Source organism: Marmota marmota, unplaced genomic scaffold (assembly GCF_001458135.2).
Source record: "Marmota marmota marmota unplaced genomic scaffold, marMar, whole genome shotgun sequence".
Classification (NCBI taxonomy): domain Eukaryota; kingdom Metazoa; phylum Chordata; class Mammalia; order Rodentia; family Sciuridae; genus Marmota; species Marmota marmota.
This window is the reverse complement of record NW_026000272.1, coordinates 4140494-4204950: the sequence shown is the minus strand read 5'-3', so window position 1 is coordinate 4204950 and position 64457 is coordinate 4140494. Positions and strand designations below refer to the sequence as shown.

At 35.3% G+C, this 64457-nt stretch overlaps 1 protein-coding gene and 1 non-coding gene across 2 annotated transcripts; one reads left to right on the top strand and one right to left on the bottom strand.

Annotated features, from left to right (window-relative positions):
* Positions 1 to 24845: 24845 nt before the first annotated feature.
* On the bottom strand, positions 24846 to 24918 carry Trnaa-ggc. Its single transcript has one exon. It is a non-coding gene; the product is annotated as a tRNA-Ala (tRNA).
* A 35780-nt stretch (positions 24919 to 60698) lies between these two features.
* LOC107152561 (vesicle-associated membrane protein 3-like) lies at positions 60699 to 61072 on the top strand. The gene has a single exon (XM_048797018.1). The coding sequence runs from the start codon at positions 60719 to 60721 to the stop codon at positions 61055 to 61057; it is 339 nt and encodes a 112-aa protein (XP_048652975.1). The 5' UTR covers positions 60699 to 60718; the 3' UTR covers positions 61058 to 61072.
* The last annotated feature ends 3385 nt before the right edge of the window (positions 61073 to 64457 follow it).

Genomic DNA, 64457 nt, shown 5'->3' with positions numbered 1-64457 from the left:
GGTTTGATCCTCAGCACCACATAAAAAATAAATAAATAAAATAAATAAATTGTGTCCATCTACAACTAAAAGAAAAAAATTAAAATAAAGAAAAGAGTTGGATCCTGGTAGAAATATTAATAAACTCCAGACTCAGTCATTTAAAAAATGTACATTGTCCATGAACTTTAGCACTGATTCTTATAGAGAATTAGGAAAGGAGGAATGGAAATGAGATTGAAAGGAAAATAGAATAGAGAGCAAGAGGGAGGGGAAAATGGGGAAGACAGAGAAGTCAGGAAGAGAGAAAAGAAAGGACGAGGGAGGGAGAGAGGGAGAGAGAGAATAGAGCAAGAGAGAAGGGTGGGGATAAGAGAGAAGGGAAGGCAAAAGGAAATGAGGGAGAGATCTTTGCTCACTCAAAAACTCCATCTTTGTAAAGTCAGTTCTCTCATTCAGGATCAGATTCAGGCCATCAAAGTTTATGATAAAGTAGAAACCAAGAGGTTCATTTTCTCTCCCATGAGACTGGCATGCTGGGTCTCATTAAGAAGGAGTAGCTTTGAAGGTTTCATTTCCAGTATGGAATAATAGCACAGGGATCAGTTTAGTTGCTGGGCTGTCATCTCCATGGTGGAGAAAGGACTGGAGAACTAATGACCTGATCCCACCCTGAGGTATAGCTTGGGAGCAGCACAATTGTCTGTAGATCCCAGTGCCTATCTCCCTTGGCCAGAACTGGCTGGAGTCACCCTGACAAGGTCTTTCTCTGTGTTGCTCTTGCCTTTTACTCAGCTGCATTCAGCTCCCATCCTTCTGTTATGGCAACACTACATGTGGGATAAATCCTAGTGGGTCACTCTAGTTAAAAGTCAGGTATGACTTCAGTCTCATAAGAAACCCTGGACACAATTGGGGCTCCTCTTGCTACCTGCCCAGGTCCCAGGAAATGTAATGCTCAGCAGTCAGTGGGGCTTACTGCTGTCACACACCTTCAGGATTCATCTATTCTCACTTGATTGCATTTGTTTTCCTCATTACAGGGTGAGAAAATGCAGTCCCTACCTCATTTGAGAATTGAATTCCACTTACTTGGACTGCCTTTAAACCATCATAGATGACCAGAGGAGGAAAGATCTAGAGTTTTACTGTCAATTAGTAGCAGACCTCTGGCCTGATTTCATGGTGCCTTGTCCATTATTCTACCCTGGTTTATGCAATTGCTCTGGCCATACCGTTTCTCAAGGGGTGAAGGGTCCACAGAGCTAAAAGAATGTAACTCCTTGGAACCCAGCCCCAAACCTTATAGATGCCAGATTGGGCACACAAGACCCCAATAATTCCTTCCCCAAATGGCCTCAGCCTACTTCCAAGGCCTGCTCAGGCTTTTTCTTGAGGTCTGTCCTCCACAATGAGGCATGTTCACCCTATATCTGAGAGGTCACAAAGTCATAACCATTTTGAAAGGACTGAATGAATACATGGCTTGGGGTCTGGGCATGCTTCTGTACAAGATCCCTCCTGAGGTGGGGCTGAGCAGTCTGATAATTTTCAATTGGACCCTGGCCTTCAAGATCATTATGAAGTTGTGTTTGTCAAGCCATAAGACTAGAATATACTTCATTTACTAGTCTGTTATTGTAGTTTGATTTTTAAACACTTAGATAAAATGATATGCAAGCATCTATTTCTTTTCTCTAATTCCCTTTCAGTTTTGAAATATATCTTCATCTCTAGGAAGCCTATAAAGGGCTCTGTTAGGGGCTGAGTTCTTAAGGTACTTTAATGGAATCCATAACAAACTAATAAAAGGAAAGTCAAAATGAAAGTCTTTAGTATACTGACACTCATATGCCCAACACAAAGAAAATGTCTCATCAAAAAAATAGCATAATTTCCTTCATTTCACAGTATATGAGATTTCCAGTGACACCATTTGCTCTGCACTCAACACCCTCCCTATGGTCTTTACCATTGGCCATTGTTCTCCTTGATTTGGACAAACCATCATTCCAATCACTTCCCTGCAAAAGCTCCAGTTGTGGCAGCTAGTTAGATGTATTGCTGGTCACCTTCTAGATTCTGTCCTATCTTCAGATCAGAAAGCCCTTAATTACCTGAATCTTTTTGTAATTTAGGTCAAGGGGAACTCCTCAGTCAGCTTTTTTTCATCCTTCTCTCTCTTTGGTACAGTTAAATTTCAAAACATGTCACTCAATACCAGAGAAGCTGCTGACTTGACTGGATATATGTGTGTGTGTGTGTGTGTGTGTGTGAATTTTTAGGAACATAACTCATGATTTGTTTTGCCATTTTGTTGGTTTATTTCTGAGGTAGACTGTGTCAGAGTTTAAAATTTTAAGTGCCATTTTTTCTGCATTATTTGAAAGTGTAATTAATATTATAAACATCACCACTTTTCCCTTAATTAGTTTCCCTGCCTACTATGATCTACTTTTCTATATACATGCACACACACACACACAAACACACACTCAACAAAACAAGTCAGAAATAGAGTCTGAGGAGAGACAAGGGAAAGGTGCCATGCACATAGGCTATGATGTCGAGAATTTTTTGGTGTCCAACCTGCACAACCATATGATGTGGCCCTGGATGGGATGAAGTAATAGGAAGAAGCAAAAGCTCAGTTGAAATTCAAGATGTTTTGACTGCTGAGAACCTAACTGGGATTATACAAACAACACTACTATTACTATTACTAATTCTATTTTATCATAATTTTAAATTTCAACCAGTAGTGAAAAGATAATGTTAGTTTTAAACCATCTTTACTATGAAACTATCTGTCATTCAAATACCATGATGCATGTGTATCATATTCAGTAGGTTTATACCATATTAGACAATTATCTAGGCAATTTAACCAATGAAGAAAATGAAACATGATAATTAAATGAAAGAAGAAATACATTAGGAATACCATGAATTATCAACAAATAATGTAGACTAGCTTTGGAGTCAAACAGACTAAGATTAAAATCTTAGATCTTCTATTTCCTATGTGTGTGCCCTTGAGAAATTCACTTACCTGAGCATCAGTTTATGCATCTGTAAAATGGCAATAACAATACTTGATTTGCAGTTTGTATGGCATTAGTTTGTAGACTGGGTACAGTTATACACAATAAATAGTACTTATCCTACACAAGCATGTGCTATGGCAAGGGCCACAAAGCCTCCAAACTCTAGAGAGGAAATATGTTATTTCATTGTAGAGTTTGGACTACACTATGGAAAGCACTGTGTTATTGAAGCTGCATCACAGTGATTTCCTATTTTTGATATCAGTCACAATCATAAGAGGCCTAATTTTCCATCAACTCCCTCCTCTGTATATTATTCAGGGGCCAAGAACATGTCTTTTGAAAAGAATTCCATTTTAGTCTAGGTCTAGATAGAGAGTGCCAGGTTTGGACAAGGAAGGTCTCCAAAGTATAGCCCTTTACATCACTTTCCCTTGGCCACGTGTGTGCTTTATTTCTCTGCCACATCAACCTCATACTGTTCTCCTCACTAGACACCTGGCAGCTAGCAAATAAAAGGCTTTTCTGGAAAGCCAGTCAGTTTGCAATGGTAAAACTATCTGGTAGAATTGACAAAGCAGACTCCTGAAACAATAAATCTCTTAGGTACCTCAAGAGAACAGCCACAGTTTTATGTTCCCCTGGAAAAAAAAATATAGCTTCCTGACAGTAACTCTTTCTTTGTAAAAAAAAAAACAAAAAACTAATCCCTAATCAATCTGGGCCTTCTGCATATTGATGGAAAAATGGGATCCCAATTTGTCAGGAGAAAGCAAATGAAATTTGGTTGTTCATGCCAACCCCACCCACTCTCTCCCTACATTCTTAGGAAAAACTACTTATATCATTTGTCATAATATAAATTCCCTTGAAAGTGACATGATTTCCAAAGTCTAAAATTTGTTCTCCAATGTGGAAAATTTTAACTCAGTCTAAAATTTGAGATGACAACATTGGAAACAAAATTATTTTACAAATAGGAAATGGCATTATTTGATCATTCAGTAGCAAAATCTTAGAACCTCTAAGGACCCTTCCAATGAGCTTTATAAATTATCTGATGTAACTCATAGAATGCCTGGATTTCAAATAGATTATCCCAAAGAAGGAATCAGCTAGACTCTGCATGAACAGCCCTTCAGTGATGGGGAAATCAGAACCTTCTGGGGGCAATGCAGTCTATCAGAAACTGGTGGTATATCAGTGAGCAAACCATACTTTCTAGTGATATTTTAATTTGTGAACCCCACATCTGCATCTAGTTTCCACCTTGATCCTCTACTTTTCTTATCCAAATTCAAGAGATGTTCATGTATACTGCCTCCACACCATCATTTTCCATTCACCCCCAAACCACTGCTCTGTACATACACATGCCATTCTACTTAAATGCTCTCCTCTTTCTCTGGTCACCAATGATTTCATAATTTCCAAACCTGACAGATTTGATTGTTCAACTGAATTTAATGCTACTCATGGCTTCCTACTTTTTCAAAATTTTAACTTCCTTGTTTTGCTGACATTTATCTCCCCTTGATCAATTTTTTCACCTCCTTTTCCTCTGTATACTATTTAAACATTGATACATCTCAGGACTTCATTCCCAGCCAAATGATATTCTCACTTTACACATGTTTTCAGGGTTATCACATCTTTTCTTTTAGGTTAAACTGCTCAGTCAGAACTCTTCTATCTTCAAACACATATGCCCAACTGTCTGCTGGACCTGTCCCCATATACATCTCATAGGCATTTCAATTATAAATATTCAAATTTTTCCTCCATAAAAGTTTTTATCTTGATTAATTGTGTGATGCTGTAAGAAATAACCTGAGCTGGGCGCAGTGGCACACGCCTGTAATCTCAGAAGCTCGGGAGGCTGAGATGGAGGATCATAAGTTCAAAGCCAGCCTCAGCAAAGATGAGCAACTCAGTGAGACCTTGTCTCTAAATAAAACACAAAATAGGGCTGGGGATGTGGCTCANTGGGGATGTGGCTCAGGGGTTGAGTGCTCCTGAGTTCAATCCCCAGTACCCACCCACCCCCCAAAAAAAGAATCAAAAGAAACTTCCTGAGACTGGGTACTTTATAAATAAATGAGGCTTATTTAGCCCAAAGTTTTAGAAGACCAAAATCCTGACATGGGCATCTGCTTAGATCTGTTTATTGCATATCCTCATCATTTCTTTCATACTGCTAATGCCCTCTTGATAGTGTCAATGTCCTCTAAGCAAAGACCTCCAGGAAAACATACACCTATAGTTGAGCAAATAGGGTTTATTACTCATTGTGGTGAGGAAGAACCACCCTATGGGGAAGCTTGGGTTATCTCAGTGAGAGGATATTAAGAAAAACTATTATAGATTTTGAGCTTGATTGGTCTAAAGAGGCAGAGTTGTCAAAAAATGTACGCTGATAGAAAATGGGGTCAATTTTATGATTGGTACCTCAGTAAATCTCATCTCTCTGGAAGATACATTAGAGCAGGGATGTGGCATTAGGATAGTTGGTAAAGAAGCAGTAGTCACTTGATTTAATAGAGGAGAATGTTTGGTATTTTGTGGGAGGCATATTGACTTTGTTTATGTCTGTGCTTAGAAAAAAATATGAAGTGTTGTTGTTTGTTTCATATTACCATGGTCTCAAAGTAACTATGCCTGATATTGTTGTTCTGTGAGATTGTTAATATCCATTGGGCAAATGACATGACTGAGCTATGAATGTTAGGCCAGCTTTCAGATATCAGGTTTCTCTTTAATTGTTTTTCATTTTCATTGTTATCCCTGTTTTAATGTTTATCCTTTTCCAATTCATCTTCCACTCTTCAGCCAAGAAAAATCCCATTTATATAACAAATTTGATTGTATCACATCTAAACTTTTTAATTAATTCTTTTACTAACTCCCCTTCTGGATGAGACACCTACTTCCTATATAGAGAGCATGTTGGTACTGCCATTGTGAAGGTATATATATTTTGCCTCATTGAAGTTATTTATGTGTAACTTGATACAGTTTGTAAGAGGAACCACATTGTAAGTTCCTAATATGATGAAAGATGTCTCTCAGTTTTGTCTCAGCCACACCACTTTGGGTGAAATCTTGAGAACACAGGTTATATTTACACTGCTTGGAAATCACAATTGATTTTAAAGACCAATGTATTCAAAACAAGGACCAGTAGATGGTGTTAAATCATCATCAAAAGCATTTTACTCATTAAGTACACATCTCAAATTATGCTAAGAATTCATCAAATTGACCTAAGCAGATTCTACCCTATCCTGCAAGAATCTACAGCATAAGAAAATCGATCTAGACCAAAATGTATGTATTAAAAATAGGCATTAAACAAACAAAATATTAAAATTAAGTACTTATGTTATCTTCACAATAAAGAAATAATGAGTAAAGGGTAGTAACAAGGAAAGTAAGAGATATAATCCTTTCATATTGGATGACAAATGACTATCAACCTATCTTGTGTGTGTGTGAATGTGTGGAGTATTACTGGGGACTGAAACCAGGGTTGCTCTACCACTGAGCTATAACCCCAGCCTTTTTAATTATTATTTTGAGGCAGGATCTCACTAATTTGTGGGGGCTAGAAAACTTGCAATTGTTTGTTTCAACTTCCCAAGTCACTGGAATTAAAGGAGTGTACCACCACACCCAGAAACCTATCTTTTTCTTGTAAGGGGTGATAAAATCTCTATTAGCACAGAGCAAACAGGCCAATGGTCATGTGTCTGGGCAGGAATCAGGGAAATATGGGCAAGTAAACACAGTCAGGAAGGTAGGCAAGAGGCAAGCAAGGGGGATGCATTTACGGGATCTCTTGTGAGGGTGTTAGAATCCTACTAGCTACTGCCTGTCTGGACCTACATATGTGACCTGGAGCTCAATGTTCACCATAAGGAAACCTAGTCTACCTGTGTCAGTTAAAAATAGCTCCTTCTAAAACTGAATCATCTTTAATGCAAATACAGAAGTGGTATCAGGAGTTTGCAAATCTGCTCCCCCATAGACTGAGGAATAAAGGTCAGTTCATGACAGTCTCTGCAGAGCCACAGTGGTAATCCTCAAACTACAGCACCATGGTAAGGAGTTGTTCCTATCTCCTTCAAGTCAGGATGCATAGTTATAAAAGATCTCAGCTCAGAGAAATTCTAGACTGTAAAATCCCAAAAGGTAATCAGATAATAGATTAAATTTAATTCATTAAATACAGATACTCTGTAATGTACATGGCACATTTTCTAAAGAAAGCACAATGATGGGAAAATGAAAGTTTTGGCCCTCAAGGATCTTACAATCTACTGGAAGGAATAAGACAGGCACACAAACAGTTACCATGCAAAGTTCAATGTGATGAGTGTCAACTAAGAAGTGTGGGGAAAATCCTATAGGAATTCAAAAGGAAGAAAATGCATCCAATCAGGGGAGTCAAAGGAAGATTTCACCAATGAAAGTTTGCTTTAAACTAGGCTATATAACAGTTCCAGTAGCTGACATCGATATGAGTCTCAGAAAGAAAAAAAAAGTATATTTAGGTTTGAAAGTTAAATCCATAGAATAAAAAAATAAAAGAATGATTTCAGGAATAGACAAACTCTAGATAAGGCAAAGGGGTGGAAGGGAAAGGGATGGGGCAGGGGATTAGCAAGGATGGTGGAATATGATAGATATCATTATCCAAAGTACATGTATGAAGACACGAATTGGTGTCAACATAGTTTATATACAAACAGAAATATGAAAAATTTGTGCTGTATATGTGTAATAAGAATTGTAATGCATTCCATTGTCATTTTAAGAAATCAATAAAAAGAAAATAATATACTTAAAGTATGTTTCTAAACTAAAAACCCTAAGCATTTGAAGACCATAGAATCAAATTAAAAGCATTATTTTGATGTTTCTATGACAATGAGTTCTGCTATTATTACAGTAATTTGTTGATTTGGCTTTTGATTTTTAGTAATATACAGTATAATTTATTAGAACCTTGTTAAGTTTTAATATTGGAAGGACAAATATTCCCTCATTATTCTAATTTTAAAATATTTGTGGAATATTTTCCTTGTTTATTCTCCCAAAAACCCAAGGACAAACATTATAATTATTATTATTATTATAATTTGGAAATTGTGCTTATCATTGGATTAAACTTACAAATAATTCAGATTTAAAAAATATTAGCACTGATGATTAAACATCAAGGAACATCCATATATAAGAGATGAGCAGGGAGAATCAGGAGCCATTGAATGAGGCTGAGGAATGTTAAGAAAAATAAGAGAATCGATGTAATGAATGATAAAGGAGAAAATTTCAAGAAATTCAAGATAGCCAATGGCATGGTGTCAGAGACTACATAAAGGTTCAAAAGAATAGAGACTGCAGAAAGGCCATTGGATTTGGCAGTCAGAAGGTTCACGATCTCCTTAATGAAAACTTCATTTATGTGAATTGGCAATAGCATGGATACAGCAAATAGAGACCTCTCTTTGAAGAAGACAGACTAGAGTGCAGAGAGAAGTTTGTGGGCAGGAGTTTTCTTTCATGCTTAAAATTGCAAAATTAGCAAAAAAAGAAAAAGATTTGCTTTAAAAAGATCCCAAGGGGGCAGGAAGAAATGAAATCCAAATGATATTTGGATAAGATCATTTTCAAGTAATGGAAGAACAAAAATAAGCAAGAAGAGACATAAGTCTAGAAAGGCAAAAGCAGAGAATCAGGGAAGCTAATCTCTATCTATCTATCATCTCTTGTCCCTATAATATATGGAGGGATCAGCATGATGATAGGGTCCATAGTCCCAGTTTAGTCAATCATTACCTCCCTGACTTGAGTATATTATTTACTCTCTGAATCTGTTTCCTCATTTATAAAATTGAGAAAGCAACTCTTTCATTGTAGCAATCTTTCTATAAAACAATACATTGAAGAAAAGTAGAGAGGGTCAAACACATAGTAGGTTGAAAATAAATCATTGCTATTGTTATTATTTACAGCATAAGAAAAAATTTAATTATTATTATTATTATTTTCTAGTACATAGAATGGAGAGAATAATATCTATTACACAGATATCCCAGGAAAATAAAGGATGATTTGTTTGAAGCCCAAGTTAGCTGTCTCCTTTAATGAGGAACACCTTTTTCTACTAAAAACTGAGAGAGAAAGTCTCTCAGCTCTGCTCCTGAATCTCCTAGTTGATCTTCTTTGCTATTCTCAGTTTGACTATGAGACACATTTTTATTGGATTCCGTTGCTTCTGGGAACAACTGGACATAATTACCCACTGTACTGCATGATACTCCCTGCACATAAGCATCAAGGGAGCCAATATAGGGCAGTTCATACTTCTTTTTGCCACTCTGTCCCTTTCCCCTTCATATCTCTATCACCCAAGCTGGTAGCAGCTAAGACTTTACTGAGGGGTTGAGAATAATTAACTAATGAGGATTGCAACATAGGAAGAGAACAATTAAAAATTGTACTTTTCTTATGAGTGTTTCCATAGCCCAAGATAAAAGCACTCCCAAAAGTTGAACTCTTCACAGAGTTTCTCTTTTAGATAATCTTAGCTCCCAATCTACCCACTTGTTCAACAGGCTAATGTTTTTGGATCTTCAGTCCAACAGTCTAGATGATCGTTTGCCTCTAAACCTGATCCCACCACCACCACCACCAAGATCTTCCTGTTTATGGAAAAAGAAGGATGATTTCCCATTCTGACCAGCCAGACAGTAATAGTAATCCAAATACACACTACTCACCTTCTACTCCTAGAATTCCACATACTGCACTAAGGTTATACTGAATTATTTGAAGAAATTCCATCTTTATATTCAAGTTTATATATGTCTCCCAGTCACCCCCATATTATATTTTGACCATATTGAATAGTTTGAAGTGCTTCAATATACCATGTTTTTTATATTCTTTAAAAGTGTTACTCTATACAGAATTTGCATTGGGAAGATTTCAAGGCAGAATGGAAGGAAAAACTGTAGGGAAACAGACACTGGCATACATTGCTGGTGGGATGGGGATGCATAATAGTACTACCTTTATAAAGGACTATCCCTACCCAATGTCAGTATTCAGTACTCTATTAAAATTCACATGTACAAAATTATATATGCATGCACAGCACTATACATATATGTATATATAAAATTTATTCATCTCTACACATATTTTATATACATATTTTATATACACATGTGTATGTGTATATGCATATGCACCAATGTGGATCTAAGAAGAAAATTTCCCTAAATTAAATATATTCTGACTGATCCTCTGCCCCCAACAGGAAAAGACAGTGTGAGAAACAGGGTGGAGAGGGGAACAATTACAGACTTATCCTCCTAGTGATGGCTCCATAAATATTTTGCATGAGCTTTGATATTACCACTTTCCTGTATATTCATAGGTATCACCAAGATATTTATCTCTAAGATGAGAGGAAGTAAAATAAAGATTTATGATCTTCCTGGCCAAATATATTCCTCCAATTATATATGTAAAGGACCTACTTTAGCATCAAATACAGAGTAGACATTTAATAAATAGTAGCTATTATTATTGCATTATGTTTATTGCATAAATTGAGAAATATGAGATTCAAGCTTTCTAATAGTCCCATATTTTCTGAACCTAATTCTCTTAAAAATTATAAGCCTCATAGACTTCCCCTATAAAATTATTTTCTTTATAAAACTTATTTTATTCATAGGTTGTTTGGGGCTTGTGGATAAAACATACCCTTATCACAGACTATGAAATATTCCCCTCTGTGCCTATTTATCCTTACAATGAAAAAAAATAAAATGAGTTGTTAAATATTACACACACTCAGCTAAGTTGAGAGCAGATGTGATTGGATCATGACAAAAGAAACTGAAACTCTGACCTCCTGGGTTAAACCTTTACAGAATTGAAGTTGATTCATTGGTTTTCTCTATATCATCTAAGTTAAAAATGAATGATGTGATACATCAATTTCTTCCAAATTTATTAAACAGGGTCACTCATAGAATGAAAAATATCAGAAATACTAGAAAAATAATAGCAGGCTAAATGACAGATTCGGAACTTTAAAGATAAGAACTACTTGATTTCTAATTTCCCATTTGTAGCATGCAGCCCTTATTCATACTACTTATATCATTATTGTGCTCTGAGGTTAGTTTGGGCTTTCATAAAAAATGTATTTCAATTAATTTCACATTCAGGAACAGTAAAAAAGGGACTGCCTTATTGAGTGATTGCTTTATGTTAAGTACTTCTATATACATTTGCTCATTTAATCCTCACAACATCCATGTGACATAGATAATATCAACTTTAGTATTGTAGAAATAAACTCAGAGAGTTTCAATATCTGTTTGTAGTCACACTGGTTGTAACAGATGAGCTTTACAAGTTCAAGTTATGGAAGTATTGGAAAATTATCTAAAATTTCAATGCTTCATTAATTCACACGGGTCTGTTCCCAATGAATTCAAGTGAGTGATTCTGGACTTTATTTCAAAAGCAATTGAATTTGCATATAATCACTTAAGTGTCTAAATAAAAGCACTATGGTACTTTTTTTGTAAAATATGTATCTAATTTATACACACCTTTATCTTTAACTCTAAGAAAGATGTATTCAGTTCTCTCTTATCTATATAAGTAGACTGCTAACATTGTAAAGTGTACAATAGATATTTTTCTTTAATTTTTACATTTGCTTACCTGTTTTTGGAATGGGGATTTAGTCCTAGGGGCACTGAGTCGCCAAGCCACATCCCCAGCCTTTATAATTGTTTATTTTGATACAATATCTTGCTAATTTGCTCAGGACCTTGCTAAATTACTAAGGCTGGCTTTGAACTCGTGATCCTCCTGCCTCAGCCTCTCAAGCCATTGGCACTACAGACATGTGCCACCATTCCTGACATTTTTATTTCTGCAATGGAAATTTATTTCCATTTGAGCTCAATTTCCCGAGGTTAGCAAGAATATAATCCCAGTCAATGTGAGATCCACCTCTTTCTCCAGGGTTTCATCTACATTCTAGGAACTTTTTAAACACCCAGGCAAAAAGAAGGGTGTGAAGGAGGGTACAGTGGCACACACCTGTAATTCCAGTGGCTTGGGAGGCTGAGAGACTGAGACAGGAGGATCCCAAGTTCAAAGCCAGCCTCAGCAAAAGCTGGGCACTAAGCAACTTAGTGAGACCCTGTCTTTAAATAAAATACAAAATAGGGCTAAGGATGTGTCTCAGAGGCTGAGTTCCCCTGAGTTCAATCCCCCTTTTTTGAAATTTGCCCATATCCTATTTCCCAGAACCTCTTACATAGCAAAAGAGATTTTTCAATGTGGTTAAGTCAAGTATCGTAAGTTCGGAAGGACCCAAATACAATATAGTCACAAAGGTCCTTAAAAGCTAGAACAGAGAGGCAGAAGTGTTTGAGGACATGCGGGCATGAAAGCAAGAAGTCAAAGTGATGGGGAACCTCTTGAAGCTGGAAAAGGCGAGGAAATTATTTTCCCCGGGGCCTCCAGAATGAACAGAGATCTTTTGACACCTGATTTTAGTCCCATAAGACTTGCTCCTGATTTCCAACCTTCAGAACTTTCTTAAGATAATAAATTTGTGTCATTTTAAGCTGCTAGATGTGTGGTAATTTTTTACAGTTACTATAGGAAACTAATACCCAATTTTTATAGCCATTTTATTAAATTATTTATATTGCTACTCTGATAAAAGAAAGTAACTTGCTTAACTTTTCCTTTGGAAAATGTATTGTCTTTTTCTTTGTGGTCAAAATCATATCCAATCTTTGTACATGTTTTGTACTTGTTGAAAAGAATGTGAAGTCCTCCTTTGGTGGAAAAATTATCCTCATTAATCTTCCTTATTTTTGTAATTTGTTCTATTGTTTCTATTATTTTCAAGAAAGATATGCTAAAGTTTACTATGTCTCTAATAGTATTTTTCAATGAATTCCATAAATATGCTAGTAAGATCAAAAGGGGTTATTAAATTATATTTCCTTGGAGGATGATAGATTATATCAATGTAAGATAGATTTCTGTTTCTCATTTAATTGTTCTACATAATACATTTAGCTTCTGGCCTTATATCTGATATTAATATAGCCATACACACTTTAAAGCACACTTACATACACATTTTCTTTCTGGTGTTCATTTCTCTATCCCTGTTTTTTCAAATTCTCTGTGCCATTTTGTTTCTTTGAGTTTTTCTAGGCATATCTCTTCAAGATATATAACTAGTCTTTGTCAGAAGAGTTGTTTTTAACCCAATTTAAATATCCTTTTTATGGGGGAATTTAACCCATATGCAATTTATATGATTACTGATATTCTGTTTCATATTTTACATTTACATTTTGTTCATCATTTCCCTTCCTTTCCCTTTCCTTCTTTCCAGCACTTTGTTGAGTTGATCAGGTTGCCTTGTTCCTTTTTCCCCCTGAAGGACTGTTACACGTCTTATTTCTATTCCTTTAGTGTTTATCCTTAAAACGTAATAAACATTAAAACTGCACTTTTCCTTGTTCATAGAAGTTAATAACTGTTAAAACAATTTCCCTGAAATATAAAAGATCCTTATTACTCTATCTGCCTTCCCTTCTAACCCTATAGTGATCTAGAATATTGATTCTATATTTTTAAATTATGTATCAACTTGTATTTAAATTTAAATATAAGCATTTCTGGTCCCTTTCTACACTTCTACTTTTTATATCCCAATTGTCTGCATTGGAGTCAATTCTAATTTTGCTGTAATACCTCCACAAGGATTTTTTTCTTTGAGTTCTGTACAGAATAACTTCCATACTCTTTGCATGTATGAGAACATCATTATTTGGCTTCACTAGAGTCCCAGCATGATTAGATATGGAATTATAAATTAAAAAGCATTTCCCCTGGGGCTGGGGCTGTAGCTCAGTGGTAGAGTGCTTGCCTAGCACATGTGAGGCACTACGTTCAATCCTCAGCACCACATAAAAATAAATAAATAAATAAATAAATAAATAGGCTGGGGTTGTAGCTCAGTGATAGAGTGTTTGCCTAGCATGGGTGAGGCCCTGGGTTCGATCCACAACACCACATATAAATAAATAAAATAAAGATATTCTGTCCAACTACAACTAAAAAATAAATATTTTAAAATAAATAAATAGAGGTACAAAAAATACATTAAAAAACATTTCCCCCAGAACTTTTGCAAATATTGCTCAACTGTCTTCTTATATATTTGTTATGTCTTTTTGAATAATTTTTTCTTTTTCCCCTGTCTGCATAGAAGCTTTGGAATTTTTTTATCTGTGGAGTTATGAAATCCATAAGGATGTATCCATATGTGGACCTCTTATTATTGTTCCTACTCAACATTTGATGACTCTCTTTACTCTGAAAATTCCTATTTTTTAGCTTGATGACCATTTTTCTGTTTTATTATTTCTCTGCTTTTTTTCCTTTTCATTATGTTTTCTTTTATTAGATGGAGACTTGACTTTGTTCACCATATCTCTTAACATTTCTCTTAAGCGTTCATCTCTTTGGCTTGTTGGCATTTTTGTTAATTTCTACACTTCATTTCTTTAACCCTTGACTTTATTGTCCAGAGTACCAATTTGATCTTCAGTTGTGTACATTCTGTCATTTACCCCTTTTCTTGCAATTTCTTTATTTTGGTAAAAATATAATTTCAAAGAATCTGTCTTGTTCTCCAACCTTTAATTCTTCAGTGAAGCCTATTTTGTTTTCATACTCTTATTTTAAAATATGTCATAGATTGATGTAGTCTACAGTTATGCTACTAGGTTAGAGAACACTAGGAGAAGCTAAATAATGGAAGCCAAGACACAGTTAGATAGGGGTATAGTTCAATTTTGAAAAGTTCTCTTTCCTTATTGTCCCCTTTTTGTCCCCATAGCTATATGAATGGCAGTCATTAGCTCAGGAAGGGGAGGGTTGTTGTGGAAAGGAATTGGGGGACAAAAGCTGCAAGCCCTATTATACCTCTTCTATCTTCTAACATTTACTTACTCTGAATTTGGAATTTGCGGGGTATTCTTTTACTTTATCAGTTTTCTCCTTCATCATTGGAATTGTGGCGTCTTCTCTTCTTATCTATCTGATCCTGTCTGCTTTCAAACTTCAAGGAATTCCTCATAATTTCTGGTCCTCTGGTGATATACTCTTGTTTATCAGCAGTGATATTCATCCAAATATATTTATGGAGCTCTTAAACTGTGCCAGTCACTATTCTAGGTACCAAAGATATAGCTGTAAACACAGACAAAATTCCCAGCTGTCATAAAATTGCCTTCTAGTAGAGGGTGACAGACAAAAACATATCATTAAAATGCCCAGCTTATCAAATGGTGATATGTGCTAGGGGAAAAAAATTGAGCAGGAAGTGGGGAAAAGTTCCTCCTTGGGTCTTTCTATGTGGAAAGGTATAGCAGTACTACACAGGCTATTCATAGAAACCTAAATTAAAGAAAATAAAGTAATAGAGTGATACATATAGCCAAAGAAAGAAATCCAAACAGAAAACAACAGCAAGAATAGACACCCTAAAGGAAAAATTGTTCAGTGCTCTACAGGAATAGAAAGAAAGCTAGTATATATTTATTTATATATCATTAATTTAATTATTTCATATAATTTGGGACAGAAAGGGCTATAAATAAGTGTGATCAATTGGCCTATTTGATCCAATCTTTCATTGTGATCATTTTCCCTGGTTGTATTGTTTCATTCTCCATACAATTTATGTAACAATTATTGATCATCTTATGAAATCTTATATTGCTATGACATGTTGTTATATAACTTGTGGTGTGCTGGAGACAGCTCATGCCAGTTTATGTGTATTGCTTATTAACATTCAGTAATTTTGTAAGCGTGTTTTTAAGCCACTGGTGGGCCCACCTCCTAATATAATTACATTACTGGGTAGGGTTTCAAAATATGAATTTGGGGAGAATGCAAACATTCACTCCATAGCATTCTGCCCCTGGCTCCCAAAATTCATGTCCTAAAATATAAAATATGTTCTTCCCATACCAATGGCCCTAAAACTCTAAACTCATGTCAGCATCAACTTTAAAGTCAAAAGTCCATTTAAATTAGATTCAGGTGAGATTCCAAATAAGATTCACCTTGAGGCAAAGTTCCTCTTCAGCTCTGAACCATGAAATCAAAGTTATGTGCTTCCAATATATATGATAGGACAGGCATAGAATACATATTCCCATTCCAAAAGGGAGAAATGGAAAAGAAGAGATGGGTGACGGATCCCAAGGAAGTCCAAAAACTAGCAAAGCAAGCTTCATAACTTAAGGCTTGAAAGTAATCCTCTTTGGCTTGAAGTCTTGCTCTCTAGGTCCACTGGGGTGAAATGGAGTCTGCCTTCTGGAATTACTGGGGTGATAGCCTTGCCCCACAATTCTGCTGGACAGGGTTGGGCTCCTATGGCCTTGGGTGGCACTACTCCTGCAGGTTTCCATAGAGGTCTCCTGGCCTGTTGAAACCCAGGTGATGCCCCTGATTTTGAAACAAAGGAAATAACACAAAACACTAGAGCACAAACACAATTCTGCCAAGTTCTTTGTCATTTTATAGCAAGGGAGGCTTCTCTCCTGTTTCCAATAACATGCTTGTTATTTCGATTTGAGATTTCATCATAATGGCATTCTGTTTACCAGTATTCTGTTCATAATTACTTAGGTATTCTCTAAGAAGATTCAGTTTTATTTTACAAATATTCTTTTTTCTTTCTGAACCCTCATCAAAATTGCCCTTAAAAATCCACACATGACCATTTAGACTTTTTCTAACATATACCTCAAAATTTTTCCAGCTTCTACTCATTACTCAGTTCCAAAGATGCTTCCACATTTTAAGGTATTTGTTATAGCAGCATCCCACTTCTTAGTACTATGTTCTCTTAGCTCAGGCTGCCATAATGAACCCTCATTTTTTTCTGTAAAATATATCTGTTTCTTTATTCACTTCACTTGATTTCTCAACATTATTATAGTAGAACTGAAATTTTTAAAACTTAAAAACACCACACACATGCAAAATGCTGTGTGTATTATACATAATGCAATTCATAACATTACATGGCTATCAACATTATATAAATAGTAGTATATAGATAGTATAATATCTATATGGTATAGTACTGTGTATATAGGAAGAACTCAATAAATACTTGCTGAATGAATGAAAGAAGAAATAGAGTAATGAATACATAAAACAAATTATTAGATTATACCAATTCTCAAAATGTTCATAAATTACTAGTTTCCAAAATTATTTATAAGAATTAACACAACTAAAATATTGACACATTTTTTTCTGTCATAAATGAATATTTAAGGAGAGTTAAAATGTCATTTCAGGGGCATATTATCAAATTGAGCAACATCCTTCCTATTCATCCATTTTCAGTGGCAGACAGCAGTCTACAGAAGTCATCATCCAAAAAATCTGGTCCATGGGCAGACTAGAATTTGCCCTCTCAGATATCAAAATGTATTGTAAAATCTTAGAAATTACACAGTGATGCATTAACACAATGACTGACAAGTAGACAAATGGAATTCTATAAAGAGCACAGAAATAGACTAATGCATATGTGGAAACTTGACATATAACAGACCTGGCATGGCATGATGCTAAGATAATGTGTTATCCTTAAGGCAAAAAAAAATGAAATTGGATCTCTACCTCATACCATAGAAAAATCAATTCCAGATGCATCAAAAACTTATGTGTAAAAGGCCTAACTTTAAAACTTTTAGAAATAATAGAAAATATCTATGTGTATAAAATGTTATAGTAAGAAAAGATTTATTAAATGAAACAGAAAATGCTCAAATCATAAAAGAAAAGATTGGCATATTTGTTAGTTTTAAAATTAGGACTGTCAGGCTAATAAGAAAAAATGAAATCATGAAGATATTGATAAAACAATCCACAAACTAGAAGATATTTCCAATACATATGACTGACAAAGGATTAAGATAGAGAAATGAAGGAAATTTTAAAAATGGGCAAATGACACAGGCATTTCAGCATTAAGGGAGAAAGAATGGCCAATAGAAAATACTCAACCACACTGGTGACCCGATAATAAAAATTAAAATCACAATAATATACATGTTTTCTTCTATCACATGGCCAAAATTAGGTGTTTTTTTTTTCAGTTTTTTTTTTAGTTGTAGGTGGACACAATACCTTTGCTTTATTTATTTATTTTTACGTGGTGCTGAGGATTGAACCCAGCACCTTGCACATGCTAAGGAAGTGCTCTACAGCTGAGCCACAACCCCAGCCCAGGTTGTTTTTTGTTTTTTTGAGGTTTTGTTGTTGTTGTTGTTTTTATGTCAAGAGATACGACAAAGTAGAATACATGGAATTCTCATGGGATTCTCATATACCAGAGTTAGGAATAGAATTGCTATAATAACTTTGAAAAAAACAACAACTTGGCATTACCTAGTTACATATGTACATACTCTTTAAATCAACAATTCTGCACTCAGATATACTTGTATGTAATATAAATTATTTAATAGCCAGTAAGTAATGGACAATGTCATAGTGTGTTTTCTGGTGCCATAACAAAATACCCCAAACTGGGTACTTTATAAACAAAAAAAAAATTAAACTCATAGTTCTGGAGGTTCAAGAAAATGGCACTGGCTCTGATGAGGACCTCATAGCAGATGACAGGAGTTTGTGGAAGAGTGATGGACAGAACCTGCAAAAGAAGTATGCACAGGAGATTCCAAGCTAGCATAGAATCCCTCATTTTTACAGGAACTAATCCAGACCCAGAAGGCCTACGTTAATCCTTTCTGAGGCTTCCCTTAGAAAAAGAAAAGTTCCACAACCTAAACACTGTCACACTGGGGACCAACCTTCTACCATATAAGCCACTGGGGGACATACTCAAACCATATACAAACCATAGTGGGCACCAACCAATTAGAATGGATTTTGACCATAGCCAATATTAAGGTACACCTATTGATTATCAATGTTAGCATACATGATAGAAATTCTTGTACGTGGGTACCAAAAGACATGTGCAAGGTGTTTCCATGAGCAATTTTTTACTGCCCATCAACAGTATATGGATGACACTAGTATGATATTTTCAAGCTATGAGATACCTGTAGTTATAAAAACAAATAAACAATGGCTAAGTGCATCAATATAAATGAATCTCAAAAACATGAAATTAAGTAAAATAAGCCAATCTCATAAGAGCAGAAGAACAGGTATAAATTGAATGACTCCATTCATGTAAACATAAAACCCAGGGAAAACTTTTCTATTTCCACCACTGCTCCTAGAAAACACAGAGGACAAAAAAGAAAATTGCAGAGGTTCATAATAACTGTCTTCTCTATAACTACAATTACAAATATGAGCTATTATATGGAGGAGACTAGATCAAATGGAAGAAAGAATACCAGAGGAGATAACACTGAGTGTGTGATTTGTAAAAGTATATTAAATGTTGGGACAGTAATTACTTTCACATAAAAATGTGCATATTTTACATAAAACTAAATATTGCATACTTAACACAATACTGTAGATTCAAAATGCACCTGTGACAAATCTTGGAGACCACATACTATTATTCACTTATACAAATATCTTTGTGAACAAGTTATAGTGACTTAACGCTCATTATGTACACACAGCTCTTTCATGCTCTTATAGCAAGTACTTGCTCACAGATGAGGAGGGTGGGAGAATGCTGAAAAAGGTAAGAACCATTAGAAAGATGACAGACCAAACTGGGAAGGGTGTTTATCTGAAGCAGACTAAGCAGGGAAACCAAGGAATAAGGTCAAAGTCTCAATAGGGAAAATGGTATAGAACATCAATCCCAGTGTTCAGTTCTAACAGAAATGAGCACGTAAACTATATAGCTAGTAACCAGGGAATTTGTTCCAAGAACATTAGCAGATATTTGAAAGAAGTCAAACAAAATTATTCCAATATAAGTCTAGGAAAAATAAATGTGGCTAGAGCCAGGCAGGTCTGGACCCTTCATATACACAACACAGTCTCTTTCTATCTTACTTATTACATTGATATACATATTTCTTTCACTACTTATACAGAAAAAAATAACAAGTATAGGAAGCTTAAACTAAACTTATTTATCAAGGAAATATTATAAATATATGTAAGATTAAGAGCTAGTAACAACAAATAATCATAGTAATTACCAGCATTTCTGAGTAATATGTACACTGTGATAAGCACTTGCTATGAGTTAAGTAATATTTAGCAAATCCAAGTATGAGGTACTGTAATTTACTCTTTTTTGATGAGTAGAACTTCATGAGATCATAAAGCTAGTGTAAGACAGAACCTGGAATTTACCCTGGCCTATATGACTTAATATCCCATATTCTCAACCATTGTATAGTATTTCCTAATTCTTGCCAAAATTATACTTCCTATAAACTCATTTTACCACTAATAGTTCCCACACCATGTGCTAATTTGAAATTAGATTAAAATGGATTACGTTTTTTAATTTTAATCAAAGCAGATGTGAGAATATTAATATTGACAGTGAGCTTTTTTGCTAATTACCCTTCAGCCTAATAATATAAGCAAAGCTAAATTTTGAGTTCAAATTGTCTTTGCAGGTCCTCTTGTGGTGTGGCTCAACTATTGCAGTTTGGATCAATTAAATATGTTACAATTTTGGAGATTTTCCAGCAGTGAATTGTAAAAGATACAAAGAACTCAACATTTAAAGGTCTGAGAACTTCAGTTTGAGAAATATGTGATGAAGAAGAGTATTTTTGTTGATTCACTTAAGTGATTATGTTAATGATTGAAAGTATTTCATAATAGACCTGTCTTCTGGATAAGATTTTACACTAGATTTGGAAGATAGGCCATATTTCTAGACCATCCAATATGATAGCCCTGAGCCACATGTAGCTTTGAGCACTTGGAATGTGGATAGTGCAACTAAGAAACTGAACTTTTCATTTTATTCTACTATATTTTATTTTAATTAATTTACATTTAAAATTTTAAATTTATTATTACATTTTTACTATTTTGATTGAACTTTTCACTGTAGCCACTGAAGAGTAAGTGTCTGACTTGATATGTGCTACAAGTATAAATTATACAACAGATCTCGAATACTTAGTATGAAAAAGTATTTCATTTTTTTTCGTTAAGAATTTTATGTTGTTCCCTCTAAAACCTGGAACAATACAGGGATGCCCTCTTTCAACACTCCTACACAACATTGATCTTGAAATTATAGCCAGAGCAATTAGTCAAAAAAAGAAAAAAGAAAAGAAATTTAAGGGATACAAATAGAAAAAGAAGAGTTCAAACTATCCCTATTTGCTGATGTCATGATCCTATATTTAGAAGACCCAAAAAACTCCCCCAGAAAACTTCTAGAACTCATAAATGAATTCAGCAAAGTAGCAGGATACAAAATTAATCCCCATAAATCAATTGTGTTTCTATACACCAATGATGAATCCATTGAAAGAGAAAACTGTCTCAGTAATAGTACCCTGAAGTTTTTTCATACTAGACAAAGGTGCCATAAACATACATTAGAGAAAAGATAGGATAGCCCCTTCAACAAATGGTGCTTGGGAAACTAGAAATCCATACACAGTAGAATGAAATTCAACCCCTATCTCTGACCTTGCACAAAACTCAACTTGAAGCTGATCAAAGACCTACGTATTATACCAGAAATCCTGTACCTACTAGAAGAAAGTGTAGGCCCAATATTCTAACATGTCAGCTTATAAAAAAACTTTCTTAACATGACTCCTAAAGCACAAGAAGTAAAATCAAGAATCAATAAATGGTATGGCATAAAAATAAAAGTCTTCTTCACAGCAAAGGAAACAATCAAGAGTGTGAAGAGAAAGCCTGCAGAATGGGAGAAAATATTTTCCACCCACATCTCAGAGCATAAATCTCCAGGATAAATAAAGAACTCAAAAAACTTAAAACCAAAAAAAGAACCCAATCAATAAATGAGAAAAGGCACTGTCCAGGCACTTCACAGAAGAAGAAATACAAATGGTCAACATCTCTAGCAATTAGAGAAATGCAAATTAAAACTACAGTGAGGGGCTGGGGTTGTGGCTCGGTGGTAGAGCGCTTGCCTAGCGCGTGGGAGGCCCAAGGTTCAATCCTCAGCACCACATAAAAATAAATAAATAAAACAAAGGTATTGTGTCCAACTACTTTTCTAAAAATAAATAAATAAAAAGTACATTGAGATTTCATCTCACTCCAACCAGAATGTCAACAATCAAGAATACAAGTAACAATAAACCTTGGTGAGAATGTGGGGAAAAGGGTGCATGTGCTGATACATTGCTGGTGGGACTGCAAATTAGCGCGACCACTCTGAAAAACATTCTGGAGATTCCTCAAAACACTAGGGGTAGAACCACGATTTGACCCAGCTCCCCCTTACTCAGTATATACCCAAAGGACTTAAAATCAGCATATCACAATGACCAGCCACATCAATGTTTATAGCAGCTCAATTCCCAATAGCAAAGCTATGGAATCAACGTAGATGCCCATCAACAGATGAATTGATAAAGAAATTGTGGTATATATGCACAATGCAGTATTAGTTAGCCACAAAGAAAAAAATGACTTTATGACATTTGCCAGTAATTTGATGGCTCTGGAGACTATCATACTAAGTGACATAAGCTAATCCCCCCAAAAAACAAAGATCCAATGTTTTCTCTGATATGTGGAAGCTAACCCACAATAAGCAGGGAAGGGAAAGAATAAAAGTTCAGAAGTTTAGACAAAGGGAATGAAGGGAAGGGAGGGAGAATAGAAATAGGGAAAACAGTGGAAAGAATCTGACATAACTTTCCTATGTAGATATATAAATACACCACCACATAATGGTGAATCCCACCATTATTGTATATCCACAAGAATGGGGCTCTAATTAGAATAAGACGTATCTATGCATGTATAATTTGGACTCCACGGTCACATATCTAAAAAGAACCAAAAATAATATTATGTTGAATACCTGAGGTAATATATTTCAACTCTTCTTTTCTTTTAAATATTTATTTTTTAGTTATAAGTTGGACACAATACCTTTAATTAATTTACTTATTTTTATGTGGTGCTGAGGATTGAACCCAGGGCCTTGTGCATGGTAGGCGAGTGCTCTACCACTAAGCCACAACCCCAGCCCCATATTTCAACTCTTTTCAAATGAAGTACACTATTAAAATTAATTTCACCTGTTTATTTTTATGTTTTTAAGGTGACTAGTAGATAATTTTAAATTGCACATGTGGTTCCTGTGTTTTCACTGGACAGTGTTACTATAGAACATTTAAATTTTAATGAGTTCAAACAGACCATGTTTGCAGAGATAACCTATACATGGTGTATTACACCTATAGCAATGGTCATAGTCAGGCCTAGTCCTCATTTTAGCCCAAATAACATTTCTTGCAGTCAAGTATCTCAACGGGTGTGTAGTAATAGGACACAGTATGGAATATCATAGGTTGTCACTTTATTCCTGTGCCTAGGGTGGCAGAGGCTGGGCTGGTAGCAGAAAAACATCTAGGCAGAGGCTTATGGCTGCCACATCTCCAAGAATTACCTTCAATGTCTGTCACCATATGCACTGGGGCATTTCTGTCCCTTTGTTTCTGACATGATCCCTTAGTGATATCCACACCAGCTGCTGTTGATTACTGTAATAATGTATAGATGTTCTGTATTACTTTGAATAACTTGGTATTTAAATACTGAACTAAAGGGGCTGGGGTTGTGGCTCAGTGGTAGAGCACTTGCCTAGCAAATGTGAGGCACTGGGTTCAATTCTCAGCACCACATATAAATAAATGAATAAAGTAAACGTCCATCAACATCTAAAAAAATGCTGAACTGCATAACAAAATATACTTACTACAAAAACGTCAGTATTGAATATGTCAATGAAACAAAAGAACTGTTGGAATCTTTATTTTGCTTCATATTATACATTTAGAACTGGAAAAAGTGATTTAACATTTTCAACAAAGTTTCTCCATTAATGATGACTCTCAAAAATTTAAAGAGATGATTCATTGAAAACGTTGATCAGGAATTTCATGGAATCTTTCATGCATAAAGCCTTTCATTTTTCCTTCCTTTAACAAACATTTATAGTATTCCTATTCTTTGCTCAGAGTTAATCTAATGCATGGAATCTATCAGTAAACAAAATAAACAAAAACCCTGCCCTCAAAATGCCAGAAGTTGAAGTATGCACAAGGACTATTGGCCACCTCTATCGTAAATACACTTCTGAAAAGAAAGTTCACATTGTTATACCACATGGGACTGTCTATTCATCTTAAAAGCAAGGGGACAGAATAAGCTCTATATATCATTGAGTGGTGTTAGTTTTTTCATGTTTTAATGTTTTATAAAATTATCATGTGTCATTGTTCCAAATCTCTATCCAGGGATCTGTTTCTTTTTCCACACCCCTCCCCTATCTTTCAATGGATAAATAATGAATTCTCATTCACAGGGAATGAGACTAAATCTCATTAGACAGGGTAGATAACCTGGAATACGGAAAACTGAAGATTTCTTGCAATTATATATATTTTAAGGGAAAAAGATATACTGTATCTATTTGTTTGTGCTTTTTTTTAAGTGGTTGATGGACCTTTATTTTATTTATTTATTTATATGTGGTGCTGAGGATTGAACCCAGTGCCTCATGCATGCCAGGCAAGCGCTCTACCACTGAGCCACAACCACAGCCCCTACTGTGTCTATTTGTATAAAAATCCTTTTATAAAATTTCAAAACCTTTGAGTCTGCCTGTAGTCTTCAAGTCATAATGGTGAGTTTTCTGTCTTTCTGGGTCACTCTTTTCTAAAAGATTTGCTGCTTTCACCTCCCCTATGTGCACTGGGAGTCAGAGTACCTGTGGAATCTAACTACATCTTTTAGATTACTCTCTACAATTCTTTCTATGAGGCCAGAGGGGTTTATACAAATGTCTCCACTGCTTGCCCTGACCTTTCAAAGACCGTGCAATTAGTTATGTTACCCATACATGAAGAGCCCTCACCCACAGCTTGATTAAAGCAGTAATTCCAAATTTTGGCATAGCAGCACACACACAGGAAGTGATCTTTGCACAAAACCCTGGGGTAAAGTGGAGAGCATTGGGGGCATTAAAAGAAAGTGGTTAAAATACACTATGTTTATATCATATAATTATGAAAAAATATATCAAGAAAAATAAACTGCCAAGCATTATGGTAGGAATGAAAAATTAAATTTGAAGAAAATAATGAGAACTTGCAGCTTCCTCTCATGAATGCAACTTTACATCTGTTTTTAGAAATCTTTGTCAAGAGTTGTCAATCCTCTCTCCAGTTTCTCTCCTTTTGATTCTAATTCCTTTTGCTTATTTCCTTAGCTTTTTTTTTAACTATCCCTACCCCACCCACATTTTTCTTTTTTTTTTTTTGACTTCTTTTATTTTTTTATTGGTAGTTCAAAACATTACAAAGCTCTTGACATATCATATTTCATACATTTGATTCAAGTGGGTTATGAACTCCCATTTTTACCCCTTATACAGCTTGCAGAATCACATCAGTTACACATCCATTGATTTACATATTGCCAACTAGTGTCTGTTGTGTTCTGCTGCCTTTCCTATCCTCTACTATCCCCCCTCCCCTCCCCTCCCCTCCCCTCTTCTCTCTCTGCCCCCTCTACTGACATTCATTTGTCCCCCTTGTATTATTTTTCCCTTTCCCCTCACTTCCTCTTGTATGTACTTTTGTATAACTCTGAGGGTCTCCTTCCATTTCCATGCAATTTCCCTTCTCTCTCCCTTTCCCTCCCACCTCTCATCCCTGTTTAATGTTAATCTTCTTCTCATGCTCTTCGACCCTACTCTGTTCTTAGTTACTCTCCTTATATCAAAGAAGACATTTGGCATTTGTTTTTTAGGGATTGGCTAGCTTCACTTAGCATAATCTGCTCTAATGCCATCCATTTCCCTGTAAATTCTATGATTTTGTCATTTTTTAATGCAGAGTAATACTCCATTGTGTATAAATGCCACATTTTTTTTATCCATTCGTCTATTGAAGGGCATCTAGGTTGGTTCCACAGTCTTGCTATTGTGAATTGTGCTGCTATGAACATCGATGTAGCAGTGTCCCTGTAGCATGCTCTTTTTAGGTCTTTAGGGAATAGACCGAGAAGGGGAATAGCTGGGTCAAATGGTGGCTCCATTCCCAGCTTTCCAAGAAATCTCCATACTGCTTTCCAAATTGGCTGCACCAATTTGCAGTCCCACCAGCAATGTACAAGTGTACCCTTTTCCCCACATCCTCGCCAGCACTTGTTGTTGTTTGACTTCATAATGGCTGCCAATCTTACTGGAGTGAGATGGTATCTTAGGGTGGTTTTGATTTGCATTTCTCTGACTGCTAGAGATGGTGAGCATTTTTTCATGTACTTGTTGATTGATTGTATGTCCTCCTCTGAGAAGTGTCTGTTCAGGTCCTTGGCCCATTTGTTGATTGGGTTGTTTGTTCTCTTATTGTCTAATTTTTTGAGTTCTTTGTATACTCTGGATATTAGGGCTCTATCTGAAGTGTGAGGAGTAAAGATTTGTTCCCAGGATGTAGGCTCCCTATTTACCTCTCTTATTGTTTCTTTTGCTGAGAAAAAACTTTTTAGTTTGAGTAAGTCCCATTTGTTGATTCTAGTTATTAACTTTTGTGCTATGGGTGTCCTATTGAGGAATTTGGAGCCCGACCCCACAGTATGTAGATCGTAGCCAACTTTTTCTTCTATCAGACGGCGTGTCTCTGATTTGATATCAAGCTCCTTGATCCATTTTGAATTAACTTTTGTGCATGGCGAGAGAAAGGGATTCAGTTTCATTTTGTTGCATATGGATTTCCAGTTTTCCCAGCACCATTTGTTGAAGATGCTATCCTTCCTCCATTGCATGCTTTTAGCCCCTTTATCAAATATAAGATAGTTGTAGTTTTGTGGATTGGTTTCTGTGTCCTCTATTCTGTACCATTGGTCCACCCGCCTGTTTTGGTACCAGTACCATGCTGTTTTTGTTACTATTGCTCTGTAGTATAGTTTGAAGTCTGGTATCGCTATACCGCCTGATTCACACTTCCTGCTTAGCATTGTTTTTGCTATTCTGGGTCTTTTATTTTTCCATATGAATTTCATGATTGCTTTCTCTATTTCTACAAGAAATGCCGTTGGGATTTTGATTGGCATTGCATTAAACCTATAGAGAACTTTTGGTAATATCGCCATTTTGATGATGTTAGTTCTGCCTATCCATGAACAGGGTATATTTTTCCATCTTCTAAGATCTTCTTCTATTTCTCTCTTTAGGGTTCTGTAGTTTTCATTGTATAAATCTTTCACCTCTTTTGTTAGGTTGATTCCCAAGTATTTTAATTTTTTTTGATAACTCCTGTATAGGCAAAGGTAGATGAAGATAAAGTTGCATATTCATCAGTGTTTTTTTTTTATAAAGAAACTCTGGAAGGTTATAAAGGAAAATAATATGCATAGACACCTATGGGGAGTAGGTGAAGTTACTTGGAAAAATGTGGGTGGATGTCCACTTTATCTTCATCTACCTTTGCCTATACAGGAGTTATCAGGCATTGTCCTGTACATTGCTTTATACACTTAGCAAAATATCCTAGTGATCTGAGATCTTTTAAGATCACTACTGTTCTATCTAGTAAATGTTCCACGTTCATTTACAGAGCTTGCAAGGGCAGGACTCTTGGACTAGTTTTCTACTAACTTTGCACATGAAGTGGGTATAATGGATGTATAGTAATGAGCATTAAAATTTGGTGGGAACAGCATTTTACAGGGATTGTACTATTATGCATCCCATTAGCAATGTATGACAGTGTCTGTTTCCCTACAGCTTTTCCTCCTGTTTTTCCTTGAAATTTTCCTAATCAGGATCTCTTGTGAAACAACACAATTTAATAAGGCATAGAAACCATAAGGAATATAATATATTGAAGCCCTTTAAATCATTCAATATCTTGGTAGTATAATGGGAGGGACAGGGATACAGAGGCAAACCGGTGTAGAGATGGGGCTAAAGGCAAGATATTAGGCAAGAGAGGTATACTTACATAAATATGTATATGTAGTACAACTTGAAATAGTTCAGTATGACTTAAGCACATTACATAGATGTGAAGGAGTGCAAAAAAAAGATGTAAATACAGATGCAAATATGAACTAAAACCTGAATAAACACAATGTATTTTTTTGTAACAGGTATTAGACCCAAGGTTACTTACCCACTGAGCCACATCCCCAGTCCTTTTTTTGTATTTTATTTAGAGGCAAAGTCTCACTGAATTGCTTGAGGCCTTCTAAATTGCTAAGGCTAGCCTTGAATTCATGATCTTCCTGTCTCAGCCTCCTGAGACACTGGGATTACAATGCATTTTATTTTCATAGCCAAGACTTTTATTTTAAATAGTTCATTATGAAAACACACAATGCATTTTTAAATGGAAGAATGAAACAAAACTGAAAGCAACATGGTTATATACTGGAAGAAAGAGGGAACAACTTGGAGACAAGAATAGAAGCTATACTTCTCTGAATATGTCTTCTTTTGTAGATTTGATTTTGCAGCTAGAGTAATGTTTCATATAATTATAAGGCAAAATTAAATGTAAAAAGCAATTCATAAAGTTCTAAAGCAAAACAATGCAAGTGAGTATAACTATTTACTGAGTCAGTGGCATAACTTCATAAAGAAATGTACTAATCTATTCTCATATACATTTGTAATTTTCCATGAAAGGGGAAATATAAAATTATGTCTTTTTGGTATAGTATGGCATATTATTTATAATCATCATTATTAAACTGATACTAATGTGATGTTTACTAAGTACCAAGTACTATTCTATGCACTTTATGAATTTTATCTCATTTAACCCTCTTAACAGCCATACGATGAGAAGGATAGTATTAGTATAGGTTTTTGCTCTGGTTCTGTTACTGTTTTACTATGTGATCTTGACCACATCATTTCCCATTCTGTACTTTACTTTGATCATCTGTAAAATGGAGGCTTTCAGCTGAGGATTTTTAATGTTCCTTTCAACCTTAACATATTAGTGAGCTGTGGTAATGATAAACAAGCATTAGCCATGGACCTAACATGGTGAGGAGGTGGGTAAAACTGATCTCCTGTCCTTTTCTTCCCCTCCCCCAGCTTCAAGGTCTATTACCTAATTTCTGTTGTTACCCCTATGGAAGGTAGCAAATGTCAAATAACTACAGTGCCTGGATCCTAGTAGATGTTCAACAAATATTTGTTAAATGAATTAATGAATGAAAAGAAACTACCTAGCCTTCATTTATTAGGAATGCTTCTATAGCACTTTTGTTCCCAGAGAAGTAATCCAATTTTGGCCAAAGGCATGTGGAGCATGTGTGTGTGTGTGTGTGTGTGTGTCTACACGTGTCTGTACATGGTGTGTTTAAAGCTATGTTGCATTCCTGCCTGAATTTTTTTACTCAAGAAAAAAAAACAAAACACTGTAGCCATTTAAGCTTTCAATAAAAATTTTTCTGTAGCAAAAACTCCAGGTTAGATGCCAAAGGAACAGCTTTTTGGGATCAGTCAAATGTGACTTGAGGCTGTAAAAAAGTTGACTGTCTAAATACTTAAGAGAAAGTTACATGTCAGGCTCTGCTGTTGATAGATTCAATTAAGTGCTTGTGCCTTCAGGCTGTACACAGGTTTGTTAAAACATTCTCATGTACGTTTTTCTTTGCTTCTGAATCAATCAACAAATGATTAAAACACGAATCTCCATCCTTTAAATGTCCAACTATAAAATTATTGAGGTAAAATAAAAATACATGGGCACCATGCCTGAAGAAAAATGAAACTCAGAAAATAGATCTAAAAAGTAGAGATTATTCACGTTGCAAAAAAAAAAAAAGTTCACTGCACGCAGAGTTCCCTTAAATAGCTTGCTCCCTCAGTGCCCTTAAGATGTGACTGGATTTTCCAAAACTGTATCTACACAAAGCTTTTCAAGAAAACACATTTTGTAAAGTGAGGCTCCTCTGTATTTAGTACTTACCAATTTTAAGCTGCACCCTTTTCATTTTAATTTTAAGTTATATGCGCTAAAAACTCACTTTGAAGAAGTATAAAGCAAAATCTCCCCATTGGAAATTTTCCAGTAAACACCACAGAAATTCCACACAACAGGGTGAGGGGAATCTAAAGTTAGTTGTATTGAATACTTGGTCAACTCATCATAGGACCAGTGCATTTTACTCACAATTACAAATTAGCTTCTGGTGATATTTCCATGAGTACACTTTGGTATAACTCCTTCTAGGTCAGGGCTCTCAGAAACTCTTGTAAAATCCTCTTTGTTTTTCATTTATTGATTTGTTTGCCATGCTTAATCTTACTATCTCTTAGGAATGTTCCCTTTGAAGTACATTTCTGTTGTTACCCCTATGGAAGTTTCCCTTGTATTTCATAGGCAGAAAAGGAGACCAGAATGTAACCTGCATGCAGCAGTTGGGAAGAGAAAGGAAATTTAAAGCAGGAATATTTGAAAATGAGAAGCAGAAAAAGAGGTGCTCCTGAGGGAATAGTCTCTTTCATGGCATGCTGCCCAGAACCTGCTATTCCTTCCTGGCTAACGCCACAGGGAAGATGAAAAGCGGAGTCCCACAAACAGAGGTGAATTGTGGTGGGAAACAGAGCTTTGTGGAAGTCAGCAATTTACATGGCTGGGATGTCTGGTATGAGAGCAAAACAGGTCAGGAGGCTACAGAGCTTGGTCAATGGCACCTTGGGTACGACAGTATGGAACTCAGGGATCTCACTGAGAGCAGAAAGTGGTATTTCTAAGCTACGGGGGTAGGTAGTTCAGTGGTAGAGTACCTGCCTAGTGTACATGATGCCCTGGGTTCAGTCCCCAGAATCACAAAGAAAATGTGTAGCCTAGAAGGCAATGTTCCCAGGGAAGATGAGACCCTGTTATCATACAACCAAGGATAGAGTATCTCTGGAGGATTATGAAACCTACAGCTCAGATTTTAGAGAATAGTGCAGCATTGAGAGATAATGGAAATGCAAGGGAACCTAAACCCATAAGACAACACAAGGCACAAATGTGTGAGGCCAAGAGAAAATAGTGCAAATGGCAGTAGCCACAAGAACAGAAGTAAAAGCAGCAGCAGCAGCAGCAGAGAACCAGCACATAGAGCATATGATTTCACATCTGGATCACAGACACTGGAAAAATGCAAAGGGAATCCACAAGCCCTAGATGCCCACCAGTGAGATAACATAAATAGGTATAGCATGTGCTGGCAACAGGGGGAAAAGACAACAAAAACAAAAAGAGTTGAGACCTAGCCTACCATTTTAATATTTTGTGATATGTCAGGACATGAAAGAATTAAGTCCAGATCAGGCAAGATAAACAGAATTAGGACCTAGAACAAGCTGTGCCTAATATGGAGGGACAAAGATTTCTTGACAAAACAGGTTTCCAAGTAACCTTTGCAGTGAGAAAACCCTCCCAATGGAAACTGCTCCCTTAAGCCAGCCCCAGCCCAAATGGCTCTTGGACAGGTCATGATTTCAGCTATGGGGCAACTTCAGCTATCTCCTGCCTGCACTGAGCTCACTCTAGGCAAGCTGGTGCCAGCAATTGACCCTACAGGTCACAGTTTGCCCCAAGGGAAGTGACACCTGGTTGTGCAATTTTAGCAATATCCCAGGCTGAGTTCCCTTGCATTCCATAGACTTGTTTAGAAAGCCCTACATCTACTAAAACTGTCAGAAAATTTTCAAGCTGGTTTCTCATGAACAAAAAAAAATGTAATCCTATAATCCTTGAAAACTATTTTAAATAACCCATACACTATAGTATTTGACACAATTAGGCATCTGCAGGCCAGCCCATTCCCCAAAACACCAGCTTCCCACAGCAGGTCAATCTGGTCAGTGTCCCATCCAGTGTAATCAACACTTTCATGTCAATCTTCCCTTGGAACTATAATATTTTAAATATTCTCTGCTAGGGTGCAGGCTACATGCAAATAGAGAATAAATTAATAGTGTTTATTTTCAACAAAGAAGGATATTTGTTGACCCAAGTGCCTAAACAAGGTATTTGGAAGGTATTATTGACCCAATGTTTTATCTTTGGATAATTAAAAGTTGAGTAAAAGGATCTGTTTTGTTTTGTTTTTTTTACAAAAAGCCCTCCCACCTAATAGACAATTTGAGGATCTATTGAAGTTGTTTTTAATGAAATGTTACTTAAAATTTGATCCTAGCCAGGCACAGTGGCACACACCTGTAATCCCAGTGGCTCACACCTGTAATCCCAGTGGCTCAGAGGCTGAGACAAGAGGATCCTGAGTTCAAAGCCAGCCTCAGCAACAGCAAGGTGCTATGCAACTCAGTGAGACCCTGTCTCTAAATAAAACACAAAATAGGGCTTGGGATGTAGCTCAGTGGTCAAGTGTCCCTGAGTTCAATACCTGGTACCCCCCCCCCCAATTTTTTTTGATCCTAGGTGGTTTTGAATATTAAAAGTTAAAATATTTCCTGAAAGCGTATTTACAATAAAACAAAAGCTCTTATTAAATATAGAGTGAATATAATATTCTATTTGCCTTGAAGTATATTCCCCATAACTTCAATCACCAAAAGTTGAAACTGGATCTTGAAAGTAAATTAAAATGTCCTTGAATCTCTAATGAAACAGCTATAACAAATGCCATGCACTTTCTTAGGTAGTAGGTAGGGAAACTAACCTTTGTTCTCTGAACTAAGAATTATTACTTTTGAATAATGTATGCTATTTAAGCAGTTTCCTTATCTGTTTTCCCCTGGTAATCCTGCATTCTTCTTAAAATTGCAGTCAAATCAGAACCTGTGAGAAATAGGTTCACTGAAAACTTAACTCCAAACAGAGAAGAAAAACTTGCTGGCAGAACCACAGAAGCCCATGTAAACAACCCTCCAGACCTCCTGTGGCCCCTGAGTGGCCTGGCAGTGCTACAAATATGATACAATCTAGGATGTTCCAAGCAGTCATCAAGAAAGTGTTAAATCAAGTTCAGTGTGCTCTGTTGAATAAAGTACAGAAAGTATAAAAGGCATTTTGGGAAATTTCCAACTTCTGTGCAAGCAAAGAGACATATTACAGTTAGGGGAAAATATAATGACAAAGAATATCCCACTCCTTCATGGAGAATATCCCATTACTTTACAGAAAATACCTTGTTCCTTCACACAGAATGCCCCATTCTATTACAGAGAATGCCTCATCCCTTATAGCTCAATAATAACAGTGAGAATCGTCTCCACTTATTGAGCTTTTCACTCAGATAGTACCTGAGATTGACTTCAAATCCCAGATTATCAGGCTGGAAACCCTTCCCATTAATTTTTAAAAAATATTTATTTTTTAGATGTAGCTGGACACATACCATTATTTAATTAATTTATCTTTACATGGTGATGAGGATCAAACCCAAGGCCTCGCACATGCTAGGCAAGTGCTCTACTGCTGAGCTACAGCCCCAGAACCCCTTTCCATTATTTAACAACTTCAATAAGAAGAAAATCTGGTTAAAATGGGAAGGATTTGACTATATATTTGTCCAAAGATGTAGAAACAGGCAAAGGCACATGAAAAAATTCTCAGCATCATAAACAATCAGAGGAATACAAATTAAAACAAACTGAGATAATGCTTAACACCATAGAGACCAATTGTATTCATGGTCTTCTTTCTAAAGATAAAACTAAACTGTTGCTTTGGTATTCATTTTATGTAATCCTGAGAGTGGTATGAGTATAAGAAAAAAGAAAGGTCATAACAAGTTTTGATGATGATGTGGAGAAAATGTACTTCTCATACACTGCTGGTGGGAATGTAATAGGATGTAGCTGCTTTGTAGAACAGACTAGAAGTTCTATGAAACACTAAACAGAATCACCATAAGATTTATCATTTCCACTCCTAGGTATATATTGGAGAAGAATAAAAATGAGTATTCATGCAAAAACTTATACATGTACAGTAAAGTCCATTAACTTGCACAATTAACATGCATTCATAAGTATAATTTATTTTTAAAAATTAGTGGTAGTATTCTTGCCCCAGTGTTAACCAATTCTGACCGTACAACTAAGCTGCTGGACCATATCTATAAAAATCAAAGCAATTCCTATATCAAAGAAGCAATAAGGCATTTTGGAAAAAATGCAGATTTTGGATTCACGTGATATGATTTTTCCTCAACCAGCATATTTGAAAGAGCCTGAATGTTCAGTTTATCCACTTATGAATTTTTTAAAATTGTTTATCAAACACTCTTGCATTTGGAGTTAGGGTCAGTGATGTACTAGACAACATAATTAAGAGTTTATGTTGTTATTTACTCCCAGCAACAGGAAAAATATTTAGTAACTGTATTTCACAGTGTATAATATAAATTAAGGTAAAAGGAAATCTATCTTGGCAGGTGGAAATGTGGAAGTTTTCCTATAAATTTTTAAGTTATAATATTTCTACTTTATAAAATAATGTATAATGAGCATAGAAAATAGAGGAAAGGGAAAAAAAGCCACTCAACTCTATTCCCACCCATGATAGAGCAACTGTTAACATTTTGGTGTATTTTTCCCCTTGTTTTGCAATGCACATTTCTTCACATAATTGTGATCATATAGGCTACTTAAGCATTTAACCACTATCTACTTTCATTATTGCTTGAAGAATGAATCTAGTAAAACTTGGACACTCATCCGTCTTTCAAGCTTTCTCCTCCCTCCCCTCTTCCTTTGCCTGGTGCTCAAAAACCATCACCAACTGAGCCTGAAGACAATAAAGTCATTAGGAAGAAAAGCTATCAATCAAGGCTCAAAGTGTTCATCATCTTAAAGTGTCCATCCATCACCACAAAGCTTACTATTGTCTCTCCCAGGGTTACATAGAATGAATCAATAGACAGCAACAGTTCAGTTTCATCTTTCCAAAGAAGGTCATGAACATAAACTGAGACTTTAAGGAAACTCAGCTCTCTTCTAATGAAGCATTTGACTCCTTTACCATCTCACAGATCTGCTATGCTGTTGTGATCTTCTCAAAAGATGACGTCTTTAATGTTGTTAGTCACACAGAGTTACCAGTTCTCTGCAAAGTGGAAGGTTGTTTCCCTATGTTAGGGCATTATAGGAGACCAAATGTATTTTAAAAGCCAGTGTTAAAAAACTTGCATTGATAAGCAGTGGGGAGCTGCTTATTAAATTAGCATCAGAAAACAGAAACTTCATCCATTCCAAAGTTCCCATCCCACAAAGGACAGATAGGTTGGGAGCTTGCATATGTAATGATAAGAGTTCTTGTAAGATGGAGGTTCATTAGAGACACTGTGCTTAGGGAATGTGCACTGTGCATATGCGCTCTATTAGAGGAAGTTCTTTTTGACCCAACAAAGTACCAAGACCCACAATAGAAAATACTTCGTGTAGGTAAGATATTCAACAGTGTCTTCCAAGATTTACAAGGTAACAGGATTCATTTACAAAGGTAACACCTGAAGAAGCTGCTGACGTGTTTGGTAGACCCCAGAAAAAGGGAGACTTGCTGATAGTGTGCTTGTGAATCACAAGTACCAATTTTCTATTTTATGGCCTCATTGTTAAAGTACCTTGCTGCCCCACATTGTATAAAGATGGAAATAATATGTTTTAAGAAAAGAAGTCACCTTAAGCCAGTTGTTGTTTGGATCTAGCTGTGATCAAAGAACTATTAGGACAAAAGCAGAAATAAACAGATTATGCAAAACCTATAAAATTAGTCACTAATAGCCTCCTGTGGGAGAACAAAAAGAAATAACATGGGTACATAGTATGATGTCAAATTAACCCATCTTTTCAAAGACTATTATGCTAACAAAAGCCAATTGAAAATGTACACATTTGTGAATCCGAAGATTGAACATTATGAACTGAGCTCTTGATACATAAACTTTACTGAAATGACGTGAAGTTTCCAATAGACAGGAAAATATTGGAAAGTAACTCAATCCAGATCTTGAGTAATTAGTGTTATGAAAGACCGTGGGGAGAAATAATTAGTTAAGTGAATAATGTTGTAGTTTTTCTACCTTTACCTTGATGTGTAAGCACATTGGAAATGAACTGAAACCGTAAAGAACAGACATCATGTGCAACAGTGACCAGAGTCCAACTCCAAGGTCCCTTCTGAAGCAAATATATTAATGTATATCAAAGCATCCACAAGTCCAGGGATCCTATAAAAGATCCAACACAGAAACGTGGAAAAATATTGTATTGTCATGGAATTGTTTTCCTAACTTAGTTTTGCCATTTCAGGATAACTAGAAAACACCAAGATGACACTGATTTTCATGCTAGGAAGTGAAGAATTATAGATTATTCTTTAGGCTATACTGTAGTTTCTATTTGGAGTAACTTGGGATATTCATTCTCCATTTCAGTTTGTCATTTTTCTATAAAAATACAGGTGAAATTAGATGTAAACATATGGGAAGATTTTTTTCTAAATCTAAAATATCTGTGTGTATATTTTCTCATTGTTATACAGGGCTAGGCTGTCACTTGACTTAAAGTAATTTCATTAGGACATAGAGTATCCAACCCTAAATTAATAAACTGTAGAATATATGGAGAATATAGAAAAGAGCTTCAATGAGCAGGCTATTTTTTCTCTACCCTTCATAAAACAATGTTCTTAAAGCAGTTTCAGGTATCCGTTTCTTATGCCTCTCTCTCAGAAATTTTTGAACTCTATATCAGGCTTACAGAGTTTTCTATGACATAACTGCTATTGATCTCTGTGCTATTTTTCCATCTGTATGTTTATACTCACCTGTCATTATTGAAGCTGAACCTGTGTCCTTGTTTCATATTCTCTTCCATCAGCATTGAACAGTTTATTGCCTTTAAACAAGCCCCCATGTGTATACTTCATCCAGTTGCCAACACTATCCACCAATAGAACATGAGATAATTTCTTGCATAGTTGGCAGGACTAGCTTATGTTTCACATGTTCAGCTGTAGTAGATTAAATTTGTTTCCCTTATTCTTTTGCATTCACCTCCCAGAGTCACTCTTTCTGCAGTCTCGGGTAAGAAGACAAACAAGGTACCAGTCCTACCATTTTAAGTTAAAAGGAAATGATCAAGAGGAAAGGAATGAATTTGAGCAAATTATATTCCATGCTTTTATAATTTTGTCAAAATGAATCCTATTGTTATGTATAAACAAAAAAGAAACAATAAAAGAGATTAAAAAAGAAGAAACAAGCCAGACAAAGAAGCCATAAAATAAAAGCTATATGCACCTAACAATTAAAAATATAAATCATTTGTATGCCAAAGCAAAATTAAATGGCAAATGAGAAGCTAGTTAAATATATTTGCCAAACATACGTAACACACACTCAAAAAGGATAATGAGTACAAAAATAATTTAGTAAGCCAATCAACAGTGCATGATTTTTTGCCTATTTATATATTAGAATGTTTGTCTTTTTATTGGTGTGTAAAAGTTCTTTGTGTAGTAACAATATTAAACACAGATGTAGAAGTACCAAGTATCTGTTGGAGGAGTAGAGAAATTCTTTTTTATTATTATTTTAATTTTAAAAATTTATAAGGTGCAGTGTGATAGTTTGATATATAAATATTATGTGTAATGATCCAATCAAGGTAGTTAAAATACCCATCTCCTTATTTTTAAAACTTTGTGATTAACACATAATAATTGTAAATATTTGGGGGGTATGGTGTGATGGAAAATGGACATTTCTAAAAAACCTTTTTTCTTGATTAAAATATAGATGTCCACATCTTTTTTCTTTTTTTAATATTTATATTTTATGTGGGACACAATATCTTTATTTTATTTATTTATTTTTATGTGGTGCTGAGAATTGAACCCAGGGCCTTGCATGTGCTAGGTGAGTGCTCTATCACTGAGCCACAACCCCAGCCCAAGATGTCCACATCATACTTCCCTCATTTTTCCTGATGTGAACAAGAGTGAAATGTCCAAAGCTAGAGCAGTTGTGTTGCAACAATAAAATAATGAGCCACTAAAGCAATACCAAGAACTACTTACTTCAAGATAACAATTTTTGTGAAGAAAAAGTAAGCTTTTCCTAGTTTAAATGACTGTTAATAAGATTTTCAGATACTTTAAAACAAAAACATTTCATACAGATTTTTCTATCTCAATTAATCAATTCACACACAAAAACAAGATATAGATGGACAATAAGTATAAATATTGTTTCTACTATGTGATGGTTAATTGTATGTGTCGACTTGACTGAGCTAAGGGATTCCCTGATAAATCATAAAACATTATTTCTAGGTGCTTCCATAAGTTTTTTTTTTTTTTTTTCTGGAAGATGTTAGCATTTGATTGGTAACCTGAGTGAATAAGGATTGGCTTCACCAATACAAATCACATCATCCAATCGCATTGAGGTCCTGAATAGAACAACAATGACAAAAGATAGAACAAGGGTGAATTTGCTTCTCTTTGAGCTGAACCATCCATCTTCTGCCCTAGGACACTGGTGCACCTGACTCTCAGACCTTCAGACTCAGAGTGGGATTTACACAACACACTTATCCTGCTTCTCAGTCCTTTGGACTTGGACTGAATTATGCCACTGACTTTCCTGAGTTTCTAGCTTATAGAAAGCAGATCATGAGACTTACCAGCTTCCATAATAACATCATAATAACATCAATGAGCAAATTCCTTTAGTAAATCTCATCAAATAATACTGTTAATAGATTTCTATTTATTGACATAAAATATACATGCATATATCCTATATATTAAAAATAAGATAGCAACATTAAAGATATTATGCTAAGTGTGAAGTTAGTCACAAAAGGACAAGTAGTATTTGATATACATGACGTATAAACATTAATATACATGAAGTCAATAAATAGTCTAATTTATAAAGAGGAATGGTGGTAGACATGATCTGAGGGAAGAGAAAGTAATGGGAAGTTATTGTTTAAGGGGTACAAAATTTCAGATGGGGAAAATGAAAAAAGTTCTGGAAATGGAAGGTGTTGATAGTCACACAACAATGTGAATGTCCTTAATGCCATTGAACTGTACACTTAAAATTGTTACAGTGGCTAATTTTATATCATGAATTTTGCCTTAATAAAATATGAAATCAGAAAAAATAGTGTTGCAATATTTTATTCAAATTTAAAACTGACTACATTTTAAATATTTGATTAATTTTGCTAAATCATCGTGCACAGTGTTTCTTAGTGTGGGAAAATAGGTAATCTTACCTGGTACAGAGTTAGTCTAAATTATCTAAACCACTTTAGAAGGAAATATGATAAATTGTACCCAAGTCTTATCAATATTCATACACTTTAACAAAGTTATTCTACTTCTGCAACTATACACATATAATCAAAATATAGATAATAGTTTATGTCCAAAAATGTTGACAACAGCATTGTTTTTAATAACACACAATTCAAAGTAATGCAAACAGAAAAGGTTTGATTCAAATGCTGTCCGTTCTTGGTATTCTTTCCATGGAATACCATACCATATTATTATGATGAACAGTGGGAGATCATTAGCTCTTAAACTATGCTGTATATTTGTTTTTTTTTTAATTTTTTATTGTTGGTTGTTCAAAACATTACATATTTCTTGATATATCATATTTCACACTTTGATTCAAGTGGGTTATGAACTCCCATTTTTACCCCATATACAGATTGCAGAATCACATCAGTTACACATCCATTGATTTACATATTGCCATACTAGTGTCTGTTGTGTTCTGCTGCCTTTCCTATCCTCTACTATCCTCCCTCCCCTCCCCTCCTCTCCCCTCTTCTCTCTCTACCCCCTCTACTGTCATTCATTTCTCCCCCTTGTATTATTTTCCCCTTTCCCCTCACTTCCTCTTGTATGTACTTTTGTATAACCCTGAGGGTCTCCTTCCATTTCCATTATGCTGTATATTTGAATCACGTAAGGAGATTTTGCAATTTCCAGTGCCAGCCATACCTAAATTCTGTTAAATTAGGACTTCTGGAGGTGGGGCTCAGACATCAGTACTTTTTAAAGCTACCCCCACCCCCACCACCTACTGATTCCAATGTGCCGCCAAGTTTAAGAACCACTTGTGTAGATTTCTATTTATTGACATGGAAAAATATAAATATTCACTAGAATTTGATGATAAAAGTAGATTATAGAACAGTCTTTATAGCAGGAGTTTATTTAAAAATATAAGTGTGGGCTGGGGTTGTGGCTCAGTGGTAGAGTGCTCACCTAGCACGTGTGAGGCACTGGGTTCGATCCTCAGCACCACATAAAAATAAATAAATAAAATAAATAAAGGTATAAAAAATTTGAATGTGTGGGACTTTTGAGTAATGATGATGGATTGAACAATCATGTTGGCTTTTACTTCCTCATGAAACTGCACTAAAACACCAATAAAAAGGTTTTGTTAAAGGTGCAAGCTTACAAGGAAAAAAAATAACTAAAGGGGAGAAAACAGCAACATAATTTTGGAAGCTAGAAAGCATTTCAGTGGTTACAGAGAACAAAGAAGCCTGAATCCTAAACTGTAGTAGAGAAAGCTGAGAAATAACCCAATTTATTATGCAGAACCCCACCCCCACAGATAAACTCATCAGTGCAAGCAGGTACCTCTGGAAGGGAGAAAAGAAAGGACACTTGAAAGTTTACATAGGAGACATTTTTAAAAAACAGATTTTTCCCAACCCCAGCAGGAGTTGAAGATTTATTTTATGGAGAGCTTAGAACAGGATCTCTAGACAAGGAGTCATCAGACACAGTTGTGGGCTGAGGGTAGAGTGCTGAGAGCAGATGGATACAGTTAATGCCGAAGCTCCTTTCCCTGCTCAACTGCCTTCCCCTACTCAGCTCTCAGGGCTGTGGCAGCCAGCATTATACCTCCCAGGAAGGCAAGTTTGGAAGGAATCTGATTAGACCAAGCAAAAAGACCTCAAAGTACTTGTTATGGGCTTGTTGGTTCCTGCTCACCTCCCCCTTCATATCTTGTAGACCCAGTACTTCAGAATGGGACTGTATTTTGAGTAAAGTCCTCAAAAATAATTAATGGAAAATTAAATCACTAGTATAGGCCCTCATTAAATATGACTCATTTCTTTATTTAATAAGTTTGAACACAGACACATAGAGAAGGAAGACCATGTATAAATTCAGGAAGAAAATGGACATCTCCAAGATAAGGAGTCAGTATTCAGAAGAAACTAACCCCACTGACACCTTGTCTTGAGCTTATAGTGTCCTGAATTGTGAGAATAAATTTCTGTTGTTTTAGCTGCCCAGTCTGTGGTACTTTGTTATGGCAACTCTAACAAATTAATAGAATACCAAAGTTCCCCACAAAATGGCCTAGCCATTCAACCCTGCAGTGAAACCCTAAGTTGGCAAGGTACCCACACCCTAAGAGCCTCCAACTGACTTTGGTACCCCACTCTTTTTTGGGAGCGTGCTGGGGATTGAATTCAGGGGTAATTTACCACTGAGCTATATCGGAATCCTTTTTATGTTTTAAATCAAGGCAGAGTCTCATTAGGTTTTCTACGCCCTCACTAAGTTTCTGAGGCTGTCCTTGAACTTGTAATCTTCCTGCCTCAGCCTCCTGAGCTTCTGGGATTACAGGTATGTGCCACTATACCCAACTTGTACCCCACTCAAACATTAGTAGACATCCAAAGCTTATCAGATATCTGTTGAACACTTCTAACATGAAATATACCAAAGCAAACAAACAAGAAAGAAACAAAAGTCTCAGAGAATGCACATACTATTCACAAAGAAAAAAAAATTCTGAAGTACTGATCCATTCTATACCATGGATGAAAATAATCTACTAAGTGAAAGCAACCAGATACAAAAGGACATATACTGTATAATTCCATGTGTATGAAATGTCCATAATAGGCAAATTCATAAAAACAGAAAATAGATTAGTGATTGCTATAGGATGGGAAGAAGAGGGACTACTAATGGGCATAGGGCATATGGCGGGGGCGATGAAAATATTCTGGAATTAGATAATGATGATGATTTTACAACTCTGAGTATACCAGAAACCAGTGAATTTTATAAATTGTAAAGGTGAATTTTATGGCATGTGAATTATGTCTTATGCAGCTTTAAAATTATATAATAATATCCTCAGGGAAATATGAGAAGGTATTTACATATGAAATAAAAACTGCTATCAAGCAAAGAACAAACAATAACAACAAAAGAGCATCTGGAAATTAAATTACATTATAGCAAAAAAAACCCATAAAATCAATAGAAGAATTAAAATATAAATTTGAGGAAAATCTCCTAGAAAAGGAGCAAAAAAAATGAAGAAACAATGGGAAGAAAAGATAAGAAAATCATAGAAATAATCCAAAAAATACAACTCTCAAATAATGGCACTACAACTGAGAAAAGAGCAAAAGCAGTAGAAGTACATTAGGTCCATTGCTGTGTAACAAATTTTTCAAAAGCTTAGTGGTTTGAACAACAATAATCACTTATTATTTCTTCTGATTTATGTAGACAGTGGAGATGTTTTGTCTGTACTACACAGTGTCTAAGGCCTCAGCTGGAAGGTACCACAATCATCTCAAGATGTATAGTGGTTGATGCTGTCTGTCCTCTGAAGATCTTGTGGGATCAATGAAGATACTCCCATGTGGCCCTATGTGGCCTGGATCTTCTCACAGTATGGCAGCTGGATTCCAAGAATGAGGAGAGAGTGTGTGTTGCGGGGGGTGGGGGGGGGAGAGAGAGAGAGAGAGAGAGATCCATGCAGAATTAATATTTTCTTTTATGACCTAACCTTGGAAAGGGCAAACTGTTACTTCTGCCACATTATATTGGTTGAGGCAATTGCAAAAGTCCATCCATGCTCAAGTGATGGACATAGAAACTACTTTCCCATGGAGGGATGTCAAAATCACATTGTAAGAAGAGAGTAAGGGATGGGATGTGTAATGGCATGGTCATCTTTAGAAAATACAATCTGCCACAGAAGAAAATTTTCAAAGAAATGTTAATACAAAAGAAAATTTTCCAGAGCTGAAGGTTGTAAGTTTCCAAGTTAAAAGGGGCATTAAGTGCTCAATCCAATAGATGAAAATATAACTACAAAAGTCACCTCATTGAGAAATTTTAGAATATTGAGGCCAAGTGAAGATCTCACAAGCTTCTATTACTTTCCTTGACTGTCCACATCTTTTCTTCTTGGAACTTTCTACTGCCCCACCAGGGAGATAATTCTTCATCATACAACTTTGCTTCTCCTACCTCAGAAGTATATGTTCACTTCGATCTGATCAATGTACCCCATACTCCTAAGCACCCAGGTTAGTTCACAACATTTCACAAATAAAAAAAGCCTGGCTCCTTTTAAGGGACTGATATAAACATCAGTTGTAAAAGTCTTCTTTTGAGACTATAAGCACCAACAACAAGGTAAGCCTGGAGTTGTTAGAGGCTATCATGTCAGTCATGTGCAAGAGAATTGTTTGAGAATGGAGCCAATGTTAAATAGATCCAAAAGATGACAAAGAAAGACAATTGGAATGATACTGTTTGAATGCTTAGAACTAGCTCCAACCTTGGCTACCCAAGTTTATATGCGCCAACAGATTCCCCTTTTCCTTAAGTTCATTTGAGGAACATTTCTGTCACCTAAAACCAAGCATCCTATTTCAATAATTCATTGTACACATACTTCAGAGAATAAGCATGAGAGAGAAATCTACCAGAATATGTTAACTTTGTCAGTTTTTCAAAGGCACATTCCAATAGTAGCAAGCATTCCTAGATCACTTAACTAATTCAAGTAAACAACTATAAAATCTTCTGCCCTGAGTTTTCTGCCCCCTCAGAGTATATTTTCACGATTAAAAGAGAAAATAATTTTCAAACTTTTGTTAAAGGGTTTATGTGAAATTAGAATAGTGTGAGTTTCCACTTTTTTCTCCTTAGAAATTGAATGCACAAGGTCCTGGGTTCAATCCCCAAGACCAAAAGAAAAGAAATTGAAATTGAATACAAATACCCAGTGTATATAGATGCATCATTACATAAGGAAGGAAAGGAGGGAGGGAGGAAGAGAAAAAGGAAAGAATGGCTAGGACTTGAATGTTTTGTTAATTATAAACAATTCCAATTTTCAGATATGAAAATATAAGGCAGAAGATTTTTATGTAATTATGATTCTACCAAGTGTCACTCCCAAATAGATGATTTCTATGCTTCGTATAAACAAACAGTAACTCAGTGATGTGTATTTTCCCACTAAAGTACTTCATAACATGATTGCCAAAAATCAGTTCACTTTACCTTTGCAGTTTAATGTTATAGTGTTTCCAGAAAAAAGAATCTAACAAACCGTACATTACTTGGCATGGCTTAAACCTGTTTAAATTGATTTAGCACAATCCAAACACTTGATCTAATTTGGCTTTCTTTATCTGTATTATTCACCATTGAGGATAGAGAGTCAACTAGGAGTTTTGGTCACCTTAAATACCAAACAATATTCCAATCACCAAACTATGCTTCTTTGGACTTGACTTTTGAAGACGCTAAAATACATAAAACTATTGGTTCCTGTCATCATTTGTTAGATAAAAAGGAAAGTCATTTAAAAGCATATTTTCCCTTTTATCTATAGGAACTAGGGAATTGTTTTGTCTTAGGTGCTTCTTAAATGCTTTTTGTATTTTACCACACTCAATTGTCACAAAATGGGCTGGGGATGTGGCTCAAGAGGTAGCGTGCTCGCCTGGCATGCGTGCAGCCTGGGTTGGATCCTCGCACCACATACAAACAAAGATGTTGTGTCTACCAATAAATAAAAAATAAATATTAAAAATTCTCTCTCTCTCTCTCTCTCTCTCTCTCTCTCATTGTCTCTCTCATACTCTCTCTTTAAAAAAATTTGTCACAAAATCTTCTGTGGTAACTACTATTATTAGTTGCATTTCAGAAAGGCAAAAAAGAGAGGAACAGAGTTAAGTTACTTGCCAGAGGCATCATGACTAACAAGTAGGAGAACCAGAATATGACCCTCTGGCAGCATAAGTCTTAAAAATTTTCAGTTTATTGTATCTGAGAGCCACATTTATTTAACATAAAGGCTAGAAATACCAGCTACCTAATTAAATAAAAACTTCTAATTAGCAAACATCTATTTAGATAAAACCATTTTGAGAATATAAAATACAAAGAGATTTCTCTGTTATAATATCCAATCCATGAGAATAAGAACACATCTGGCTCCAATTACAAGCTAATATCTATTAAAATCATTTGTATTTTTGTTTTCAAAAAGCAATCACATTAACTCTGTCCACAATCAGCTAAGAGTGAATTATGTTAATTCAGGCATATTGGCTTATCACAACATATAACAAAAACAACTTTTCCTGTTTATTTTTATTTTATCAAAGTAATGAATGTAAATGGTAATAAGCCAGAAGGCACAGAAAATCCTATATCAAAAGGCCACAGATTGTGGCTCACTTCACCCTTCCTCAACCCTGAATGCACTGCTGAAAAACAATATATTTTTCATGTTTGGTTCTCTTTTTGACCTCTCTGAAAGTATGGATAATATGTTTACACCCATATTTCTTGATTTGCGTCTGTTGGTGCCCTAATAGCCCTGATGTGAAAGATAATTCACATGATCCTTCTTTCATCTGCCTGATTTTTTATCTTTGTTATTTTTAGTCCCCTCTAGTTACCTAGGCAACTTTAAATACTGTACTTAAACTTCTATTTCTAGTTCTATCAACTTCTGATAGTATCTCTTGGACACAATGTAAATACCAGCAATACTGACAACATAGAAGGGTGGGGGATGTTAACAAGGCCAGTTTCTTAGGTATGTGACCTGTGCAGTTACAGAGCCCTGCACTTGGAAGGGTTGTGCAGATTAATGTTGTGTTGCTGTCTTCACAGCCTTAAGACATTAAAGAAAACCTTAAAAATAGAAAGGAATGCCTTGTCCATGGTCAAGTAATCCCTAATTCAATGTAATTTCAACTAAAATCTCAACAGACTTTTTCAAGGAACTCAACAAGTACATTATTAAATTTATATACTCAAGAATGTCTAAGATTTGCCTTTGCTTTATCAGATGTAAAACATTATTAAAAGCAACACTAATGCGGTGTTGGTAGAGGAGTAAACTAGTACAAAAAAGTATGGCAAAAAATTGAATGTAGAAAATCAGACCTATGAATACATAGAAATGATACATGAATGGTTTGCAGAGATACGATAGATTATTCAATAATGTCACTGGGACAAGTAGATATCCTGCATATGCTCTACTCAAAATTCAGTTGCTAATGGATTAAAACTTTATTTTGTTCTTATATAATGATAAATTTTAATTCACTAGGTGGACTTAATATTTATAATTCATTATGTACTTAATAATATAGCTCTCTAAAACAAAAATTAACATGATCAGAAATTCCCTAGGATTGAAACTTTAATGTGAAAAAAAACTTTAAAATATTCAAAATACAATATGGGAAGTTGTCTTTAAAAACTCAAACAAAGAAAGTCTTTCTTAATTAAGACACATGGAAACAATGACAATAAAATAAAAGATCATTAAATTTGACTCCATTAAAACTAAGTATTGTTCATGAAAATCAATAGAAAAAATCATCTGCTGGGCATGATGATGCATGCCTATAATCCCAGTGGCTCAGGAGAATTCCACAGTTCTTGAGGCAGGAGAATCCACAGTTCAAGACCAGCCTCAAGACCCTGTCGCAAATAAGAAATAAAAAGGTCTGGGGAATGTGACTCAGTGGTTAAGCTCATATGAGATTAACCCTGGTATAAAAAAATTAAAAAGAAAAAACATTCATAAAATGAGAAAATATAGGATATGTTGGAGAAAAATACCTGATATAATACTAATATCTAGAATACATAAAGAACATTTATGAATCAATAAAACATACAACTGAATAGAAAACTTGGCAAAGGTCATGAACAAACATTTCACAGATAAGGAAAAATGAATGGCACATACCATGTAAAAAGATGTTCAACCTCATCAGTAATAAGAGAAATATATCATAATTACATATAAATTTTATATCCACTAACTTTTCAAAAAACAAAGAAGTCTGATAATACCAAATTTTTTTTAGGACACAGATCACTGAGAACTGATAGTAAAACTATGAACTGGTACAAACATTTTGGAAAACAACTTGGCATAACGTCATGAAGTTTAATATTCACATATTCTGTGATCCAGCAATTTCCACTCCTAGGAATATAGCCTGGAGAATATATGTGTGTGTGTGTGTGTGTGTGTGTGTGTGTGTGTGTATATATATATATATATACATACACACACATATATATATATATATCATAGCCACATGGTTCATAACAGCAAAAACAAAAAAAATTGATAAAAAAGTCCAAGAAGAGGTCAATAAAGAAAAATTTTCACAAGTGATAAGCGAATATAATCTATAAAGGAACTAATTTTAAAATTCAGTTTCAACTTTCTTTGGGGGCCAACTCAGAACTGATGTTTTAAATGTTCCATTACTTCCTCCCTTCTCACAAAATTGGGATAATTGCCAGTTCACATATAGCTATTAACTCAAGTTTATTGATTATGTTATTCAAGTCTTCTATTTATCATGCAGGAATTGTGTTCAGCTGCTTGAAAGAGAACAAACAAAAAAGTTGCCTAAACAAGATAGAAGTTTATTTTTTTTTTCTCTCACACACAAAAAAAGCAATCATACTCCTGGGCATTTGCTCATGAGAAAACAAAACAAAACAAAACCTTGTGTGTACCCATATATTCTTCACAAATGTTTATCCTATGTTTATTCATAATCTCCCCAAACAGAAAACAACACAGTGTTCCTCAAATAGTGAATGAAATACATAAACTGTGATACACACACATACATGTAATGCACTACTACTCAGCAATACAAATTAACAAACTGCTGATACATGCAACCACTTGGATGAAGCTAAAATGTACTTTGATAAGTGCAAAAAAAGCTACATATTGTATATTCCAGTAATATGACACTCTGGAAAAGGCAAAACTGTGGGGAAAGAAAACAGATTAGTGGTTGCCAGGGAATGGGTGTGAGAGAAAGGGATTGTGGTTGTGCTACTGTGACCATTCAAAACTCAATAAAACATATATTTAAAAAAACAGAAAAAATAAATTATGTAAACTATACCTCATTTTAAAAAAAGACAAAGTAACCCAATTTTGCACTTTGTGCTTGCCTCCTTCATGAGCAACAAAGTGATAAAGCACAAAGCCCATTATTTTTAAGTAACCTGGTGAATAGAGGCTATACACCCCTCAAATGTGGATGGAGTACAGTTTTGCCAGAATGATAAGAGGTCAATCAAAAGTTGACATTCCTACTCAGCCTTGATGGGACCCAGGCCATTAATATATTCTTCAGGAATTTCACTGCTTCAGAAAAACCCTTTTCTTGTGGCTGGTAATACTAGCAGTTCTCATCTTGCATGTCCAATCAGCACCTGTTTTTCAGTGGCAATCTGACTTGGGGGCAGGGCTCAGTCAAGTCTGTCTCCCAGAGTTCATTTTCTGAAAAGGTTTTTGTGTTGTTTTTCTTTTTCCTAATTATAAATCTCTGTGCTTGTGAGCTGGGCAGTACAGCTTTGCCTCCACCAGTTTTTATCTGACTTCTTTAGTCTTTCTGACTCATGACATCCTTCATTGCAGCCGGCTCTAGCTGTGCATGCAGGAGGAGCCTATTGTGACCTGGTAGGAAGAGGAAGGCAGGGGTTCTTGCATGTTTTGCTGCTTTTATTCCTCTCCTGTGTGTCCAGTGCCAGACTACTACTGCATTATCAATACAATAGATTTACCTCCTGTCCAATACTCTCCAGGTACCACTTTCCCATCTTTTACAATCTACATTTCCCCAAGTTTTATTAAACTTTTATTAAAGAGGCAGTCCAAATTCTCCATATCCTGGCTCAGATACTACAGCCTAAAGCCAATATTTTAAATTATTCTAACAGGAAGAAAATAAAAGAAAAGTAAACTATTCATTCCCCAAGACTATGACCTTGGAGAGGAACTACTCTGTAACAAATGTCTGAACTTTTAGACAGCACTCCCATCCTCAATCTCAGTTGCATCTCATTCCAGCAAGGTCATCTTCTCCCTTAAATAAAATCATGCCGAATTAAAATAAATTAAGTATTTAATTTTCTCAAGTTATAAAATAAAGGAGCATTTTAATTCTTTAGTTAAATTGCCTCAAAGCCATTTCAGTTCATTACAATGGGGAAGCCTAGATCATTCTGGAAATGCTGAAACTTAGAGATTAATTTCTCAGGTCCATTAAAAGTCCAAACATTGTCTGATCTACCTGCCAGAACACTGCATACATTTACTCATCTTTTGATCAAAATTTCAGGCAGAAATTATATTTATATCATTAGCCAGTAGAAATTTCATATCTAATTTACATTTTTGGAGGGGTCCTAGTATATGAAGAAAATCATTTCTGAATTCATTTTCTCTATCATAAATAAACAAAAATCACATAAATTAAAGAGCTCAAAGATTTAAGCTACTTTTAAGGAGGAAATTTTAAGACATATTTAAAAGTTTTGCTCTTAACCAAAATCTTTAACTTGAAGCCAATTTCTTCCTTAGTCACGTTTTCAGGGAAAGTTTTTTTTAAAAAGGTTTTTAAATTTTATTAGTATTACTATTATACTTTCCTGCATTTAAAACTCTGGCTATCTATTTAAATCCCTAGGTTTTGTGATCTCATGTTTCACACCATTTCTACAAGGAGAGTCAGCTCTGTAAAATTTAAAGCATTTTCATCTCTGCTGTCACCACTTCTCACTTCTTAAAGCCCTAGCCACGGTCAAATCTCTCTGAAAGGGAAACAAGGAAAACTACCCCATTTACAATAGCCTCAAAAAATACTTGGGAATCAACTTAATGAAAGAGGTGAAATACCTCTACAATGCACACTACAGAACACTAAAGAAAGAAATTAAAGAGGACCTTAGAAGATGAAAGGTCTCCCTTGTTCTTGGATAGGCAGAATTAATACTGTCAAAGTGACCATACTACCAAAGGACTATCCAGATTTATGCAATTCCAATCAAAATCCCAATGACATTCTTCATAGAAATAGAAAAAGAAGTCATGAAATTCATCTGGAAAAATAAAAGACCCAGAATACTAAAGCAATCCTTAGCAGGAAGAGTGAAGCAGGTGGAATCACTATACCAGAACTTAAACTACGCTACAGAACAACAGTAACAAAACCAGCATGGTATTGGCACGAAAATAGACTTGTAGACCAATGTTACATAAAAGAAGACACACAGACAAACCCACATAACTATGGTTATCTTATATTAGACAAACATGCCAAAAATATACACTGAAGCAAAGACAGCCGCTTCAACAAATGGTGCTGGGAAAACTGGAAAAATGAAATTAAACATCTATCTCTCCCCATGCACAAAACTCAACTCAAAGTGGATCAAGGACCTATGAATTAAACCAGAGTCACTGCGCCTAATAGAAGAAAAAGTAGGCCCAAATCTCCATCATGTCATATTAGGCCCTGACTTCCTTAATAAGTGCAAGAATTAAAATCAAGAATCAATAAATGGGATGGATTCAAACTAAAAAGCTTCTTCTCAGCAAAACAAACAATCAGTGAGGTAAACAGAGCACCTACATTTTGGGAGCAAATTTTTACCACATGCACATCAGATAGAGCACTAATCTCTAGGATATATAAAGAACTCAAAAATTTTAACACCCAAAAAAAATAACCCAATCAATAAATGGGCCAAGGAACTGAACAGACACTTCTTAGAAGAAGATATATAATCAATCAAGAAATATATGAAAAAATGTTCAACATCTCTAGCAACTGGAGAAATGCAAATCAAAACTACTCTAAAATTCATTTCACTCCAGTCAGAATGGCAATTATTAAGAACACAAACAACAATAAGTGTTGGCGAGGATGTGGGGGGGAAGGCATACTCATACATTGCTGGTAGGACTGCAAATTGGTGCAGCCAATATGGAAAGCAGTATGGAGATTCCTTGGAAAAATGGGAATGGAACTACCATTTGACCCAGCTATCCCACTCCTTGGTCTATACCAAAAGGACTTAAAAACTGCATACTACAGGGACACAGCCACATCAATGTTTATAGCAGCACAATTCACAATAGCTAAACTGTGGAACCAATCTAGATGCCCATCAGTTGATGAATGGATAACGAAAATGTGGTATATATACATAATGGAATACTATTCAGCATTAAAATAAAATAAAATCATGGCATTTGTAGGTAAATGGATGGAGTTGGTAAATATAATGCTAAGTGAAGTTAGCCAATCCCCAAAAAACAAATTCTCTGATATAAGGAGGCTGATTCATAATAGGGTTGTGGGGGGAGCATGTGAGAATTAGATGAATTCTAGATAGAGAAAAGTGGAGGGAAGAGAAGGGAGGGGGTATGGGAGTAGGAAAGATGGTGGAATGAGATGGACCTCATTACCCTAAATACATATATGAAGACACAAATGGTGTGACTCTATGTTGTGTAGGCCAGAGAAATGAAAAAATGTGCTCTATAAGTGTAATATGAATTATAATGCATTCTGCTGTCATACATAACAAATTAGAATTAAAAAATCACTTAAAACAGTTAGCAAATGCTCATTTGTTGGGGTCCTGAGGTAGTACTCACGACCTCCCTAATTTCCTTTCTACCATATTTGGTATCAGGCTATGAGGCATTTATTTGAGGTAGCTCTTTGGAGTTCTAAATCTTTTTTTTTTTTTAGTTGTTGATGGATCTTTGTTTTATTTATTTATATGAGATGCTGAGAATTGAGCCCAGTGCCTCACACATTCTAGGCAAGTGCTCTACCACTGAGCCACAAACCCAGCCCAGGGTTCCAACTCTTTTGCTGTTAAAAAATAGAAATAATAAAATATGAAATAGATTTTTAAAAGAGGACAAGGAAATAAGATACTACCATGTTTCTAGAATTGAGAAAACTAGAAATATTTGCTAAAGAGCACTAATGGTAACTACAGCATGGAAGCAGATGCTGAGGATGCAGATACCAGTAGTATTTTCCATGCAGAAAAAGAGTCTGAGTTGTTTCTACATACACCATTACCCTTCTAATTCTCAGGCTTACATCATTGCCTGGACTATTTGGATAGTATAGGTATTTTTCTTTAAGGCAGTGTTTACAAATATAGCCAATTCTTGGTTCTTAAATTAGCATCAATGATGGCCGAAGGCAGAGTCAGTGTCATAAGTAGTACCTTGTACCCCAACCTTTTGATGTTCTGGAAAGCCCATCTCTCCTCAATGACTCTTCTCACCAACCAACTAGGCACTTGGTAAGCTCCTTCAATCTACAGACTCAGGTATGTATTCCTCTGAGATTGATTTTCTTCTGTTATTTCTTTACTATTGACTCTCCTTCATCTCTTCCTTTCTCTCCTCCTGGATTTCCCATCAATTTGAACACTATGTTTCCTATATCTGTCTTTCAAACATCCTTTCTTTTCTCTCCTGACTTCCATCTCCATCTTTTGTGCTTTGTGTTATGTTTCAAGCCACATGTATGGATCTCCATAGTAATAGTTCTGTTCATAAGTTTATTCATTATAGTTTGGAAGTTAAGTTATATAGTTTCACATTTCTCATTTATGCTACTCTTAGATTTCTTCAAATGGTCTTGTTATTTTCTATTCAAGATGTCCTGTGCTTCTAGAAGGTCAGTTTACCTGGATGTGTAGGATCTTCTTTTCTCTAGCTGTGGGGTCCCTGAGCTGGAATTAATTTTGTTACAATAGTTTATCCTTTGGGGTTCAGTTCTGGATTTTAGAAATCCCTAAGTTAAGGCATATCTATAGGGTGAGTCAGGTGAAGAAGATTCCCTGCAGGTTAATAATATGGAAACAGTTGGTTCCTTGTGAGCAGTCACTGAACATTTATCCCTTTTGTTATAACCACCAAACTTTTCCAGGTATATGAACACAGTGTTCTCTCACTCAATCAAGGGCTCCTGGATGTTGATTTACAGGTATTCCTGTAGCCCATGGAGGAGAAAATCCTATACAAATCCAAGGTTTCCTATGTATCCAACAGTTGGAGGCCCCATCATCTGCTTGACTCAATAGAGAGAAAATGAAATTGGAATCTATACATCCAAAGTTCTTCTCTTTACTTCAAAACTTAATAATGCACTAATTTTAACAATTTTTAAAATTTTAATCCACAAGTTGACTTAATTTTAAAACTCTTCCTGATTTCCCTCCAGGTTTATTACAAGCATTTTCAGAAACTTATTTTGATGGAGAAATTGATGATGATTATGATGGTGATTATTTCCTACTGGGGAATGAATCCAGAGGGACTTTACCACTGAGCCACATCCCCATTCATTTTTATTTTTATTTTTTTAATTTTGGGACAAGGTTTTACTAAGTTGATTTAGGGCCTTGATGAATTGCAAAGGCTGGTCTTAAACTTTTGATCTTCCTGCCTCAGCCTCCCCAGTCACTGGGATTACAGGTGTGTACCACTGCACCTGGCTAAGAAGTTTCTGATTTTAAAAAGCTACAAGATTTGCATCATTTTTAGTGTTTAAATAGTCTTTTTATTAGAAGACTTAACTGTCAGTGGTCATATTAACACTAGTTCCAAATCTTAATTTTGAAGATTTTTTTCTGAATAATTAATTGAACTCTTTCCATGAATAACAATGGACTGATCCAAATGTACTTTGTTATTTTCTTATTCACAAGACAAAGTCACCATTTACTTGAAGAAATTAATATTATCAAACACACATATTTAAAGTCAAATTGACTTTCATTTCCTTTTTTACAATATCATACTTTGGTCAGCATTTATAAGTCTAAAAGAACCCAACAAGTACTAAAAGAACCCAACAAGTAGATATAAGTTGTACATCAAGACTTTGCAAAATATACTTTTTTATAAACTGTAATTCTCAGGGTGTACCAATCTAGATGTAAATAGGGAGTCACAATATTGGTCCAATATTAGTATTTCTCTGACCATGTTCCTGTATACTTCCAAGGAAATATTAGTCTCTCTTTTCTTAAAAATAATCCTGATAGTCTCCTGAAAATTCTTCATTTGTTCTACTAGAACCAGTCTTCTAAGCTCCTGTGACATTTTCTATTTCCCCTTTCCTCTACTGACTTCTCCTATTTCTAATACTTCAACCAGAAACACCACAGCAAATGTTTCTGCCATGTAATTAGATCATTGGTACTACTAGTGTCCACCAATACCTGTGTAGATGCTCAGACCTGTTGCTGAAAGTATGCCATGAACAAATCAAAGATGCACACTCAACAACTGGTGTTATCTCCATTGCTTGCAGAAGATCTTAGGCCAAGTACAAGGTGACTTATATCCTAAGTATTTTAGATTTATGATTTTTTTTCTTTTCTTATAATCTAGAACTTCAGCATAGGTGCTGAATCCAGAACAAAATCTAAATGACTGATATTACATTATAACTAGAATCAGTCCTCCTTTTCCATTCTGGCCTCTATACTTGAACCCATTTGTTTAATCTCTCTACTCTAAATACTATTTCCTAAAAGGCTCCTCCTTCCTTATGAAAAATAGATTTATGGTAGTTCTTTCTTTCTCCCAACAGACTCTTGGACATGCCTAAATTCCAGCTACAAAAATACATTAGGCTCATACCAGAACATTAGAATCTCATTCTACTTTTAGTTGCCATGATTTATTTGCAGTAGTGGAGACAGAACCCAGGACCTTTCACATGTTAGGCAAGCACTCTACCATTGAGCTACATCCCTAGCCTCATCACTGTTATTTAAATATAAAAACTTATGTTGTCATATAACAAATTATTTCCTTAAACATTTCCTTAAATTTTAGTATACTTTATATTTTGGTATGGTTTTCAATGGACAAAAAAAAGATACAAAATAACATAGAGTTCCTGTATAACTCTCACCTACTTTCCCCTAATGCTAATATTTCACATTAGAATGTTACATTTTTCACAATTAAAAACCTACTTATTAACTAAACTAGAGGCTTTATTCATATATCACTACTTTCCACCTTACCTTCCTTTTTCTCTTATAAGATTCAATCCAGAATACCACATTGTATTTTTGTCATCATGTCTTTTTAGCTTCTTCTAATCTGCCATTATTTCTTGATATTTCCATGATGCCTTAATTTTTAAATGGTTGAAATATTTTATACCAGTTATAAGAAAGGGTCTGAGGCCTACTCTGGCTAGGTACTATGAGTTATAGAAAACATTTCTCTGCATTAATATTGAAAAGTCTTATTTGTCAATATCAAGGAGAGCAAGAAAGTTTTAAAATGTTGTGTCAACATATGATAGTCACAGATTATACTACTGAAATTAGACTTTCTTCCCTCAAAACTGGCAACATTTTCATAGAGACCAAGAGCAAATCACTCTAAGCTCAACCCACACCCTCTGCTCTTTTGAGGAATTCACCATTGCGAGTCACTGGATATGTAGAATGTAGTACTCACAGCTAACTGAATATCTAACATTTGTCTTACCTTCTTCCCAAAGAAATTCAGTTAATTTAGGACAGCAACATGTCTGGCTATCATCTTCAGTCTTTCTTGCCATTATGTGTGGCCATGTAACATTATTCTAACTAATAAAATGTAAACAAAAGTCTACTAGATGGGCTTCTGTTAGAGACAGTTATTTTCTTCATTTACAAAAAAAGGAGCAGCTGGCGTGTGCTTTTTGCACCCTGTTCTTCCCCAGTTTTCCTGCATAAAATGTAACCTCAAGGCCTGGAGAAGGAACAATCAACGTGGGAATATGAGAACAGCAAGGAGTATGAGTTAGAAGCAGAAGGAGTATCCATACCAGCTCCTCACTTCCTGTCTCCAGAGTTTTTGTTATGTGAGAATAATAAATAGTATGAACTCTTTATGTAAGTAAATATTTGTCAGGTTTAAGTGGAATGTAATCAAATGTAACAATATTGACAAACAGAGTCACACTTTCAATGCATCGTGACCCAGCATAAGCAGTAAACAGCCTTAATAACCACTTTAAATAATCTCTGAGAGACCAAAAAGGATGAGAAAAATATACTTATTGTGTTCAGGCACAACACTCTAATGAGGAACACACTTTTATCCCCATTATGTGGATATGGAAACTGAAGCCCAGAAACATCAAGCTGCTGGCAAATTTGAATTTACAATCAATAGCCCTTCCACATCTCATGTGCCATGTGGATAACAAGTAGCAATAAGCAAACCTCTAGTCCTTGGGATTTCAACAACTGTTTAGACTAATCTCTGCTTTAGTTCTTTCACTAGATGGGCCTCAGCATGAGTCTTCCATTCTAGCCGAGGTTACTTCTGATTTTCCTAGTATTAGTCTGATTTCTTGGTTTTGTACCTCAGATTCCATATAGATTAGGTATTTCATGAGTCTGAAATGCATATGGGCTGCAGGTTACAGGAAAGGCAGCTTAGGAAGGCTCAAACAAAAGTTTATTTTTTCACCCAAGAAGTCTGCTGGTAAGTGGCTGTTGGCAAAACTTCAGTGATGCTATGGTAATTCTCTTGGCCCCATCCTCAAAATTTCCCTACCTTTGGGCATCATTTCCATGATGAAAACAAGCATAACAGGGGAAGAGGTACCATAAGCCAAGTTTGACTCATATATCAAAGAAAAAAAGCAAAAACTTTCCAGAAACTTTGCAGTCGATTTTTATTTACATCTTATTTGGAAAAAAAAAAAGTTATTCAGCCATTCTTACTGCAGAGTTGGTTGGAAACATGCACATTTACATTTTCTAGTCTCTTAGGTAAAAGAAAATGAGGCTGGGTGTGGGAGTTGACTCAGGTAACTCAGTGTCTGCCACTGACTACATGTTTACCTGTCCTCAATGAATAAAGAGAAAATAATAAATTATCTTATAATGAAATAGATACACAGACACCTTTAAGATTAATACTTTTACTCTTTGGTAAAATGAAACTTGTTGGGGCTATGAATATGAGCCCTGGCACTCAACCCTAAGCTACAAAGAAAATTCCAACTCACATGTCAAATATCAAGCTCTGACACGTGGAGAGCTTTTAAGTTGTTTCTCCCATGCTCATAACAAGAAAAACATTGAAAAAATCAATGTATTTTTTTAGACCTAGAGATTTTAGTTCACAGGACAAACCACCAGCCCAAAATCTAGAGACAGCTGAAAACAGAAAATCAGAACACAAATCAGATTACCTGAAGCAGAAGATGCTGGAGCCAATTCGTGGTAGAAAAACTTAAACATTAGTTTTGATGACTTGTGTGAGGTTGTGGACTAAGAGTTAAAAATTCTTGGTGGGGGAGCCTGGGTGATAGGGCTACATTTTCATGGGTTTTGTCTCCAGGAACCCCACCAGGTTTTCACAGTGAAGACTGGAGAAAAACTCCCATTCTGGTTTCCAGAGGAGGAGGGGAAGAAACCATGTAAGACGGAAACCCAAGGATAGCAAAGGCAACAAAAATAAGGACACTAAGTGAAACTGAAGCATCTGGTGCCCACAGATGCTACAAACATTAAACACAGTCCAGCTCCTAGCCAGATTAACATACAACCTCAAAGTAAAAGCTTAATCACCTCAGTTCCTATTACCCAATATATCATGCTTGACTTTCAAGAAAAAATTGCATGCTAAAAAGCAAGAAAAAAATAAATAAAGTCTGAAGAGACAAAGCAAGCATAGACTCCAGATTAATATGACATTGCTTTTGAAATTATTGAACAGGGAATTTAAAATAACTATAATTAATATGTTAGGGATTCTAATGGAAAAAATAGACAACCTGCCAGAACAAATGGGTAATGTTAGCAGAGAGAGGGACTCTCCAAGAAAGAATAAAAAAGAAATGATATAAGGCTGGGGTTGTGACTCAATGGTAGGGTGCTTGCCTAGTATGTGTGGGGCAGTGGGTTCAATCCTCAGCATCACATAAGAATAAGTAAATTAGTAAGTAAGTAAATAAAAATAAATAAATAATGGTATAAAAAGTAAGGATACAAACAAACACACACTGTAAAAAAATGAAGAATTTCTTTGATGGGCTCATTAGTATAGTGTATTTGGCTAACAATATAAACTTCCCAAACTGAAATTCAAAAATTAAACATAATGGGGGAAAAAACAAAATATCCAATAACCATGGCACATTTACAAAGGGTATATACAATATGCACAATAAGAATACCAGAAGGCAAAAAAGGAGCAGTAGAAATCCTTGAAGTAATTAAGTCTGAGAATTTTCCAAAATTAATGACAAACACCAAACCATAGACCGACCCATGAAGCTCAGAAGATAAATACCAAAAAAAGTAAAAAAGGTCCACACCTAGTGACATCATGTTTAAAGTGAAGAAATATGAAGACAAAAACTTGAAAGAAGCCAGAAGAGAGGAGAAATTTATTAATAGAGGAACAAAGATAGCTCATCAGAAACCGAGTAAGCAAGAGGAGGCTGGAATGAAATACTTAAATTGATACTTGAAGAAAGAAAAAAAATCCCTAAAATTCTCTATCTTGTGAAATTGTCTTTCAAAAGTAAGAAAGTACTGTCTCAAAAAAAAGAAAAGAAAGAAAGAAAAAGAAAGTACTGTCTCAGGTGAAGGTAAGAGAACTTATTATCAGTAGATCTGCCTCAAAAGAAAAGTTAAAAGAAATTCTTCAGAGAGAAGGGAAATGACAGATAAAAATTTCAAATCTATCTAAATAAAGGAAGAATTTTCAATAAGGAATGAGTGAACATTAAAAACTCTTACTTTTCTTTACCTAATAGATACAGAGTAACTACACCAAACTAATGGCAACAGTGTATTTGGATGATTATATTATACTAGGAGGTGAAATGACTGACAGCAAAGTTATGAGAGACAGGAGGTATGAATTGGAAATACTCTGTAATATGGTATTTGTTCTAACAATGATGTCATTTCAAGGTGGAATTAAATTAGATACAAATATATATTGCAAAATCTAGAGAAACCTCTATTATCTAGACACATAAATAGAAAATAGAATGATTTAAAATATTCAATTAAAAGCAGAAAAAGCAAAAAAGGAAACAAAGAAGTAAGATAAATAAAAAGTTATATACATGGTAGATATTGATCTAACTTTATTTATTATTACTATAAATGAGAATGGTCTAAATACATGGATTAAAAGACGGGGACTATAAGAATGGCTTAAAAAGGAAGACCCAAAAAATTCATTCCTTTTTTTTTATATTTATTTTTTGATATCCGTGATTAAACCCAGAGGCTCTTAACCACTGAGCCACAATCCCAGCCTTTTTGTATTTTTTCACAGTTTGAGGCAGGCTCCCACTAAATTGATTATTGCCTCATTAGGTTGCTGAGACTGGCTTTGAATTTGTGACCTGTCTGCTTCAGCCTCATGAGCCACTGGGATTACAGGTGTGTGCCACCATACCTGGCTCAAATTCATTCTTATGTTGAAGAGTTCAATACCTCTCTGTTAGTAAATGATAGATCTAGCTACAGAAAAAAAAAACTAAAAAGAACCAATAAAATAAAAATAGAAAATGAATAAAGATATGATTGAACTGAACAGCCTCCATCAATTGAGTCAATCTAACTGAATTAATTCATCCAGCAATGACAGAATACACATTTTTCCCAAGTTCATATAAAATATTCACTAACATAGACCATATTTTTTTTTCATAAAATACAACTTAAAAATTAGAAGAATAGCCTAGCAACTCAGGAGGCTGAGACAGGAGGATTGTGAGTTCAAACCCAGCCTCAGCAAAAGCAAGGTGCTAAGCAACTCAGTGAGACCCTGTCTCTAAATAAAATATAAAATAGGGCTGGAGATGTGGCTCAGTGGCTGTGTGCCTCTAAGTTCCATCCCTGGTACCCCCCTTCCAACCAAATTAACAGAATGGTAATCAAACAGTATATTTTCAGAGACCACAAAGAAATTAAGTGAGAAATTTTAAAACATAGAAATATAACTGAAAACTCTCCCCAGACAGTTGGAGATTAAACAGAAAACTAAATAATAGATGGGCCAAAGGAGAAGTTTTGAGATATATTAAACATATTTTTGAACTAAACGGAAAAAATACAAAATTTGTGGAATGCAGCAAAAGCAGTGGTTAGAGGAAGATTTATGTATCAGTGATTGGAATTTAAGTTTAAAAACACTATACCGGACCCTCACCCGCTGCCAAAATGTCTGAAGCTGTGCCTGCAGGTTCCAGTGCTGCCACTGGCAGTAATTGGAGAATTCAGCAGACACAAACTCAAGTAGATGAGGTTGTTGACATAATGAGAGTCAATATGGACAACGTGTTAGAAAAAGACTGGAAGCTCTCTGAGCTAGATGACCATGCAGATGCATTGCAGGCAGGAGCGTCTCAATTTGAGACAAGTGCTGCCAAGTTTAAGAGAAAATATTGGTGGAAGAATTGCAAGATGTGGGCAATAGGAATCAGCATTCTGATCATCATCATATCATCGCCATCATCATCATATCATCATAATATGGAGCATCTCTTACTGAAGAACTAGCGAAACTCAAACCTGCTGTTCAGGAAACCTCTTCAAGACTTTTGACTTAGAACCTGCTATATTATCCAGCTTACCTACTGTTATTTTCAAAATGATTATTTTTGTTAGTTCATATAAAGTTTGGTTTCTAGGCTATGTGCCTGTGTTTTTTAATATGCACTCCAAACCAGAGGGCCAGCCCTCCCATGTTTTGCACAGTGCCTGTACAGATTTACCTATGAACAATAGAGGATGACTGGACACCAGAGTACTGTAATCTAGACTTAACATTGTCACTAATTCATTGCCATTGATTCTAGTTAAGGGAATCCATCCCAAGTTCACTATCCTGGTCATTTGATATTATCTTCAGAGCCACATCTTAAACTTTTGGGTAATCAGATGTCCAACTTGTACCTTCCAGGAAGAACACTACTGCTTAATACTGACCTGTGACAATAAAAGGCTATGCCTTATTTTGATACTTTTCCCTGTAAGCCCTCTTCTTTTTGTAAGCACTACTGACTCATCATAATATGAAGCATTTAAAATAAGATGCTGGTTAAAAAAATGCCCTTTTGTTAGGAAAAAGAACCAAAATACCATTTACATCAACATCAAACCCCAAAATATTTAGGCACAAATATCACTAAGCATTTTTTTATGTCTATACGAGAAAAACTATAAAATTTTGATGGAAGAAATAAAATATCTAAACAAATTGAGAAATATACCATGCTCACAAATAAGACTCAGTATTGCTAAGATATTGCTTCTTTGCAATTTGATCTATAGATTCAATGCAATCCCAATCAAAATTACAGGAAATTATTTAGTAGATATTGACCAATTAGGTTGTGTTTTTTTAAAAATTTATTTTTAGTTGTATAAGTACCGCACACTAACCGATTGTGACTCTTCAACAAATGGTGCTGAGAAAACTGGAAATCCATATGCAACAAAATGAAATTAAACCCCTATCTCTTACTATGCACAAAACTCAACTCAAAGTGGATCAAGGACCTAGGAATTAAACCAGAGACTCTGCATCTAATAGAAGACAAAGTAGGCCCTAATCTCCATCATGTGGGATTAGGCCCCAACTTCCTTAACAAGACTCCTATGGCACAAGAATTAAAACCAAGAATCAATAAATGGGATGGATTCAAATTAAAAAGTTTCTTCTCAGCAAAAGAAACAAACTGTGAGGTGAATAGAGAGCTGACATCTTGGGAGCAAATCTTTACCCCTCAAACATCAGATAGAGCACTAATCTCTAGGGTAAGAAAAAAAAGCTAAACAACAAAAAATCAAATAACCCAATCAATAAATGGGCTGAGGACCTGAACAGACACTTCTCACAACAGGATATTCAATCAATTAACAAATATATAAAAAAATGTTCACCATCTCTAGCAATTAGAGAAATGCAAACCAAAACCATTCTAAGATTTCATCTCACTCCAGTCAGAATGGCAAGTATTATGAAGACAAACAACAATAAGTATTGGCAAGGATGTGAGGAAAAAGGCACACTCACACACTGCTAGTGGGACTGCAAACTGGTGCAGCCAATATGGAAAGCAGTATGGAGATTCCTCGGAAAACTTGGAATGGAACCACCATTTGACTCAGCTATCCCTCTCCTCAGTCTATACCCAAAGGACTTAAAAACAGCATACTACATGGACTCAGCCGCATCAATGTTTATAGCAGCACAATTCACAATAGCTAAACTGTGGAACCAATCTAAACGTCCTTCAGTAGATGAATAGATTTTAAAAATGTGGCATATATACACAATGGAATTTTACTCAGCAATAAAAGAGAATAAAATCATGGCATTTGCAGGTAAATGGATGCAGCTGGAGAAGACAATGCTAAGTGAAGTTAGCCAATCCCCCCACCAAAAAAAGGAACAAATGGTGAATTTTTTCTCTGATATAAGGAGACTGACTCATAGTAGGGTAGGGAGAGGGAGCATGGGAGGAATAGACAAACTCTAGCTAGGGCAGAGGGGTGTAAGGGGAAGGGAGGGGGCAGGGGATTAGCAATGATGGTGGAATGTGATGGATATCATTATCCAAAGTACATATATGAAGACATGAATTCGTGTGAACATATGTTATATACAGAGATATGAAAAATTATGTACTATAGAATTGTGATGCATTCCGCTGACATGTATTTTAAAAAATAAAAGCAATTACAAAAATTAACTTGAATTTCTGAAATTTTAAAATAAAAACATTTTTAATTTTAGATGGACACAATGCCTTATTTTATTTGTTTATTTCTTTATGTGGTGCTAAGGATTGAACCCTGTGCCTCACATGTGCTAGACAAGTGCTGTATCACTGAGCCACAACCCCAGCCTTTCACTGTAGTTTATATAGAAAGTCATACATCTCAGAAGAGCCAACACATATTTTAAAGAACAAAGATAAAAGACAGACAATATCTGACTTCAAGATTTACTATAAAAGTCATAGTAATCAAGACAGTATGGTACTAATGAAAGAACAAATAGGTCAATGAAACAAAACAGGCTAACATTAGACCCACATATATATAGCCAACTGATAATTGTCAAAAAAGCAGACAATTCAATCAAGAAACTATGGCTTTCTAACAATTGGCGCTGGTATACTTGGACATACATTTATAAACAAACAAACAAAAATCTAGACACAGACTTTATACATCTCACAAAAATTACTCAAAATAAATCATAGGCCTAAATGTAAAACACAAAACAATAAAACTTCTAGAAGTTAACAAAGAAATTCTAGGTGAAATTAGGTTTGATAATGACTTTTTGGGAACAATATCAAAAGTATTTAACTTTTAATTGATTTTTTAAACATTCAATTTAATTTTTAACTTTTTACTCTGTAAAAGATACTATTAATTAGGAGAAAAAAACGATACAATGACTAAGAGAAAATACTTGCAAAACACATATCTGGTAAAGATCTGGTATCTAAAACATAAAAAGAATTATTAAAACTCATAAAGAAGACAACCTAATTTTAAAATGGGCAGAAGATCTGAGCACATACCTTATCAAAGAAGATATGCAGATGGAAATAAGCACATAAAATGATACCCAATGTCATATGCATTAGCAAATGATAAATTAAAGCAACAATCAGATTCTACTACATACCAGTTAGAATGGCCAAAATCCAAAACACTGAAATACCAAAATCTGGTAAGGATGTAGAGCAATAGGAAATCTCAATCATTGCTGGTGGGAATGCAAAATGATGCAGCCACTTTGGAAGAGCATTTGACATTTTAAAAAAATCCAAATTTAGTTTTGATATATGACCCAACAGTCACTTTGGTTGGTATTTACCTTAGTGATTTGAAAGCCAATGCTCCCCCCCAACACACACACACACACACACACACACAC

Bases quoted from the DNA above. Each gene is read 5' to 3' on its own strand.
- LOC107152561 (XM_048797018.1), top strand. From the start codon at position 60,719: ATGTCTGAAGCTGTGCCTGCAGGTTCCAGTGCTGCCACTGGCAGTAAT.